We start from the raw sequence: 72,089 nt of genomic DNA on the forward strand, positions 1-72,089 counted from the left end.
GAGTCACGAAGAGGAGGCAACAGCCTCTGGACCAAGAGAGCAGCTGCAGATAGTGAAGGAGAGAGTGCTGTGAAGTGCAACTGCAGGAAGCGTCACTGGCCTGGCAGAGCTAATCCCCAGAACCACCAGGAGGCAGTGCCATCCAGCAGAGAGCTGCTGCCGCGCCTGCCCCCACCCAACCCCCAGTCACACAGACATTTATTTAAATTATTGTTATTTAATCCCTAACCTTAAAATTCATTTGATGGTCACATGAGTGACACACCCAGGATAGACAAAACAGCATCACTTTGGTTGTCTTAAAGCCAAAGTGTGTGGAAAACCTAGGTGATTGCTATAACAGGCTCTCACTTTGTTCATTAAAGTCCCACCCTTGCCCACTATGCAGCAGAGACAAAGTGGGAGAAGCCTGTGTAGGAGCACCCCATGTGTATGTGTGTGGTAGGGAGAGAGGGGGGTGTCATCAGAGATGCAGACAGTAAATCCCCAGTCTCCTAGACCACCACCTTATCCACTCTTGTATCTTCTGAGGAAGGCTTGGAGGCTGCCATAGAATTGCGGGGGAGCTGCCCTAGCCTTCAATGATCTGGGCAGGGGAGGATTAAATCCCCCTGATTCAGGAGGAGCACCCAGGCTGTGAGCTTTTTAAAAAACCCTGGCCTTTTTTTTTTTTTTTTTTTGAGAAATCAGTGTTTCATTCTAAAAAATTCAGTTTTGGTCCACACCTGTTTTGGAGGGAAGGGGAGTTGTTTGGTTTAACCCCCAAACAGGAAAAACCTGTGTTCTCATCTCTACTAGTGGGATATAGCATTGGGATATGGAACAGTATAAAGTGGGACACTGATTTTTGCATCTCATGCTCTTTCTTTCTAAAACATCAAAAATGATAGTGAAGTCTGGTGTTGCAGTGCTGTTGCGCATTTGTAGGTGCAGAGATCGGAATAAGTTGGGATTGCAGTTTGAAAATGAGCACTTACATAAAATACTTACTGTTTTCCTTTGCCTTTGTTGCTAGAAAATCCGTGGAATTCTCTGGGTGCCCTCTGGTGGCTAGCTTAACACCTGAATAAAATAACTTTTAATTAAGACTCAGGGGTGGGAGGGTACCTTCAACATGTGCTGTGCTGGGAGCTACCTCTGTAACTTCCCCTAGGGATGTGAGAATAGATGACTTTTTAGTTCAGTGGACCCAGTTTTAAGCAATGAAGGCAGGGGGCTGGAATTCTTGTAGGGATTGTTTCCATGTACAATGCAATATCATTATCTGAAGCATCTTATGAGGGGATAGAGGCTGTCTTTCCACCTAATTATTTTTCTTCCATGGGGGAAGAAAAAAGTTGATGCAACACCCAACATTCAGTAGGCTGTCAGTGTCCTAGTACTAGTGCTTCCTGCTGGCATATAAAACCAGAACTTCATTCCTGGGTGTGGTGTAACTGCCCTATGTGCTGTAGACAAGAGTCACATAGCCAAGAGAAATGTCTTTCACCTACACACAGAGCTGGGACACGTACCCTGTTTGTTCACCTCCAAAGACACAAACCTCTCCCCCTTGAGGGGAAAGCTGTTACCTCAAGCTGTTAGTAACAGGTCTCTTGCCCTTTCAAGGTCAGCCATGGGCAGCTGATAACACTCTCACACAGCACCAGTGCATGTCACTCCTGGAGAGCAGGTACACTTGATGCCTTGTGTGAAGAGAGCTAGTGAGCCCTAGACACTAATGTGATCACAAGAGCTGACCAGAACAAACAGCTGGGTTCTATGCCTGAAGCAGGAGAAGACAGTGGAACCTGAAATTCACCCTCTGTTACATTTGGAGTGTATCCCACAATCGTATGATGGACAGGGAGAGTGAAATTGTTTCACAGGCCTGCATGAAAATTCACAGGCAAACTCTGCTCGATAACATAGTCAGTCTGAGTTGATGCCGGGACTGATATGGGGGCTGCTAAACTTCTAATCTGGGAGCCAGAACTTACCAATGTACATTGCCAAAGAGCCACAGTAATACATCAGCAGCCCCCCATAAGCTCCCTCCCTCCCCCACACTCCCAGCACCTCCCATCCACTGCAGTCCCACTGATCAGCACCTCTCCCTCCCGATCAGCTGTTTTGTGGTGTGCAGGAGGCTCTTTGGGGATGGGGGGGGGGAAGAGTGAGGGCATGGCAGGCTCAGGGGAGGGCCTGGGAAGGGGTGGAGTGGGGGCAGGGCCTGTGGCAGAGCCGGGGTTGAGCAGTGAGCACCCCCCCCCCCCCGTACATTGGAAAGTTGGCGCCTGTAGCTCCAGACCCAGAGTCAGTGCCTGTACCAGGAGCCGCATATTAACTTCTGAAGAGCCACATGCGACTCCAGAGCCACAGGTGGGCCACCCCTGTTCTAATCTATCCACCATTGCTCATGGTGGCTCTTGCAGAGAGAACTCTCCTCCTGCATCCCCCATTTTAGTGCTAGTAGCACATCATCCTGTCTTGCCCCCACCTCCCTAATAATACCCCAGGGCATTCTTGCTGCCCCAATCCCTATTCCTACCTAGAGCACTCTGCTGGCCCCAGACCCAACCTTTCCCTAGCCTGGGGCCCTCTGCTGGCCCCTGAGCCTAACTCTGGCCAGGCTGCCCCCTGATAGTGCCCAAGCCTAACCCCAGCCGGAGGCCCTCTGCCAGCCCATCCCCTAACTATAGCCAAGGGTTCTCTGCCAGCCCATCCCCTAACCTAGCCTGGGGCCCTCTGCTGGCTCCAGCCCTAGTCCTTGACCCTTGCAGGCTCCAACTCCAACCTTCGCCAGAAGTCCTCTGCTGGGCCAAACCAGTGCTTGAGTCCCTTTTTTTTAAATTAAAGTGCTGAACTCATGATTTCGACAAGAATAACGGTAACAAATTTCATTTTATTGCACATCTGAAATTCGGGCATTTTCTAATTCTTGAGTGCTTGACTTCACAACCGTAGTGCTGTTTTTCTACTGGTTTTGTGTGTGTGGTAGAGTTATATAGGGCCAAATGCTTGGCGGCGCTGCACTGTGGGTCACAGTCTGGGGTCTTTATATGGAAATAGTCATGTAGTGGGCAGGACATTCTGCAAGGTATCTTGAGGCATTTCTTCTCCATTTTTCTTCGGGGCTGCAGGTTTCCCCATGCCACCTTGAAAGGCTCATAAACCCCATGAATTGTTAGGGTTTCCAACCCTCCGGTTTTGCTGTGAGTCTCCCAGAATCAGGTTCTATCTCCCAGAGGCTGCTGAAGCCAAACTAGGAGATTTTAGGCTGCTAAAAATTCAGTGGTGCAGTGGGTCTTAGGCAACCTCCCTGCCTGCCCTGGCCCTATGCCTCTCCTGGAAGTGCCCGGCATGTCCCTTGGGCGCTGACTCTGCAGCTCCCATAGGCAGGGAACTGTGGCCAATGGAAGCTGCGAGGGTGGTGCCTGCAGCTGTGGGCAGAACCCCTTGCCCTCCAAGGATATGCTGGCCACAGGGATATGCTGGCTGCTTCTGGGAGCAGCGCACAGAGGGGGCAGTGCATGGAGCCCCCGGACTCTGCTTACCTCGGGTGGCTCCCGGTTGCCGGCACAGCAGGGCTAAGGCAGGCTCTACCCTGCAGCTCCCATTGGCCACAGTTCCTGGCCAATGGGAGCTGCAGAGGTGGGGTGCAGGCAGCGCATGGAGATTTCTGGCCTGCCCCAAGGGGCTGCAGGGATGTGCCTGCTGCTTCCAGGAGTGGCATGGGCACAGGACAAGCAGGGAGCCTGCCTTAGCCCCACTGTGCTGCCGACTGGGAGCTGCCCAAGGTAAGCACTGCCTGGCTGGAGCCCTCACCCCCTCCTGCAGCCCTCACCCCCTCCTGCAACCCAACCTCTTCCCAGAACCCCCTCCTGCACTCAAACTCCCTCCCAGAGCCCACACTGCTCTCCCCCAGCCCTGAGCCCCCTCCATCACCCAAACTCCCTCCCAGAGCTTGCACCCTGCACCCCAACCTCCTGCCCCAGGCTCAGCCCAGAGCCCCTCCCACAGTCCGAATCCCTTGGCACCAGTGCAGAGCCCGCACCCTCTCCTGCACTCCTGCTCCTGCCCCAGCCTGGTGAAAGTGAGTGAGGGTGGGGGAGAGCCAGCGATGGAGCTAGGAAGGATGGCGTGAGTGGAGTGGGGCCTCAGAGAAGCTGTGGGGCAAGGGCAGAGCCTCAGGGAAGGGGCAGGGCAAGGGTGGAGAGGTTTGTGTGACTAGACAGTTGGCAACCCTATGAATCGTCCAAGATTCATGCGGACGTTGGAGAACCTGAAGGGGGCCCTATGGTTCCGCAGCAGCTCAGGCTCTGCCCCTGCCCCTCTAGCAGGGCCATGCTTAGCTGCAGGATTCCCAGGAAGGAGGATGTGGAAATGTTATTTAGCATCTGACTGTATCACATCGGGGGGAGGGAGAGAAATCGTCACTGGGTGCAGCGAGTGGGTTTATACCCATCACCCTGGCTTCTTCTCACCCAACTTTTCTCGTGGCCCCTGCACTGATTCTCACACACACAGAGGGCCCTCCACAGGGTTGATGTTGCTGCAGAGATGGCCAGTCTACCCTTCATCACACTGATCCGAAAGGCATAGGTTGGCTCACTAAAGTTGATGGGAGTTTGGCCTGCGTAAGGACTAAATTAGGTGTGAGAAGGAAGGTGAAGGAAAGTGTAGGCCCACTACTCAGTGAGGAAGGAGAGCTAATAAAGGATGACCGCAAGAAGGCTGAGGTGTTTAATGCCTATATTGCTTCAGTCTTCAGTAAAAAGGTTAAATGTGGCCAGCTGCTTAACATAATTAATATTAACAACAAGGGGGAAGGAACACAAGCCAGAATAGGGAAAGAATGGGTTAAAGAATATTTAAATAACTTGGATGTCTTCAAGTCAGCAGGGCCTGCTGAAATTATCCTAAGATCCTTAAGGAACTAGCTGGAACCGTTAGCAATTATCTTTGAGAACTCCTGGAAGCATGAGATCCCAGAGGAGCGGAGAAGGACAAACCTAGCACCTGTTTTCAAAACGAGGAATAAAGAGGACATGGGGAATTATAGACCAGTCTGCCTGGAAAGATACTGGAACAAATGATGAAATAATAAATCTGTACACACCTACAGGATAATAGGAAAATAAGAAACAGCCAACAGGGATTTAAGAACAAGTTATGCCAAACCAACATAATTTCCTTCTTTGACAGGGTTACTAGCCTAGTGGATGAGTGGAAGCTGTAGACATGAGATATCTTGATTTTTAGTAAGGCTGCAGACACAGTCCCCCATGACATTCTCAAAAGCAAACTAGGGAAATGTGGTTTAGATGAAATTACTAAAGGTGGATGCACAACTAGTTGAAAAACCATACTCAAAGAGTAGTTATCAGTGGGTTCGCTGCCAAACTGGGAGGGTGAGTCTAGTGGGGTTCCACAGGGGTCTGTTCTGGGCCTGGTACCTAACTTCCCTCAAACTGCCTATTAATCCCCATGCAGGTGCCCAGGGCTGCAGCAGGGAGAGATTACTCTCACCCAGCCCCAGACTCAACCCAACCCAGCCTGGCCCAGATCTTCTCTGGCCAGAAGAGCAGCATCTCTCCCCTCGGCCCAAACTCGGCCTGGCCTGGAGCTGCCGTGGAGCTCCTCATTCAGCTCATGCCAAGGGTCTGGCACTGCGGCAGCACCGCGACTCAAATGCGCTGTGCATGAAACAGGAGCATCTCTTTGCCATTCTGTCCTGCGCGGTGGCTCAGCATGCTGCCTCAGGCAATAGCCAGAGAGTCACCTAATGCGGAGCGAGCGCTGGGTGCGCTCTGAGCTGCAGCGGGTTGAGGTCGGGGGGAAAGCGCCTCTCCCACAGCCACAGCAGGTCTGTGCTGGGGACGGAGGAGAGGCACCTCTCCCATGGCCACAGCGGGGCCAGGCCAGGCTGGGTTGGAGCTGAGGGAGGGGTGCCTCTCCCATGGCCGTGGCAGGGCTAGGCCAGGTTGGGGCCTTGGGAGAGGCGCCCCAACCCAGCCTGGACCTGCTGGGGCCCTGAGAGAGGCAGCTCTTCCCCATCCCAGCCTAGGTACTGCTGTGGGGAGAAAGAGCTGGGGGGGAGTCCTCTCTCTTCATCACAACCCTGGGGCAGCCTGCACCCCAAACTCCTTATTCCTGGCCCCAGCCTAGAGCCCACACCCCCAACCAGAGCCCTCACCACCCCACACACCAACCCTCTACCCCAAGCCTGAGCCCCCTCCCACACTCCGAACCCCTTGTCCCCACCCCTGCCACATGAATTTTGTTATGTGCACCAATACCTCACCTTCATATTGGTGCACATAACAAAATTCATTCCACACATGGGTGGGAAAAATTAGGGGGGACACGGCCTGGTACTAGTCAATATTTTCATTTTTTACTTGGATAATGGACTGGAGAGTGTGTGTATAAAATTTCCAGATGACACTAAACTGGAAGAGATGACAAGGACTTTGGAGGACAGGATTAGAATTCCAAACAAGCTTGATAAACTGGGAATTGGTCTGAAATTAACAAGATGAAATTCAGTAAAGACAAGCACAAAGAATTGCATTTAGGAAGGAAAAATCAAATGCGCAGCTACAAAATGGGGAATAACTGGCTCTGTGGTAGTACTGCTGAAGAGGATCTTGGGGTGATAGTGGATCACAAATTGAATATGATCCAACAACATGGTGCAGTTGTGAAAGGCTGGGTGTTTTAACAGTAGTGTCGTATGTAAGACATGGGAGTTGATTTTCCTGTTTTTCTCAGTATTAGTGAGGCTTCTGCTGGAGTACTATGTCCAGTTCTGGCACCACACTTTAGGAAAGTGAGTGGAGAAATTGGAGTCCAAAGTAGAGCAACAGGAATGATAAAAGCTGTGGAAAAATCTGACCTAGGAGGAAAGGGTAAAAAACCAGGCATATTTAGTCTTAAAAAAAGAAGACTGTGGAGGACCTCATAATAGTCTTCACATATGTTAAGGGCTTTTATAAAGAGGATGTTGATCAATTATTCTCAGTGTCCACTGCTTAATCTGCAGCAAGGGAGATTACAGTTAGACATTAGGAAAAATTGTCTAACTATAAGGATATTTAAGCACTGGAATAGGCTTCCCAGGGAGATTGTGGAATGCCTGTGATTGGAGGGTTTTAAGAACAGATTAGACAAACACCTGGCAGGTCTAGGTATACTTAATTTTGCCTCTGCACAGGGGGCTAGACTAGATGACCTCTTGAGGTCCCTTCCAATCCTACATTTCTAATAGTTTATTAATAAACATTGAGTGAATATCTCAGGATTCACCCATTGTCACTGGTTGAAATAATTTTCTGCTAAAAGCAAGGTGACAAATGATAAAAAGTTCTTTGTCCCTAACTTAGAGTCTCACATAATGTGCATGAGGTCTTTGCGTTCTAGTCCTTACAATATTGTCTCCAGAGAGTGTGTGAACTTTCCTTACCTCTTGTGTTTCTAGCATGTCCTTTTGTTTGGGACCCTCACGTGTCACATATTGGCTGGACCACTTTCAACAAAGAAAGCATCCACTTGACTCCATGCTGTTATGTGACATAGTTTGTTACCATAAATATTGTATTAGCCACAGTGCTACATGCAAGCACACTGATTGATTTTTAGAGGCTATCCTGAAAGCACTGTAAAAATACAGCTGGCTCATCATATGACACAGAAGTAGGGGATAACAGAGAACGCTGTCCATGTAAAACAAGCCCAGTGTGGGCAGGAAGACTGTTACAGAGACTTTCATAACACACTGAATACACACATTTTTATTGGGAGGCATTCTTATTGGTGAGCGAGAACACATGCAGTATTATGTGAAATGACAGTGTGTGGAATTAGAATAGCACAGCAAGAAAACAATACAAAATCCCATTTCCATTTTACAGATGGATTTATTAATGTACTTTCCAAACCATTCAATCTGCAGGTAATGAAAGTACCCATGGAAAAGGAAGGCTTCATGAACTGCAGGAAGGAACAATGAAAGAATAGAAGTGGGACACTAGAGAATCCAAAGTTGCCTTGTTTAATGAAATCAGCCATTTTGCTCTATAGGAAGCAAAACTCTTGGCAAAGAGAACTACAATACAGTAACAGGTGTTCTGACTTGGAGAGGCATTTAGTTCTCAATCTGCTCCTCCGACTGAGCTGACAGATTGCATGATTTAGACATTAAAATAGGACAAAGCACAAGGGAGCCAGGGACTAGTTCAAAGAAGGTTGCTACGGACATCCTCACTAATGTCATGCCAGGCCATGCAGCAATGGTCTAACCATGCTTGCCGCATAGATTATTCCTCCTTTGCTGATAGCCGTTGGCCTGTAGTGATTAGTTCTATGGTTATTGATACAGCTGACAGGATCTGTTTCCATTTTGGTGTCACATGTTGTTGTGTGTGTCAGAAATAGGAATGGGTTGAATCAACTGGGAAAAATAAGAACCAGCTCAAACTGAACTGATAATTGAGGGTGGTGAATTATATAAAGGCATTATGCTAATGGGGTGGTCACAGCTGGATTTTTTTGTTTTGTTCCTTATGCATTCTAACATTATGTTAGCTCTTTTGGCTGCAGTTCTACATCAATCAGAGGTCTTCATTGAGCTGTCTAAAAAAATGGGGGTAAACCATACACTGCGTTGATCAAAACCAAAGTGTATTACAATGTCACACTGGCAGTGTTCTCATTATGCTTGAGAAGGCCCTTCTCAGTGTAAAACCCTCTTTGCAGTTCTCCCTAGTCAACAAAATCCTTCTTCCTATTATCCCTCTCCTGCAGTTCCCCTGATTTTGCTGTCTTCCACTCCGCCCCTTTGAGTGCAAACAGCTCCTGGTTCTCCAAGTGTCTTGCGTTTTTAATTCCCAGAGCCTCAATGCATCTCTTTCTCCCTCATCTCAAAGTTCTTGCCTTCTCTGACATTCAAGCTCTGAGCTGTCTGGTCTCCTATAAGTTGGAGTAAATAAGAACTAACTACACTGAAAAAAGTGGAGTTACCTGGCTGTGAACCCGCGTGAATGAGAGCCCTATATATCTGTTACTAGCTGGATCTGTGTGTTGTACTGGTTTGAGAAGATCCAGGGGAACTCTATTTCTTTGTTGTTTCTTACTTTTGAATAAGGATGACAGCAGTAATTAGCTTATTTTCCCATGATGAACTCTGGAAGCTTGTAATCACTATGTGCAGTATGTGCTCAATGATTTTTATGGCTCATCTTGTGCTTTTGCTCTAGCAACATCTTGGGGCCTCTAATAACCATGATTACATCTTGGTTTGGGATTACATTTAACTACATACTGCAGTTGGTAATAAAAGTCATCTGTTCAGCACTTTGTGGGCTGGTGGTTGAAAGTAAACGGATGGATTTCAATCCGATTATAATCTGATTTGATTTTAAAACATCCACTCCCAAATATGGCTGCACCACTATACTTTTCTGGGTTTCCACCCACCCCCCAGGATAAATGACACATCAGGTATCTATATTCACCTCACAATACCCTTTATATAAGTGGGGTTAGGTACGTGCTTAAAGTTAAGCATGTATTTCATTCTCTGCTGGGGTCTTTAAAATCACCTGTAGGGTTAACAAAGGACTTCAGAGTAGTGGAAGCCCAGGGAAGAGATCCATCCCTGAGGAGAGAACTCTGGCAAGAGGACCGAAAGAATCCACTGAGGTGCAGAAAGCTCTGGTGGGTGAACCCTGATAAAAGGGCAGGATTGGCGCCTCCAGGGAGAAAGCCCTGGGAGGCGTTCAGCTGAGAAAATGGGCATGGGAAACCTTAAGAGGGATGAAAGCTCAAGGCCAAAGAGGACCAAGGTGGTTTAAGTTTATATTTTCATTTGGGCTTTTTGGGGGGAGTCCCTGGGAGCCCCTGCTCTGAACGAAGGGTGGAGCCCATGGGGTTGTGGAGCCTGAGAAGAATGCAGGTACACAGTGAGCCCAGGAAGGGGCTGAGGAAGAGGCTTGCAGACAGGCTGAGGTAGGAAGAAGCATAGTGAGGAAATGGGGGTTGGAGTCTGAATAGACAGATTTTCCCTGCTTACTGTAGGGTCCCTGGGCTAAAACCCAGTGGAGAGAGAAGTCCTGGGTTTCCTTACAGGCTCACTGAAACAGTTGTTGCAAAGACCCCTGGAGACCAGGGGTGGAAGGGCTACCGATTCTGGGCTCGGATCCCAGAGTCAGTGTCAGGCTGTTGGACTCTTCACCTGGAAGGAGTGGGACTAAATGTGACATGGCTGGTTGGCCGAGTCATGAGAAGAGGCAGGGCCAAAGCAGCTGTTGGGAGGGGATGCCGGGTTAGGGGAGCCTGCCACAAGGGAGCATGCCAACCGTGAGACCACTCTTCTACACTGAGTTATTTACATGTCTAGTGTTTCTTCCATTCTAGTGCCAATATGAAGTCAATGGGAGTTGCAGGTGATCAGCACCTCTGAGGTTCTGGCCCAAAACAAACCAGCAGATAGTGGAAGCTGTGGTGGTATCATGTGCAGAGATACTTTTTCCAGTTACTTGTCACTTTTTAACTAAAAAGCAAAATTGTGACCCAGACGCTCATTGTGGAGGTACCTTGTTTTGTTAAACATGTGCGTGATATCTTTTTTAATTTCTCAGCTTTTATAACACTTGCAAATGTTAATTAATTTAAAAGCAAGTTATTCATTTGAGAACCCCTTACAGATTGTACTGATACCAATTCACCTATTTATGATAATGATATATAGTATTTTAAAAAGGGAGAAAAATGCTTGAAAAGCCTTGCACCCTAGTGCTATACCAGTGACTAACTGGGGCTGGGAGTTTCAAAGGAGCTGAAGGAAGTTATGCATCCAAATCCCATTGAAAGTCCATAAGATTTAGGCTCATTGAAACATCCCAGCCTGGAAGACTATCACAAGTCCAACTGGGGAACCCAGGACCCCAGCCTCTGAGCGTAGTCAGAGGTTGCTGAGTTGTCATTCAACTGATAGCGATAGAAGCCTCAGCACTGCTGTGATCCCCATCACGGGGGCTGTCATATGAACAGGCATTGGTAGCTGACCTTCCAGCTTCAGGTGAGGAAGTGTGGTGGTGGACAGCTGTCTGAGAGGAGAAAGAAGAACATAATGGGATAAATTTAAGAACAAAAATGGAAGAGAAAATAGAAACGCCAAGAAAGACAGCATAAAAGTCACTCTTTGCCGACTTGCCTCATGATGTGACTAAAGAGCCAGATTCTGCCACCCTTTCTTGTGTTGAGTAGCACCTTGACCAGTGAGTACCCTCATCCAAGTCCTCTTGTGGAGTAAGGTTCGATTCAGCAAGAATCTGATCCATAACTATCTCTTTACTTCTAGACTTTTATTTTTGAGGGCATTTCACATGCACAACCTGACCCCCCCAAAAGGTCCAAATGTTATCAGCTCTTAAACGTCTGCAGGAGTGTCTGTGGGGAAGTCAGTATGTCAGGCCTGCTTAGTTTAAAAAGGATTTTTATATAACTCTGACCTTTTCATTCTGTTAATATTACTTTCCTTGGTACACCTAGAGCACACACGCAGATGCCAGGGCAATAATGGGACTCTTAAACACCTACTTTATTCTAAAACCTTTCTCAAACATGAGGGCATGTTCGGAGTGAATGTCTCTGTATTTGAATTTCAGATGATTATTAAAAGGTTATGTGTCTGAGGTCCCACAAGGAACAAGAAGGGATAATGGAGTGGAAAGAGAAACAAGAATATAGTGTAGCAAACACACTGTGCACCTAAAGCTAGCTGACCCACACTCCTGGGGTGTCTGCTGCAAGCTCTGACTACCAGTTGGGAAGAACGTGAAAGGCTTAATTCCCCACCTCCCCTCTCTAAAATATTGCTAGAGCTGATATTGCTGATCCGCCTTCTGCTTCCATATAGGAACTGGTCATTTATTACCATTTCTCCTACAATACCGAAAATCAGGCTTCTGACTTCAGGGTATGTCTGCACTGCAATTAGGCACCCTGGCTGGCCCATGCTAACTGACTTGGGCTCGGGCTAAGGGGCTGTTTAACCGTGGTATAGACATTCTGGCTCAGGCTGGAGCCTGGGGTCTAGGACCCTGGGTGGTAGAGGGTCCCAGAGCTTGGGCTACAGCCCAAGCATGAACATTTAAACTGCAGTCCCTTAGCCTGAGCCCTGCGAGCCTGAATCAGTTGGCATGAGCCAGCCGTGGGTTTTTAATTGCAGTGTCCACATACCCTCTGTCTTTCCTAAAACAGGAATTAGGGTTAAACAACAGGAATGTAGGCGCAGCCAATGCTACAAGGATGAAATTCATCTCTTTGGAGAGGGTCTGCGCAAGGGCTATGTATCACTCTAGTCCCATCCAAACAGTCTTTTGAGGATGTAGATGGAATGTAAGGTGGTGCATGCACTTTGTGCAGGTCCTCTACACAAAGGTGAATTTCACCACAAATGAAAGAGAATTGGTGCACACAAATATACCAAGAAGGAGGTGGAGGGTTGGGAGAAGGAGGAAATAGGCACTTAATATGCTAAAACCTTTCCCAAAGTGAAAATACCAGGTGCTCCATTCTGACATCAGCATTGTCCCTCTGACAAAAGGTAGCAGATGTCCAGAGCCTTTCAGGCCAGCTTCCCTAGAACAGAGGTGATCAAACAGCATGCAGCGTGGGTGGAATCCCCTTTTGGTGAGGCTAGCCCCCCTGGCCCTACCCCTTCTGCCTGAGGCTCCCCTCCCCCAAGAAGCCCCGAGCCTCCCCCCACAGCTAGAGGACCCCCGGGCCAGCTGGAGGCCCAATCCCTCTTCTGCCCCCCAGTAGCCGGAACCACCCCCCAGCCATGCTGCGCCTCCCCTCCTGAGACCCCAAGCCACCCTGTGGGAAAAGCTCATCTCTTCTCAAAGAACTTGAGCTTTTGATATGTGCCATGCAGGTTCTGGGGCATCTGAGGAAGTGGTATGAGTTACTCAGCTTCCTGGGTTCATCCATAATCTCCCTGGAGTCCAGGAGTATAATAATAAGCAAAAACTTCCCCTGCAAACCCCGGAATCAGCGGCCACAGCTCCGCCCGGAGAGGCTTAGCCTGCCCTGGCCTATTATATCCCCAGCCTATGGCATGCAGGCATTTGCTATTTCACTGTATTCTTGGATTAGGATCCCATGTTCATAGCCAATTGTGTACTGCTTTTTACCCAGCATATATATAATGTGAAGGAATGACACAGACAGGGTGAGGAACAAATAACTGTGATTACTAAATACATAACATGCAAGGCCCATGTTTACACTGCTACTTCGGCACAATTCTGGTAGTTTCTGAAACAGAGAACAGTGAGGGTCTAGAGAGCGCTCACAAACTATTAAAAGGATACTAGTCAGTTCTTATGCACTACAGTAACTTCTCCCTGGGAATGCTTGGGTATAAAGGAGGTTGATGGAGGTGGGAGCTTGCTCCCCCTTTTGGAATGAACAACTGGAATACTTTAAGGTAAAGAGCCAGGGGGAGAAACTGTGACCCCTTTCCTATTCTCTTCAGATCCCAACTTCTGAAGCGTCTAACATTTATTTCTCTTACTCCCCTTCAGGGATACTGTACCTTTCCTGTAGGGAAGTTCCTGTAGTGTGGGAAAGAGCCTTAGAAAAAACTGGCAAGTGACTAGAAAACTTAACCCAGCGTCTCCAAAATAGCTTCACGGATCCAAACCTAAAGTCTTTCCTTAGGACTAGATTATCTCTGACACTCATATGGGCCTGCGGGGGAAGATGGTTCGAACAGTCTCCTGCCATAAAAAAGAGCAGGTGTAACAGCAGTACCTGTGTTCAGGACAGCACAGGGACTGTTCCCTCTTTGCATTCCCAGGAGTGCAGTCATCCCAAAAGAGGTCATGTCTCCAGGGCCGCCCAGAGGATTCAGGGGGCACTTCAGCGGCGGGTCCCGGAGCAGAAGGACCCCCTGGCCGCCGAATTGCCACCGAAGACCCAGCACTTCGGCGGCGGGTCCTGGGGCGGAAGGACGCCCCGTCGCGGGTCTTCGGGGCACTTTGGTGGTGGGTCCCAGAGCAGAAGGACCCCCCACCGCCGAATTGCCGCCGAAGACCCGGAGCGGAAGAAGCTTCGGGGGCCTGGGCCCCGCAAGAGTTTTCCAGGGCCCCCGGAGCGAGTGAAGGACCCACTTCAGGGGCCCCAAAAACTCTCATGGGGGCCCCCTTGGGGCCCGGGGCCTGGGGCAAATTGCCCCACTTGCCCCCCCGGGCGACCCTGCATGTCTCTACCATCCTGCTGACTCGTATCCTCCCACTGCACTGTAGGGAGCTCAGCAGGATTGTAGCTGCTGAGCTCCCAGAGCAGAACAGCTCTGCCCCACCCCACAGCAGGAAGCAACAAGGTCTCTCTTTCCCTCTGAAATCTTCTCTGAAATCTTTTAGATTGTGTTTCAGATCTCAGTCTCTTTCTGCTCAGGCACTGCGCGTTCGTGGAGACTGAAAAACTCAGGGACTCTAGTTCCGTATGAGACTGAGGCCTAGGGGATGGAGTGAGAGCAGATGTGCTAACTGTGCCCGAGCACTCCTGAATTTAGCTGCACAATTTTAAGAACTGGAAAGCCAAGGCATGGAGAATAGTCTTAATTCCCTTCTTTTCATCTTTCTTACCCAACCCTCCAGTTTGTACTTCGAAAAGTAGGTAAAATTTGAGTAATAATGTGTCTATTAGAAAAATAAATTGAGCTTTGTATCTTCAAATGTGTCCTTTAATGTGATTTTTTTTTCTTCAGTAGCCTTATCCAGTGTGCCTATTGTATAGTCTCCAGTCCAAATATTTTATATTCACTGATTCAAATATTATTCTACTTATATAGATGCACTACATTATAAGCAGAGCTGTGCTTGGAATTCTGCTTAATGACTGGCTAACAGCACCATGGTACATGCCAGATTAGTATTCAAGGTCAAGCCCAACAAGACTTCCTGTTTTATGTGACTGGCACTTTCTCCATATTTAAAATGCAGAGGAGCTCCAGACAAATGCAATTCACCCATAATTGGAGCTGCTTTCTCAAAATATCACTCGCTTGCTACTTTTCCCTCCCATTGCTGTTAGGGAATGAACAATGCCTTTGTTTGTATGCAAAGGCACATGTCTTCATCAAGCGATTCCAGAAGCATTTTGCAACAATGTGATCTGTTTCCCTACATGATGCAGAGATACAGCTTTCTATTTTTTTTAAATTTTAGATTTATCTTCAGATGCTGATAACATTTGGGGAGTAAGCAGCATCAAACTGGAAAAACTAAGCCCAGATGCCAAGTACATCTCTGTTGTGACATGGTCCCTCCCATTAAAGTCAACAGAGTTATCTTCCGTGTTTGTACACCTTCTGCCGCAATGGGGCTGCAATTCTTACTGAGCCCTTAGAGGACTACGGTAACATATTGTTCTTATTGTTTTGTTTTAATAAGAGATTTTGCCCAAGATCTTCAAAGTGAGTTGAACAAATAGCAAACTAGAAGTGCAAATCTGCATGCCTATGGGTCAAGTTCTCTGCTGGTGTAATACCATTGAAATTCCCAGAGAAAATACTCCCTGGGGAGAGTTAAAGTTGTGAGTATGTTGTAATTATATTGCAAAAAAAACCATTATAAATGTAGGAAACCCAGAGTAACCCTTAAGTTAAAGAAAGCCAAACATGCAACAATGAAGGTATGGACATACACTGTTAAAAGACCCAAATAATGTTAATTCTGCCCTGTAGTGTAATTATAGTTATGGCAGAAGACAATTAGGCCTGAGGATATTATAGAACCTTACGTCTAAGAATCTGAAAGCTCTGTATAAATGTATATGAATTTAAGCCTTCTCAAATCCCCAGTGGGATAAGTGGTGTTTTTACAGATGGGTAAACTGGACAATGCAAAAGGTAAGTAAGAATATATGAATGGCCACACTGGATCAGACCAATGATCCATCTAGCTCAGGATCCTGTCTTACTACAGTGGCTGGTGTCAGATGCTTCAGAGGGAATAAGCAGAACAGGGCAATTATCGAATGATCCATCCCCTGTCGTCAAGTGCCAGCTTCTGGCAGTCTGAGGTTTAGGGACACCTAAAGAATGGGGTTGCATCCCTGACCGTCTTGGCTAATAGCCATTGATGGACCTATTCTCCATGAAGTTGTCTAATTCTTTTTTGAACCCAGTTATACTTTTGGCCTTCACAACATTTCCTAGCAATGAGTTCCACTGGTTGACTGTGCATTGTGCGAAGTACTTCCTTTTGTTGGTTTTAAACCTGCTGCCTATTGACTTCATTGGCTGATCCCTGGATCTTCTGTTATGTGACAGGGTAAATAACACATCCCTATTCACTTTCTACACACCATTCATGATTTTATAGACCTCTATTACATCCACCCATTAGTTGCGTCTCTTCTAAACTGAACTCTCCCAGTCTTTTTAATCTGTCCTCCTATGGAACCTGTTCCATACACCTAATACTTTTTCTTGCCTCTCTCTCTACCTTTTCCAATGCTAATATATTTCTTTTTAGATTGGTGGCTGGCTGTGACCAGAACTGCACAGTTTTCAAGGTCTGGCCATATCACGGATTTATATAGTGGCATTATATTTTTTGTATTATTATCTATCCCTTTTCTAATGGCTCCTATCATTCTGTCAGCTTTTTTGGACTGCACACTGAGCAGATGTTTTCAGAGAACGATCCACAATGGCTCAGATCTTTCTTGCATGGTAACAGCTAATTTAGACCCCATAATTTTGTATGTATTGTACATTGTATGGGATTGTTTTCCAATGTGCATTACTCTGCATTTATCAATATTGAAGAGTTAAAAAGGAATCTCAGAAAACTGAATGACTGGGCATGGTAGATGAAATTCATAGTCAGCTTTAGACTTAACTATCTTGAGTAATTTTGTATTATCTGCAAACTTTGTCACCTCATGTTTACCCCTTTTTCCAGATCATTTATGAATGCTGAACAGCACTGGTCCCAGTACAGATACCTGGGAGATCTTGCTATTTACCTCTATCACTGTGAAAACTGAGGGTTTATTCCTTCCCTTTGTTTCCTATCTTTTAACAATGACTCATAAAAGGACATTTCCCTCTTATCCCATGACTGCCTACTTTCCTTAAGAGCCTTTGGCGTCGGACCTTGTCCAGGGATACTATATCCATTGGACCAACCTTGTCTAAGTGCTTGTTGACCCTCTTGAAGAATCCTAATAGAGTAGTGAGGCATGATTTCCTTTACAAAAGCCATGTTGACGCTGCCACAATATATCATATTTATCAGTGTGTCTGGTAATTCTGTTCTTTACTACAGTTCCAACCAATTTGCCTGTGACTTCACACAAGAAGCCATTATCTGAGCTAGTGCTTCAACCACCAATCATTACTACATATTTGCATTCACCTTTAATTATTCCCAGATTTTCTTGGAAAATGGCATTTGAACAGGTAGGAGGGACTTTGCATGACACGTAAGCTGCACCGCATATTAAAGTAACAATAGACTTCCAAGTTACAAAGAACATACTCAGCATTGTCCACATGTAGTTATTTGGGAAACTATTGATTGGTGCCCAAATAACTACAAGACTTACCAATATGAGAAATTAGACAATTCAGAGTATTCAGATGCCTTTTGTTACTATGTAAAGTACTATGGCAATCTGTTTGTCTCTCTATGATCTTCTAATAACATGATGAATAATAACACGGCAACATTCTCATGCTAACTGTTTCACTCTTAATCACTCTGGCAGAGAAATGGCATATGCTGGGACAGAATGCATTTGGGCAACTGCCAAGGTTGCTGGGATGCAGAGCACCGAATACACCCCTGTAGCAGGGTGGTTACCCTGCTCCTGCCCTGAAGGGGTTAAAGCCAGCCCTGGGAGAGGGCTGAGGCTGGGAAGGAAAGCCTAGGCTGAGTGGGGAAACAGCCGCAGCTGTGGCCATGCCCCAAACAGACTCAGCTGGCCTGTATAAAGAGGCTGTGAGCCAGGAGCTCAGAACTCAGTCTCTCTCTGTTTGTAGAGGGAGATGGGCCTGCCTGCAGGGGGCTAGAAACAGAGTATCTGAGTGGAGCAGGGCTGGGGAAAGGCAGAGGAGCCGAGGAGCTCTAGCCTGGAAAGCCCCAGGCTGTGGCCTAGCACAAGGCCAACAGGTACTGGGGGTTGCAGAGGGCAGCCCAGGGGTAGGCCAAGGCAGCAGGTCCAAACCCAACCTTGCCAGTGATGAGTGGCTGATACTGCAGTCTGCCCCAGGGTGTGGGGCTAGACAATGACTGGCAGTAGCCTGATACTGAGGTGAGGTGGGGATAGTGGGTGGGGGTTCCCCTGGGAGGGGGAGACCCTGAGGCTGAAAGGGGTTATTGCCGGGGGCAGCACCCCAGGTAAACGGGGCACCGGGGTCCAGGGAGGGACACGGTGGCCAGAGGACAGGCGGATCACCGGCCTGCAGAGGGAGCTCCAGAGCTGAAACAAGCTAATTCCCTGAGAAACCAGCAGGAGGTCCCCCAGGGGTGAGTCTGCCCCTGTACAACCCCCATCCTCCAAATTTCAGTCACTTCTGGCTCTTACCAAATTTCATAATCCTCAGCTGCCTTCTTGATACCAAAACCCCAAATATCCCGCATGCCTTCCTGGGTGCAAAATGGCTCAACAGATCCCTACACACACACGCCAGTTGTCAACCTCCCCAGCTTCCCACATGCAGTTATTCCTTCTGAATAAAACAATATACAATACTGTGAAAATTTAAAATGTGGGGACCGTTTAAAATAAACGAATAACACAAGGGATAGTTCACTGGTGAGAATGGGAGGTGGGTTGGGGGCAGTGTGCGGGAAGAGGGAAGTCTGGCATAATTCCAGGATCATGCATGCACAATTTAGGCCTAATATACTGCATAGCGTGCAAGGCCTTGCCCATACTACAGACAAGCTTCAGGATTAATGGACTATGTCTAATTAAACATTAGCCTCATGTTGTAGGTGTATTTGGGTCTCATCCAGCATTCACTGAAGTCAGTGCAGCATTTCCATTGACTTCACTAGGGTATTGGATTGAGTCCTTATTCTTTTAGCCTGTATCTGCAAATTGTGCTTTGCTTCTACCCCCGTTAAAGGAAGAGTTAAACTGTGTCCACACTTGACATTTCTCCCCTAAAACTTCCTACCAGTGATGGCAAGATTGGGAGCAGTGGAGTAGATTAGCCACCTGCAGAGCAGGTCAAGATGACAAAAGTGTTAAACCCCATAGGGTGGCTACTGCCTTGCTTACACCCACTTTTCCATGAGTGGAGCTGAACTAGTGGTAGCATTGGTGGAAAATTGTTAAGGGGTGGTGGGAGGGACTAGTGTAGAGAAGGTCATAGTGCAGCAGTGCCCTCTATTCCCTCAGATCAGCTGTGGAACAAATTTTTGCCATCCTCAAAGGTGTCTGGATGCCTTGACAAAGCTAAAGTAGCTCACGGTGAGGTAAATTCTGATGGGTTGCTCCATGTTCCATATGCAACTTATAAAGGCAAGTGGTCCAGTGGGAGGATTTTATACAGGTGTTAAACTATTAACTTGAAAGATCCACAGCAGTGGAATAAGTAGTATAAGGGGATTAAGGAGGAGACATGGGCTATGTGATTTTGAAAGAAACCCATACAGCCCATCTGTCACTACATCACAATTTGAATAGTGCACATATAAATCAAGTATCAGAGGGGTAGCCGTGTTAGTCTGGTTCTGTAAAAGCAGCAAAGAATCCTGTGGCACCTTATAGACTAACAGACGTTTTGCAGCATGAGCTTTCGTGGGTGAATACCCACTTCTTCGGCATCCGAAGAAGTGGGTATTCACCCACGAAAGCTCATGCTGCAAAACGTCTGTTAGTCTATAAGGTGCCACAGGATTCTTTGCTGCTTTTACATATAAATCAATTTACTTATGTCCCTCTGCTACACAGGCCTCTAAGGGCCCAGTCCAAAGCCCATTTTATTCAGTGAGTCTTTCCACTGATTTCAATGTGTTGGATCTGGCCCCAGAGGAAGGAAGCTGCTTAGATTTTTGACAACATGGTGAACAAGAAAAGTTTACTACTCCACAGAAAGCCACGTTATTTCAGTGACTGTTGAACACAGTAAACACACAAGCCTTTCTTGTACAAACTCAGGTGGAGCCTTTATTCAGAACAAGAAAACCAGGTAATTTCCCTAATTAGCAACTCCCTAGCTGGACAGCCTGCTAGCTTAAACTCCCATCTCTCAAAACAGTTGGTCCCCAATAGGGAACAATGCTTCATTAATTTATCACATTAAACATCTAGAACATAAACACGACACTGACTATGCACTCACCTGAATTATAGGCTTCAGTAAGATGCCAAATTCCGATCAACCCTCCGTTCATTTGACTTAGCAGGTCACTTAGATTTTTAAATATGGTAAGTACACCCCAAAAGTCACTGAGGCACTCACAGTTTTGGAAATGCATATACATGCCTGGATTTGCATGCTCAAATGGAGCGTGTGCTCATAAATTGGGTAGGCAACCACATGCAGCAAGGACCATTTACAGGTGCAAATCCGCCAGGGCAAATTGGGAGGCTGAGTTTGAAAACATGGTCTAAAATAACACACTTGTTCTGATATGACAACTCCATCATGTCAAGCTTTATTCAGAGCTTGCATTATGTGTGTGTTATTAATGGAAAGATGGGGCAGCTGCTTGACAGGAACAAGGACCCATAAAACGGTTTTCCAGAGTGTCAATAAACCAATGCAGGTGAGGCTTTTGTAAGTTCCAAGGCTGCTGAGCAAAAGTCACATTCAAGTGTAGGTGTAAGTAGGAGCATTATTACTGGTACAAATACCTGAACTTAAGTGTTGTTATTGAGAAGGAAGGATTAAGGCACCAAAGCGAGAGAACCAGGCTATCTAGCTTCTTTTTCTCAGTTCAGCTACAGACTTCCTCTGTGATCTTGGGCTTATCCTCTACTGTCGGTTTCTTCATCTGCTAAACAGAGATGAGTCTCATGGGGTGGTGTGAGGTCTGGTTCACTACTATCTGAAGCATGTTGATCCTCAGGCGCTATCAAAGTGTGAAGTATTATTATTCAATGCACCTTTTCTAGGTACAATGTTAACCTATAAACACTAAAAATTCAGCATCTTGACTACTCCTCTACCCTTTTCAAGATGTACTAACCTTAGTCTGCAACTCCTGCTTTTCACACTACTGCTGCAGTGTAACCAGGAATCTTAGCATGACATAGACGGCCCTTGAAACTAATGTGTGATATTTGTTTACTTAAGAAAGATGGTGAGGGAGCTTAACTGGGACAGTCTGGGCCTGAAAGTTCAGATCACTAGTGAGGATAGTAAAAACTTCTGTGCAGCAGCATAGGGAACCCAATCCTGCCGGTGTTGCGTGCTCTCATATCCCACGGAAGATAATGGGCATACACAACCTCTTAGGAGGCACTCAGCACCTTGCAGGATGGGGCCCAGGCTGGGGTGAAAGAAAAAGATGTCTGCCCCCGGAGATAAATTATTTCTTAATGGTCAGACTCATATGGCTTTACAGTGGGTTGAACGTTACTAGAAACTGCTGGTACAATTTGTGTGAATTTCTCCCAGTTATGGCCTGGATGCTATCTGAGATAAAAGGATGACATTTCCTCTGAAGCTTTATTGTCAGCAGGATGGACATGTCTCCCAGATCTTAAGGCTTTAGACCCATTCATTTGTCGTCATGGCAAAACACTGTCAAAGCAACAATGCCCTCCTAAAAGAAGGCTTCACTTCTGCATCTGTAGTGATGCTTTGCTCATCTTTAAATATCAATCGTGCGACCTAGACTCCAGAATGAACTTGCTGTGACTTGAAACCTTTCCCAATACACTGAGGTGTGCTCAGAGTGCTTTGACACTATCTGTAAGACACATTAAGTGAGAAGTCAGAATAACAGATGAGCGTGTACAAGATTTATTGGGCTTTATTTGCTAGGAACGGAGAGCAAAACAATTAGATTGTGCAAATATTTTGGATAGATTTGCACGTGGTGCAGTTAGTGGACTAACCTGAGTGATGAATTTTTGGTTTGATCAGAAAGACTTTAATCTTTTCTTCTAATCAAGATTGTGAAGAAAAGTGAACTTGCCCCAGCACATTAGCTCTCTCTTCTCCAGGCGGATAGGACAGAACTGCTCAGTCAAGTTTACCTGTGTACTTTGAATACAAATGTCTATAAATAAAAAGTATTAAGTGAGAGAGGAGATCAAATAACTGAGGATTTGGAAAGGGATGAGATCTGTAATAGCTGCTTCCAACTTTTAACAAAAAGGACGTGGTAAAGGAGGATCTGACATAAACACATGCAAAGGACAATTAGTAGAGACTGAGCAATTAATTAAAGAGCTGATTTTATTGAATGTAATTTGTGAGGAAATGTTCTGAACGAAGTGTGTGGTTGGAGTAGATAATCCAAGAGGCCCTTCTCATCTCTCTCTAATTCTAGAGGGATTATCTGTTTCGTTAAAGAAGCTGCAATATCTTTTGATTTAATGCAATAGTCATTCAGAAGGCATAAGCCACCGTGGCAGTGCACTGACCTGGAAATGAAGGAACAATACAGACATATGAAAATAAAGGACTTTAATTAAACTTTAGAACTTTTAATTATTACCCAGTTTTAATTAGGTAAAGTACCTTCCTCCCACCCCCAAAAAAGAGGGAAATATTACAATAGGACCAAACAGTTTATCAATGAAATAAAAACATTTGTTGTGCTTAGGTTTGGGTGAAACCTTCTTGATGTTGGTGAGCATGATAGTGGCCCTTTGTTTGGGATAAATGGGAGAAGCTGTTAAGCATCACTTTGGGGTAAGAGAGCTAAAACAATGGGAGCCACTGCCCAGAATACAGGGCACGTAGCAAGTCTGGTCAGGAGCTGAGCTACGTGGGTGGATGGGTTTTGTTGGGTGGAGCTGTGTGTGTGAACAGAAACAGCAAAAAATCCAAGGAGACAGAAAATTACTGGGAGCGTGGACCTGAGAGAGCGTGCTTTTTGGGCAGAGTGCTGGCTGGAAAGAGGATTCAAACTGTGGGAAAAGAAACTCCTTCCTGTTTGTTTCCTGCAGTGTTCAGGGAAACATGACTTTGGGTACATTTGTGCAATTCTGTTTATTAATAAAGAAAGAAATACCTGACTGCATCGATTCTCCTAATGGAAACAAACTGCAAGACCTTGAATATTGGCTAACTGCTTAGATAATAATTTATAGGACCAGATTACCTCACCTGCTCTATCCTGTTTGATCTGCCACTGGCTCTATGCCCACTGCCAGCTCCATAGTGGGCACAGAGCACTGTCAAAGCTGATTCCTACGATACCCGTTCAGCACATTGCCGGGGGCATGCCAGGTGTAGGGAGGTAGTGTGGCTGGAGTGCATTGCCCTCCACCCATCCCTGGCTGGCAGATGGCCCCAGTCAATGGGCATAAGGTAGAGCAACCTCTACCCAAAGGACCTGGTGTTCAGCATTTCTGAAAATCAGGCCACGTAGGTAGGTGCTTCACTATGGATCTAGAGGCCTAATTCAGGCATCATTTTTGGAAATCGTGGCCTCTTTACTTTTTAATCTTTGTTTCTTTTTTCCTTACTGCTTGTGGTTACAGGTTTTACTAAATACTGATTCACTAAAATCATTGCTTGACAAGCAGGGCATATCTGGGAAACTGAATTTCAGTTTTATGCATTTGAACTCTGCGAGGCCATATAATGAAGCACGATTAGCCAAGACTTCAGATCGATTTACAGGGGGAGAACTGAGTGGGAGAACAGAAATTGGTGGGCATGTGAAGAGACTGTTTCCGAGGCTATAGGCCTGGGCAAACAAATGATCAGAACACTCTTTCCAAGCCCAAGGCAATGACTGTACCATGGATTTTAAATATTGTGTGGGTTGCAACATAAGGTGTAGAGCATCATTTTTTAATCAATTTCACCCAAGCTGTAAGTTACTTCCTCAGCTAGCAAAACATTTGAGGACCATTCCAACGTGTTTTACTAGCACCCTGAATCCTTAGAATTCTGACATACTAGGAGAATCCTTGAGTGACTGCTGTTACAGCAGCTATCTCGCTACTTGGGCTGCAGAGCAGACTAAAAATATTCAATCATACATTTAGAAGTACAACTATGCAAAGCAATTTTCTGCACAATCTTGGTTCATTGCATCAAAACGGTGTTCATAAACAAAGCCTTGATAGCCAGTATTTATAGGGTTTATAAGATTCTAGGGAGAAGATATGTAAGACAAACAGAATTCACACTAGACAGATTCTCCGGCTATAGAAACTGGCCCTGGAGAAATATCTCTTTCCTGTTAGTGCGGCTAGAAATACAATCTTTTTGTTTTGAACAGCTTTGACCCTAATTTTGTAGGGCTCCATGCGGCAGCACTGGGGAAAGGAAAGTATTTAGCTGGGAATGCTTCCTATTTTAAACTCTGCTCCTATATGCTGATATTCACTGCTGTCTAAAACTCTCCTTCAGCAGAGCCAGGAGCCAAGGCAGCAGCAGGGGTGAAGGCAAAGCCCAACCAGGACCCCCCACAGACATGGACAGGCAGAGAACCTCCTTTCAAATGACTCCAACTTAATGCATCTAGTCTCTGCAGCTTCCCCCAACTTCTCCTGATGTGTGAGTTTGGGTAGGAGGAAACTCCTGATTCTGAGCCTGCCTTGAGAGTACCAAGATCCCTGTCTCTTGGCAGGAGCCAGGATTAGAAGGGGGATCCTCTGGAGTACCCTGTCCCTTGTAGCCCTCCCAACCATGTGATCTGGGAGAGGAAAAAGGTCCTGCAATGGCCTTCCGGGCCCTGAGAGCACAAAGGATCCCTTCTCCTTGGACAGCCAGGAGCAGCAGGGATGAGTCAGTATTTCAGTACTGAAGCCTTATTCAGTCCTCTTTGAGACTGCCAACCAGCGTGTGAATTAGCACAAATTCAGAAGGTAAATTCTGTGATGTGAACACTTATCCACTAGAACTTGGACTGAGACCCCAAACTACTATCATATATATGCTGTTGAACAATTGTCAGCAATTTTGTATCACTGCTGACCTCGGTCAGATCTGAACAAGGTACGTAGCGGTAAATGAGTAAAACATCTAACAGCAGTAGTCAGAACATGCTGCAATCTCAAAACTAGAATTAGAGCAGGTTTGTGCTAAGGGAATTGCAAGATTTAAGTCTAGCTGTACACAAAAAAGCAGAACCTCTGACACAGAAGCTCAAACAATTCAGGTAGTGAGGACAGCTCTCTAAAAGATAACATGTTGGCTTTTCAAGCCCTCTATTGGATTAATGCAAGTTTTGAAAGATCAATGAGACTCATAATTTAAGCGCTCTCTTTGAACTATGAGGTTAGAAGGAATGGTGACCCCATCAAAATTAAGGGGTGAAAACAAGTACTTGATTCAAGGCAGTAGCGATTCCTCAAAGACTAGTTGCAAAGGAATTTTCAATGAGATGCTTTAAATTGCAAAAATGTTGCTGTCCACCTAGTGCTTAACATCCTGAAGACAAAGAAAGGAAGCTTATTCTGATGGAAGGTCGGTAAATCTGAATGCAGCATAAAACTGAAATGATACACCATGGCAATAAAGTATGCCCAATGGCAACATATACTGTAAGTACTAAATAAATCATGGCCTACATTAAACCATAGGGGGAATGTCAGTATTTCAGTTTTCAGTGATTGAGGGACAAGCCTCTGAAAGAGACAGCGATATCTGTTGGAAGACTTAAACCAAGACAATGCTGTCCCAGAAAGGCCAATTAAAAATCCCAACCACTATGGCCCACATTTTCTAAAGTAACTAGTCATTTTCAGTAGCTCAATTTTTGGGTTCCCAGCTGGAGCCCTTAAAAGGACCCGATTTTTCAGAGGGCAGGTGCTCAACACTTCCTGAGGCTTGGGCCCCTCTAAGATGTCTCCCGTTGGGCATCAAAAAATTGAGGCCTCCAAAATAACTAGTCACTTTTGAAAATGTAGGTCTACAGCTAGGGGCAAATTCTAGCCTATGTTTTTTCACAAAACTCCCTTGACACGTCAATGGACATTCCACCTTGGACATCATTGGATGTGGCTAAGATATAGCTGTTAAAAGTTAATGAACATAAAACAATACTACTCAGTCACTAGACCTCAAAGGAACAGACTAGACTTCATTTCTGAAAAATGAGGCTGAAGTGGGGGGTCCTTAATATCTTCCCCACCCAACATACCATTTTAGGTAGAATGAATAAGTTGAGTCTGGGATGTATCCCAAAGAATCATCTGGCTAACCCAGTGGTTCTCAAACTTTTGTACTGGTGACCCCTTTCACAGAGCAAGCCTCTGAGTGCGACCCCCCCACTTATAAATTTGAGAACCCCTGGGCTAACCCATCCCCAAATCCTTAGGTCAGCTGTATGCACCATGACATGCTAATGGTGTACAGAAGTCAGGTGTCTTTTGAAGTAGGAGATTGTGGGCCTGTACATGTAAATACTAAAGCTGACTCTGCTTTTGGGGTCATGTGGGACTTATTCCTGTGTGACTCAGGGGTGCAGTGTTGCATGAACCTGCATAAGGTAAAAGTGATGGACTAGAAGCAGAGGGAGACCTGATCCTGTGTTAATGAGTGCTGCTGTTCCTCTCTCTACTAGACAGAGCAAGGACTAGGAGGGAAGATCATAAAATTTTTCCTCTGTTTGTATGCTGAGGATCACACTTAAGTCCCTCTCTCCTAAAATATACCTATTCTCTGACACATTCACGCCTCGTCCCTTTTAACTCTGCTCCTCTGAGAGGATAGGTGAAACTTCTACTCAGGGTGGAGGACTATACCTACTATTTAACCTTACTTGCATCCAGGTGTAATGTCTCCTTACATTTGAAACCCGGCACTCCAAGGACTTGTGAGATCAAGAACATAGTGTATTGTTAGTAAAAGCTGTATCCTGTGGCTTTTGAACTGTGCTATGTACATTACTGGCTGCTATGAAGGGCTGTAGAGTGACTTTAAAGCAGAATTGTTCCCAATGCATTTGAAGGATGCTTGGTGGAGAAATCAGTGATTATGAATGTTGTTTTCCTTTGCTTTGCTGCCAAAAGGCTGTAAATGGCACTTGTGTATCTCTCCCTACTAACCTACATTTTTTATCTTACAGGCAAGCTGGTAGCTAATAGAACTTGAGCAGCTTTCTTGAAAGCAAATAGTCCTACTACAAATATTGCTTTATTTGATTTATAGAAAGAAATAACGCCTGGATGTTTACAAAGACCACTATATGCCAAGACGGACTGAATAGCAGAAGCTATAATTTAGCGTATTTAAAAAAAACAGCATAATTTGTTAGCTGTGGTGCTGAGAAAGATCTACTGTACAAATATTGAAGTCTAATAACTAGCGAATGTGTAGATGTGTTCCTGCTCAAAATACAAGTAACCTTTAACAATCCAAAAGCATGAGCCCCTCGACAGTAAAATAATAAACTCACAGACAGAAGCCTGAGAGCTTCGTCGCACCTCTGTGACAGGTAGAAAAAACTTTCATAAAATGGTCATTTTTTGATTTGCCGAAAATAACATGATGTCACAGTCCAGGGCAACTGCACTTGTATATCCCCTCAGTGGGCCAGCCAGGGCACCCACCCTCAGGCTTCCAGCTCCCCAGCCGTTGCCTCTCATGGACAGACACGTCCCTCTCCCTTCTCACTCGGGTATTCCCAGGCTGCACTGTTCCCTGCCTTCACTGCATATTTCCCAGCACAGACAGGTTGCCCTAGGACATCTGATTGCTTTCTCTGCAGAGATGGTTAACAGGTGTAATTGCTTCAGTTATAAGGTACCACACAGCACTTCCTCTGCAAGCCTACTTTATTCTTAAGGTAAACAGTGTTACAGGGAAAGCACATTAAAAACAATAACACCTACATGCATGCTAATCTTGTTAGCATATGCGCAATGTGCCTTGAGTGGCACGTGACCAGGATTCATCACTGGATTTGGTCCGCTGGTTGGATCATTCGCTTCCCCCGCCCAGGCTGGGTACTGACTGGGAGCACGACGTGAATACTGATCCATGCCCCACAGCATGCTAATAAGCTTACTAGAATGAACCTGAACCCTAACATGGATTCTGGAAGGAGCAGTCCTTCAATCCCCTGCCCCCACCCACGTGCCCAAAGGGAGTCCTTTTGGTTACCAGTTTACAGCTGCAGCTTAGAACAAGCACGTTCATAACTCTATATATTTTAGGGGTCTTTGATCTGGAGTTTCCAGACCCAGGTAATTGGTACACAGGGCCGTCCTTAGGATTTCTGGTGCCCTAGGCGAGATTATTAAACTGGTGCCCCTGTGCCTGATCTGCTCTTAGCAACACAAATATAAGCATACAGTATTGGAAAACTTGCCACATTCACGTTATTAAAACCAGTTTAACTTAATTAAGCACACTGTAATGCTGATGCACTAGCACTAAAGAAGTAGCACTAAAGAAAAAATTCTGATTTGACAGAATGATGCAAATAATATAATTTTTTTAATTTGTCAAAATTTTATTGGAAATTTATATGAAGAGGTATTGAAACAAAGATTTGTTTTTAATTAAAAGCAATCTTTCTGGCTTTTTTGGCTGCAAAATCAGTTTAACAAGCTGGGTTTCCAAACAGTGGGAAAATATAACCCTAGTTTTACTGCTAGGTAAAGCACAAAGTGACCAAAATGAAGTCAGCACAGAATCATCTCATCTAGATTAAGGTAGCACAGAAATGTTACAGAAGTCCTATTGTACCTTATTTTTGTTTCGAAAGACATTAGCAATAGCAGCACATTCACATGATAAAATACATGATAAATCACTGCCTCTAAATTTCCATCAAAAACTGACATTTTCACAGCTCTAGTATGATCTGCTGTACAGATTCTTCACAAGGAAGTGTCCCTGGCCTTTTTAACTCATATTAACTATGTATTTACTTTATGAAAGTTGGAGAAAACATTGTGAAAAAGTAAAACATTGGCTGCCCAACTTCTGGGCTGGCAAAAGCTATACTGACTCACAGGAAAAAAAAATGCAGGAGAATCTTAGTACAACATATGGTCAGTCTATACCAGGGGTCGGCAACCTTTCAGAAGTGGTGTGCCAAGTTCACTGTAATTTAAGGTTTCTCGTGCCAGTAATACATTTTAACCGTTTGTAGAAGATCTCTCTCTATGTCTATATTATATAAATAAACTATTGTTATTATCTGAGGTCCTGGCCACCGGTCCTGCTCAGGCCACTGCCAGCTGAGTAAATGAAACCCCAGACTGGCAGCGGGCTGAGCAGGGCTGGTGGCTGGAACCCTAGACAAGGATCCCAGGCCCTGCTCAGCCTGCTGCTGGTCTGGGGTTCTGACCACCAACTCCTGCCACCCAGGATCCCGGGCGCCAACCCCCCTCAGCCCGCTACCAGCCTGGGATTCTGCTCACCCAGGCTGGCAGGAGGCAGAGTGGGGCCGGCGGCTGGGCTCCTGACTGGCAAGGGGCTGGCAGCCGGAACCCCGGAGTAGCAGTAGGCTGAGTGCTGCCGACACCCCAGACTGGCAGCAGACTGAGCCACTCAACCCCCACCAGCCCTGCTCTGCCCGCTGCCGGCTGAGTGAATGGAACCCCAGGCTGACAGCAGGTTGAGTGGTTTAGCCGGCCTGCTCAGTCCGCTGCCAGCCTTGGGTTCCTTGGGGGTCCCCAGGCCAGCAGCAGGTGCTGAGTGGGGCCGACGGCTGGTATCCCAGCTGGCAATAGGGCAGCAGCTGGAACCCCAGAGCAGTGATGGGTTGAGCCGCTCAGCCTGCCGCTGCCTACCATCAAAAATCAGCTCACCTGCCACCTTTGGCGCGTGTGCCATAGGTTGCCGACCCCTGCTTTATACACTAGTAAGGAGATGAGCATATTACAGTTGTTGGAGGGCTCTTATCAGGAGTAACAGGCTATAGGAAAGTCAGTCAACATTTTTTGTTTCTCTGATGAAAACTGGCCCACTCCCTGCCTCAAACCAAACCTGTCACTAATAATTGTCAACAACTTAATTTTCTGTTTTTGGCTAAGATATTGATTTTTTTAAAAAAATATTGAAATTGGATTCAGGATTGTTAGCAAGAATTTTTGGCAAACAAAGTTGTTAAATGACAATCTAAATGGCAACACAGTACTGCTTTCATGCTTGGCTCACCCCCCAGCCTGCTGGTCCAACAGCTGCAGTAGACCCCAAAATCCACCTCTTGGGGTGCAGAGTGGCAACAGCAGCAGCAAACCCTCAGGTCCAATCACACGCCAATGGGCACCACCACCAGCCTTACGGATCATGGTGAAGTTAGCACAGCATCTGATCTCAGGGACAGGTCACCCATGGAGCCACAGCAGCTCATCCTGCCCTGTGTAGCTCCCCCCGGATGAGGTGGATCGCTGGCAGCTGCCAGCCCACGGGAGAGGCGCTCCCCAGCTAGGGTGCCCAGATCCAGATGTCCTGATTTTATAGGGCCAGTCCCGAAATTTGGGGCTTTGTCTTATATAGGCACTAATTACCCCCACCTAGAGTGACCAGACAGCAAGTGTGAAAAATCAGGACGGGGTGGGGGTAAAAGGAGTCTATATAAGAAAAAGACCCCAAAATTGGGACTGGCCCTATAAAATAGGGATAGCTGCTCACCCTACCCCAACCCCCTGTCCTGATTTTTCACACATCTGGCTAACCCCAGCCCAGCCCTGTGTGACATTCCAATCCTGGCAAAGGAAGTGAGTTACTTTCACTTTCATTCCTCAGCAGGCAGGCAGCCAGCCTCCCCCCCACCTACCCCCCAGCACCTCACCCAACCCAGCCCTGACGGAGGGGAGGGAGGAGAGAGAGAGGGATGCTCCTGGGGAGGAGGGAGAAAGGAGGGGGTGCTCCATGGGGAAGTGGGGGAGAAGAATGGATGTTATGGGGGACAACAAAGGATACTGGTTCCAGAGCCGCAGAGCCTGCCTCACCTCACTTCAGCCAGGGAGAAAGAGTCACACTCACAGGTGAGCTCCTTCCCCAACCCCTACCCCCTCCCCTTCCCAGAGACCCCAGCAGCCAATCCCCTCCCTCAGACTGTGCTGCATTCTGCTCTCTCTAGGACCCAGCAGCCCTGCTCTTACGTGCTCCACTGCTTCCCGTCTGTCTGGGCTCCCGGCAGAGCGGTGCCCCCAGACCTAGTGGTGCCCTAGGCGGCTGCCTATTCTGCCTATGCCTAAGGACGGCCCTGTTGGTACATACCAGCTCGCTCGCTCGCGCTCTCTCTCTCTCTCTCCGGGGCATATCTTCAAAAGGTTGGCTTCAGACGGTAAAATTTGCACTCGCCTCACCCCAAGGTACTTCCTAGGAAATCCACTTTGCACACATTGTTCCAAAAAGACCTTTAAAGTTCCTAATACCTTCCAGGGATTGCATTAATCTTGTCTTCCTGCTAAAGAAATTTCATATAATCTCAGCCTAGTACATAAACATTTGCATTGTTAATACAATGCCACCCCAAAGGTATTATCCCTAATTCAATAAGGTTTAATTTAATTCAATAAACTTTACCTTAATTCCATAAGGTTTTTTAGGATATTCTCAGTCTGCCACACATAAGCAAATGTACTTTTGGAAAAGGCCTCTGGCACTCTAACTTGCAGTTGGTGATCTGGCAATATACTACCCAAAACCTGGTCTCAGAGTTAAGTATGTGTTTTGCATCTCAAAAGAGAACACACACTGCACCTTTGTGAAGCTAAACTAAGCGGCTGACTTTCAATCCTTCTCTGTCTCCAATTCAAAGTTACTCTCCAACTTCTCAAAATTCTGCACAGACTTTCTTTGCTTCACCTCTCCCGCTACCTGAGTAGCTCACCCTGTCTGAGCCTTTTCTTTATTTTCCTCCCTTGAAACCCTGAAGGGAGTTGCCCTTTAGTTATGCTTCTCACACAGTTTGTCATTTACTTCCTCCAAGCCACTGTCGCTTCCTCATCAAAATTATTTTCTTAAAACAAGGCTGTGTATTCCTGACCAACATGTAAGGGGCAGTGGCCTACTGTGTCTCACACAAGGAACATTTTCATGTTTTCTGACTTCTTTGTAAATTAAAAATTTTCATATGAATAATAATGGCCAGTGATCACGATCTAAATTATCTATTGAGGTACTGCATTCAATGTCATACAGTACATTGCAACACTCTAAACCATGGTCACCTTTTTTCAGATAAATATTATGAGCTGAGTGAAACCTTGTTAAGAACATAAGAATGGCCATAGTGTGTCAGACCAATGGTCCATCTAGCCCAGAATCCTATCTGTGACAATGGCCAGTACCAGATGCTTCAGAAGGAATGAACAGAACACGGCAATTATCGAGTGATCCATTCTGTTGTCCACTCCCAGGCTTCTGGAAGTGAGAGGCTTAGGGACACCCAGAGCATGGGGTTGTGTCCCTGAATGTCTTGGGTATTAGCCATTGACGGACCTATAGAATTTATCTAATTCTCCATGAAGTTACCTACTTCTTTTTTGAGCCCAGTTATACTTTTGGCCTTCACAACATCCCCTGGCAATGAGTTCCACGTGTTGACTGTGCATTGTGTGACAAAGTACTTCCTTATGTTGGTTTTAAACCTGCTGAATTTCATCAGGTGACCCATTATTCTTGTGTTATGAGAAGGCATAAATAACACTTTCTTTTTCACTTTCTCCACACCATTCATGATAATATAGACCTTTATCAGATCCCCACTTAATTTTCTCTTTTCCAAGATGAACACTCCCAGTCTTTTTAATCTCTGCTAATATGGAAGCTGTTACATACCCCTAATCATTTTTGATGCCCTTCTCTGTACCTTTTCCAATTCTAATGTATCTTTTTTGAGATGGGGCAACCAGAATGGCACACAGTATTCAAGGTGTGGGTGTACCAGAGGATTACATTGTGGCATTATGATTTTTCTGTATTATTATCTATCCCCTTTCTAATGGTTCCTAATATTCTGTTAGCTTTTTTGACAGCTGTTGCAGATTGAGCAGATGTTTTCAGAACACTAGCCACGATTCTAAATTAGCTGTTACCACTCTTTTTTGAGTGGTAACAGCTAATTTAAAAGCCAATATTTTTATGTATAGTTGGCAACATTTTTTCCCATGTGCATTACTTTGCATTTCATTTGCCATTTTGTTGCCTAGTCACCCAGTTCTCAAGATTACTTTGTAGCTCTTTGCAGTGAGCTTTGGACTTAACTATCCCGAGCAATTTTTTGTCATCTGCAAATTTTGCCACCTTGCAGTTTACCCCTTTTTACACAACACGTATGAATATGTTGGACAACACAGGTCCCGGCACAGATCCTTGTGGGACCCTGGTCTTTACCACTTTCCATTGTGAAAACTGACCACTTATTCCTACCCTTTGTTTCCTATCTTTTAACCAGTTACTGATCCATGAGAGGACCTTCCCTCTTAACCCATGACTGCTTAATTTGCTTAAGAGCTTTTAGTCAGGGACCTTGTCAAAGACTTTCTAAAAGTCCAAGTACATGGTATCCACTGGATCATCCTTGTCCACATGCTTGTAGACCCCCTTCAAAGAATTCTAATAGATTGGTGAGGCATGATTTCCCTTTACAAAAGCTGTGTTGAATCTTCCCCAACATATTGCGTTCATCTATGTATCTGATAATTTTGTTCTTTAATATAGTTTCAACCAATTTTCCTGGTACTGAAGTTAGGGTTACAGTCCTGTAATTGCCAGGATTGCCTCTGGAGTCTTTTTAAAAATAGGTCTTATATTAGTAATCTGAAACACAGGCTGATTTCAACAATAGATTACATACCACAGTTAGTTCTGCAATTTCACATGTGAGTTCCTTCAGAACTCTCGGGTGAATACTATCTAGTCCTAGTGATTTATTAGTGTTTACTTTATCAATTTGTTCCAAAAACTCCTTTATTGATATCTCAATCTGGATCAATTCCTCAAATTTGTCCCCTAAAAAGAATAATTCATGTATGGGGATTTCCCCATATCCTCCATAGTGATGACCAAAGCAAAAAATTCATTTGGCTTCTCTGAAATGGCCTTGTCTTTTTTTTGGCCAGTGACCTCAATGATGGCTTGGTAGGACTCCTACTTCTGATGTACTTAACAATTTTTTTGGTTAGTTTTTGTGTCTTTAGCTTGTTGCTCTTCAAATTCTTTCTTGGCCTGCCTTATTATGTTCTTACATGTGACTTGCCATAGTTTATGCTTTATTTTCCTCACTAGGATTTGACTTCCAATTTTTAAGAGAGGCCTTTTTGCCTTTAACCACCTCTTCTTTGCTGTTTAGCCAGGGTGGCATTTTTTGGTCCTCTTACTATTTGGTGGGTGGGTGGATTTTTTTTAAATTTGGGGGATAAATTTAGTTTGAGCCTCTATTATGGTTTTTAAATAGTCTCCATGAAGTTTTCAGGTATTTCATCCTTGTGACTGCTCCTTTTAATTTCCATTTTACTAGCTTCCTAATTTTTGTGGTGTTCCCCTTTTTGAAGTTAAATGCCACTGTGGTGGGTTTCTTTGATATTTTCCCTCCTACAGGGATGTTAAATTTAATTACATTTATGGTTGTTATTACCGAGTGGTTCAGTTATATTCATGTCTTTGACCACATCCTGTGTTTCACTTAAGATTAAATCAAGAATTGCCCCTTCCTTTGTGGATTCCAGGACATGCTGACGCAAGAAGCTGTCGTTTAATGTATATCGAAATATCATCTCTGCATCCCATCCTGAGATGACATGTCAATATAAGAATAGTTGAAATCCCTCATTATTATTGCATTTCCCATTTTTGTAGCCTCTCTAATCTTCCTGAGCATTTCACAATCAATCACTGTCACCATCTTGGTCAGGTGGTCAGTAGTATAGTCCTACTGCTCTACTCTTATGGTTCAAGAATGGAATTTCTATTAGGGTAACCAGATGAGAGATGTGAAATAATCAGGACGTGGGGGCAGGGCGGAGCAACAACAACAACAACCCAAGAGCCAGCGGTGGAGGAAAAAACAAAAACAAAAGCAAAACAAAACAAAAAAAAACACAAGAGGCCCCGCCCCCCCCCCCAGCCCCAGCTCGCCTTTGCTCCACCTCCACCTCCCCTGATCTGGCTGCCGCGTCCTCCTTCTCCCCCCTCCCTCCAGCACTTGCGCCGCCATACAGCTGATTAGCACAAGCCTGGGAGGGAGGGGTGAGGAGGAGGAATGCAGCGTGCTTGGGGAAGAGACGGGGACAGGGTGGGGATTTGGGGAGAGATCCAATGGGGCAGTGAGGGGGCAGGGCTGGGGGCGGGGGCAGGGCGGGGATTTGGGGAGAGATCCAAAGGAGGAAAGAGGGGCCGGAGTCAGGGCGGGGCCGGGGTGGACTTGGGGCGGCAGGGCGCGAGCCCCCTCCGCCTGTGCGCCGGAGGGCAAAATATTGGGACAATTCGCGTCCTGACTGAACATCGGTCAGGATGCGGGACAAACAAGTAAATATCGGGACAGTCCTGATAAAATTGGGACATCTGGTCACCCTAATTTCTACCCATAGAGATTCTATGAGACAGACTGATTAATTTAAGATTTTTACTGTGTTTGACTGTATGCTTTCTTTGATCCACAGGCCACTCCCCCCACCAGCACAACCTACTCTGTCATTTCTATATATTTTGTACCCTGGTACTACCACGTCCCATTGATTATCCTCATTCCACCAAGTTTCCATGATGCCTATTACATCAACAGCCTCATTTTAATGCCAGGCACTCTAGTTCACCCATCTTAGTACTTAGACTTCTAGCATTTGTATAGAAACACGTGTACATTTTGTCAATATTCAGTTGCTTGCTTCGATGTATTATATTTGGCGGGGAGGGTCTCTTTTATGTTTGACTGTTCCTATGGGTTAACATCTCATTCAAACTGACGTGTGAACACACCCTTCATTTCAGATAGTTATAAGAGATGGGTAAGGTGCCACATCTAAAACAGGGCCTACTAGAAACTGCCCAGACATTAGCACTATTTTGGCAGAGGGTTCCACTATGTATTGTGACCACGTGGGAGTGTGAACAAATACACAGAAACTGAGAACAGACAAGAACTGAGAGAAGAGAGAGGCAGAGGCAAACAGCAAGAAAGCCAAGCAGTCTGTGAGCACAGTGTGACCTAGGAGAAAGCTAGTAAGAGAGCTTTTGGTTTTGTTGGCTAAAGAGACTTGGGGTTATAAGCTAATAAACTGCTACTTCTGTTGCTGAGTCCCCTTGTGTTCAGAGAAGCAGGACATTGTATGTTCCTTGTACATAAATAAGATTGCATCCAGGGCCGGATTAAACTTTTGTGGGCCTGGTGCCAAACATATTTGTGGGCCCTCATGGGGCAATGGGGCATAGCATAGGGGAATGTGGGGGTCAGTCCCTGGAGCAATGGGCCGGCCGGGGGCAATGGGGCATGGCATGGTGGAGATGGCCCCGCTCTGCCCAACCCAGCCGGCCCTGTGCTACAAGAATGCCCCTTCCCCTCAGAGGCAGGCCTACCCCTATGCCCAGTGCCTCCTGCCCAAAGACCCCTCCACAGACTGGGACCGGGAGTGGAGCTCTGGGCGGGGGGGGGGGGGGGGGGGGGGAGCAGCATCGATCCTAGACCCCAATATGTGGGGCCTGGCAGTAGCCCTGAACCTGGACCTGGCCATGGGGCCAGGTGTAGGGCAGCCAGGCAGCAGCCCTGACACTGACCCCTGCCGCACAGGGCTGCTGGGCAGCCCCGACCCCCACCGCACAGGGCTAGCAGGCAGTCCCGGACCCCTGCCACACAGCCCCAGACCCCGTGGGGCTGTCCGGCATCCCCAGACCCTCGCAGAGCCGGGCATCCAGCAGCCCCAGACCTTGCAGGGCTGGCGGGAAGCCCTGATCCTGACCCAGCCCCGCCAGGTGGTGGGGCCCCCAGACCCTTGGTGGTCTTTAGTACACAGCTGGGCTGTAGCTGTGTGCTAATTTGGCCACATGAGCCTATGGGGTTGAGAGCCGCTGCATCCGGGGAAGGGGGAAACTTTGTAGGGACGTATGGTAGAGTGAGCAATACACATTCAGAGCCTGAACTCCTACATATATCTGACTCTTCCACTGTCTCCAAGTGTGAGAGCAGTAACTTCCTCAGTTTACCCATCTGTAATATAGGTAACACCACCTCTGTCCCAAATAGGTAGTGTAGCTTGAGGCTTCATTAATTTTGCATAAAGCTGCAACCATGCTGAAAGCTTTGAAAGGATCACCCTTTTCTTTCATTAATAAACAGCACCTTTTCTAAAAGCTATATTTAAAGGGACACTATTAACTTGTATTCTAGTCAATATTTTTTAATGTTAATCCTCTATGCGGTATATTTTGTGACTATACAGGGGAAGCCATAAAAAACAGCTTCATCCATGCACAATGTGCTGTCAAATATACAGAGTAAACCAAACAATTGCAAAGAATATTTTTCTCACTGCTAATTTTTTAATCACTGTAATCCTAAATGTTGCTTGTAATTATGGTAGTCGAAAACCTCATCAGTTTTAAATTGATGTTCTTTTAATCTTCCTGCCTGCAACCTACTCTCTCTCATGCTACTTTGGAGTCTGCCACTGACTTCAATAGGAGCATGTGAGAGCCTTTAAAAAAGGAACTAATTATCTTAACTGAGAGGGGGGGGGGAAAAGAAACTTCACAAGATGTTGATTTTCATCTAAATATACAAGATTCATGAATGCATTTCCGGAGCTGCCTTTTCTTGTTTTTCGGAGGGAGTTTCCCTCATTTTGATACATTTAATGGCTTTTTAAAACAAAAACAAAAACTGTAAAATGGTTTCATTTTTGTTATAAAAATTGTGCTATAATCAGATTGCCTAGTCAGCACAAATCTATTTCTAAGTGCAATTCACCACACTTCCTGCAGCCTAATGGAGTTCTCACTTCCACAGCAAGTTAATGTTAAATTTAATTGGTGCTAATCCACCCAAGTTGAAGGAAATCACATGATATACTGTACAAATGATTAACCCATTTTACAGTTTCCCCTTCTTGAAATGAGACGTTTTGCTTGGGTATTTCAGCGAGACATTTAATATCTAATTAACTTTGATTCTCTCCTTTTCCAACATGAGACTTTGCCTCTGTATTTCATCTGATAAAAATGATACTCAGCTTAAGTATGATGGGCACTACAGAAATAGTTAAAACTGACTATTATCAAGGCAGACATGTTCAAAATGTCCTTAATGTCCATCTTGCATTTACTTATTCCCAGAAGAAATCTTATTTAGAGAGATCCTTTGAGCCTTCAGGATTTAAAATGTACACACATTTATTATGGCAGAGCAAACGCAGGTATAGTGAAGGTTAAGTATAACTATATACGCACAAATCTGGGGGCCACTTAGAAAATTCAAGGCTATTATTATGCCACATACCAGGGCAAACCAGAATTTGGCATTCATGGAGCAGCTGCACACCGTGGACCATTGGTATGGAGCTTTGTAACCAAGCACTGAGTAGTAGGATCACATCGTGATGCAGGTTTGGGATGACGAGAAGTGGCAGGAGAACTTTCAGATGTGCAAATCCACCTCCTTGAACTGTGTGTGGAGCTCGCCACTGCCCTCCAGCACAAGGACACTGAAATGAAAGCTGCCCTCATGGTGGAGAAGGGAGTGGTGATTGCTGTATGGAAGCTGGCAACTCCAGACTGCTACTGATCAGTCAAGAATCAGTTTGGAGTTGAGAAGTCAGCTGCAGTGATGCAAGTGTGCAGAGCCATTAGTCACCTCCTGATACAAAGGACTGTGACTCTGGGCAATGTGCAGCAAATAGCGGCTGGCTTTGTGGCAATGAGATTCCCTAACTGCGGCGTGATGATCGATGACATGCATAGCTCCCATTTTGGCCCCAGACCACCTTGCAATTGAGTACATTAACAGAAAGGACTACTTTTCTATGCCAATTGTGATCCTGGGAGACCCAGCCTACCCCTTGCTCCCATGACTCATGAAGCCTTACACCAGAAACCTTAACTGCAGCAAGGAGCACTTCAACAACAGGCTCAGGAGGTGCTTGATTACAAAGCTCCATACCAATGGTCCACGGTGTGCAGCTGCTCCATGACTGTTGAATGTGCCTTTGGCAGATTAAAGGGTCGCTGGTGCTGCCTTTTTGCCATGTTAGACCTCAATGAGGAAAATATTCCCATGGTCATAGCAGCCTGCTGTGCTCTGCATAACATTTGTGAAACTAAGGGAGAGACATTTCTGCCGGGGTGGCGCATTAAGGTGGTTTGGCTGGCAGCTGCTTTTGAGCAGCCAGATAGTAGGGCTGTTAGGGAGGTTCAACAGGGAGCTATTCATATCAGGGAGGTTTTGAAGGAACATTTTGACAATGAGCCACAGTAATATGCCTTTCTGTAATACATTGAGCAGGCACTTCTGTCTTGCATCGTAGCATGACCTCTGTAATGATGGCTGTTTGTGTTAATTGTACTCTGCAAATCCACAGATTGCCACTGTGTATGAATTTCAGCAGCAACCATTGTATGTAAGAGACAAATAAAAATTCATTTTCTTTCTATACATACATTTTTTATGTATACAGCTATACAAACATTTCTATTTCTTACCAGGGACATGACAATGAAGAGCACTTTTTGAAATGAGATCTTCCAACACGGTGTATGTTCAGTTGTCATTGTGAAACATGTCCCTAGGGGTGGAGTGCATGGGGTAATGCGACGGCTCGGGAACACATGAGGAATGTGTGTGGGGAGTTTGGGGAGGGCATGGAAGGCAGTTCTGTATGGGCTGCTGTATGGGAGGCGAACATGGATGTGTTCCACCTGCAGCACAATCAACATGTCTGTTTGGTCCTCGAGCAGCTGTATCTTCCGCTCCTGCCTGATTCTTCTCCTGGCTATGCATTCTCAGTTTTTCATTGACAGCTTCTCTCCATGCTCTCTGGTCGCTGTCAGCAGCATCAGATGGTTGCGGCACCTCCCTGAAGATGTCGTCTTCTTTACTCCTTCTGGTTCATCTCCTCAGACAGAGCTGCTCAGCCAGTGTGTAGGAGGAGACCCTCAAGGGCACATCTACAGAAGTTAAAGAAACAACAGACAGAGAAACTATTGTGAGTGCACTCACAGCTCTGATTCATACAAGTTACACATACCACTTTCTCACTTTCCCTTGGCAGGCACACAGCTCAGCTAAAGTCCTAACCATTGTGAGTTTGGCCCGGGGGGAAAGAGGGAAGATGGGAGAAAAGGTTGAGGCTGTTCAGAGGGGGATCACTACAAATGCCTAGGGACCTGTGACGAAGCATGCATGCCCCACACTGGGACTGTGGGGGTTAACCCTTCACTGTGGGATGAGGAAGCCATGCCCCCACAGCCCTACTGGGCATGCTCAAAGTGCAACACCAGTATAAGAGGGAGCAGCCTGTCTCACTCTGGATGGACCGCTGTAGGGGAAGGAGGTGTGCTGCTGGCCCCTGCTGAAGGGCTGTGGGCACTCCACAACGTGGAGGCCAGCCAGCTGACAGCAACCTTCAACCCCCAGGTGCTGGACGTGACTGAGGGAGAAGGAACCGATGGAACTAGGAAGCCACAAGATGCAGAGGAGCAGGTGGGAAGAAACCCAGGGAGACTTTACAGGGAGTTGGTTGGACAACAGGAGGCTAGCTCAGCATGTTTTAGCCGGATCCCCACTGAGCTGGTGGCAGGCAACCCTGCCACCAACAGGACCCTGGGTTGGGACCCAGTGGAGAGGGAGGGCCTGAGTCCCCCTATCCTGGCAGCCACCCCCGTGAGGTGGCAGCTCATCCTGACAGTGACTGACTCTGGCTGCTAGGCCACACAGCCCTAAGCCCGGCAGCAGCCATGGACTCTGGCCACTAAGCAGCACAGCTATTATCAAGAAGGCTTACAGCTCATAAACCAATGGGCTCTACATAATCATTGTTGTAGAAATCTAACAGCCATTCAGTTAGGCAATAATTGAGAACTGGTTCATTATAAGGAGACTAATTGGAAACAGAGGAACATATGAGAAATTATTCTTTCTTTTACGAGAAATTCTGCGGAATGAAAATCAAATGCAGCTACTCATACAATAATTGATGAAATTCGGAAACCTGAATCACTCATGAACCTCTCATTAACAATTCATCACAATATTGTGAACAGAATATGCCAAAGGAGTGTCTGGACACTGGACTAACCCCACATCTTTGCCTAATTTTTCCTTTTATTCTTCTCTTTTTTTTCTATCCGTTTTGTTTGGTGCCCTCTCTAAATTTTGTAAAAAGACTCCATATATCTTGGAAAAACAAGCTGAGGCTACAAACTATTTTGATAAAACATTCAACACAGACACTATATGTCAGCTTCTCTTCTATTGATTGTTTTCCCTGATCAATTTGCCACAAACACTATTTTTAATCTTTATTTTGTCACTTCTTCAAGTAGATGAATAACAGATTTCCTCCCAATGAAGGGAGGAAAAATCCTTTTGAAGCCTAAACAGTATGGTAAGAAAACCTGTTTCACAAGAATTGCAGACAGCCTTCACAAAGAAAGTGACTGATTTTGATTCTTTATTCCTTTACTGCTTCAAATGGTAAAGCTCTCATTAAGAGTAACATCTCCATTGTTGCCTACCCCTCTCCTTAACTCAGATCTTAAGTATGCTTCCTAAATCTGGTAATCTTGGAGTCTTGACTTTGTCCTCCCACATCTCCTTGTTTGCTCCCATGTTGCCTTTGCTTATTAACACTTGTAAAACATTGAGTGACTACTACATCTGTTTATCGGTGCAGCCTGCTCCAACCCTGTCCACCCAACATACATTGGTCTTACTGTGTGCTCCTGGAAGACTAGGGAAGGAGCAGTCTTTGTGACCCTGGGTTTTTAGGTACTACAGATCTGTTTTACATCAAGCAGATACAGTAAATACCAGTGTGAAGTCTCTGGGTTTTGGTTAATACACTAATGGTACATCTACACTAGCAATTGTAAACGTGTCCATGTGTGGGCTTATCCATTATCCATATGTAAACCCCTGAAGCATATGTCTCAAGGTGAGTAAAGGGCAAGCCCTGTACCAGTCGCTTTGTAGTTTAGATGGTGGGTAAGAGGCAGGTCCCAAGTCTCAAGTATTAATAGTCCTCCACCCCCATACCCACAATTTACTGAATCCTTTTCTCTTTGACCCTTACCCAATCTATAAAGGTCTCTGTTCCCTTGTTTTCACCAGTGGAAGCATGCTGCATTGTCCACATCAGAACAGCTTTCCACTATACTCTTTACAGATCAATACTGGTGACAATGGTTACAGCTCTGACAGCAGCCACTTGGCCTGCTGAGCATACCTCGGTAATGATCAATGTCTGGGAGGAATATTCTATCCTCCTTGATTTTTTTGGCCAGAGCAGCAGAAACATTCACCCGTACTGGGATATTTCATAGAGGCTGCAGGCGGCAGGTGTTCTGGACCAGGACCAGGACCAGATTAAGCACTTGAGGAAGGCCATTCAAGATGTTACCTCTGTAGTTATAGAACAAGAAGGGGCGGAGGGTTAGTGGGTTACAGATTATTATAATAAGCCATAAATTCAGTGTCTTTATTAAGACCATGACTTTTAGTGTCTAGCAAAGTTAAAAATTTAAGCTCCCAGGCTTGTCTTTTGAAAATGTTATGCAAGTTTCCTTTGAGGATGAGGACTGATAAGTCAGATATAGAGTGATCACTCTGTGAAAAGTGCTCACCCACAGGTGATAGGGTGTTTTTGTCTTTTATCATTTCCTGTATGAATTCATTTGAGAGTGTAGTGATAGTCAGATTTCACCCACATAGTTATTATTAAGGCATGTACTGCAGTGGATGAGTTACACATGTTGTGACAGACATGTGTCTGACCCATGTGTCACGGAGTTCCTGGGCGATGCTCTGGAACTGCTCCCCACCAAGCCAGTCAGGACTTTGGGGAGCCTCCTCTTCCTTGGAGCAGACTGTCTCCAGGGCAAGAAGCTCACACAGCTTCACCTCTTGGGTCTCTCCTTGGAGCATTCAGCATACTCTGCCCCTCCGTGCGCTTCCCACAGCGAGTCCACCCCGGCGGGGTCCTGGGGAAGTCACAGGGTCCTGCACCCCCACTTCGCAGTCAGACATGACTCTTAGCCATCCAGTAAAACAGAGGTTTATTCGATGACAGGAACACGGTCTAAAACAGAGCTTGTAGGTACAGAGAACCGGACCCCTCAGCCGAGTCCATTCTGGGCCCCAGTTAGGCAGACCCCCACGTCTGCCCTCACTCCTCGTCCCGAGCCAGCTCCCAAACTGCAAAACCCCCTCCAGCCCCTCCTTCTCTGCTGAGTTCCTTTCCCAGGCCAGGAGTTCACCTGACCTTTGTTCTCCCACACCTTTAGCATCCCCTTGCAGGGGGGGGGGGGGGCCTGGCCATTAGTTGTCAGGGAGACAGTGTGTCAGTGATCTATGCACACTGGCCTTTATCCCACCACCTAGAGACTTAAGAAATGCACAGGGGAAACTGAGGCACCCACACAGTATTCAGAGGAAACATTAAGAACAGTCCCACTTCGTCATACCATGGGTCTTGAAAGATGTCTTGTAGGAGAGTTAATCATTGTAGCAGTGGAGATATGTCTGCAGGTTTTGCATCTGTTGTTCTAGAAGGGTCTGGTGCTGTTTTGAATTGGTGTCTCCTGGTCTGTGGGGAGCTTGCTCCTGATGATGAGCTTGGAGAGGTTGGGGGTTGTTTGAGGCCAGAAGGGGTTTAGAAAAAAATTATTTCAGGATGGGGTCTCCATGGAATATGGGTTGTAGTTGTTTGATGATACCCAATATGGGTTCCAGTGTGGTGTGGTAGGTGACAACTAGAGGTGTGCAGTCAGAGGGGGTTTTATTTCTGTATTGAATCAGGTTCTCTTTGGGTATTTGGATGTTCCATTCCATGATGGAATCTTCTTCTCTGGTGGCATGTCCTTGTTTGGTGAAGGTAGTTTTAACTGGGTTAAACAGTATCCCAGACTATTTTCTTGGAGCATATTCTGAGATATCTGAGTTCCTGGCTGTAGATAACAGATTTTGTGGCATGTTTGATGTGGTTACTGGATCTACAAAGGTAGAGGTGATGATCCATGGGTTTCTTGTACGTAATTGTTTATAGGATTCCATTGCTGAAGCTAATCATGGTGTGCAGGAAGTTGAAATAGTGTGAGAGTTTCAGAGAGAGTTTAATGGCTAGGTGGTGGCTGTTGAAGTTGTGGTGAAAATCTGAGGGACTTTAAGTCATCTGTCCAAAGGATGAAAATATCAATCAATATATCTCAGGTATATCATTGGTTTTGTGGTGCATTTGTCCAGAAATTGTTCTTCGAGGTGGCCCATGAAGAGGCTGGCATATTGGGGAGCCATCCTAGGATCCGTGGCTGTTCCCATGGCTTGGACAAAGTGTGTGTTATTGAATATAAAATTGCTATGAGTGAGGATGAAATGGATGAGTTTGGTGATGTGGTTAGGGTGGATATCTGAGGGTTGTCCATTGTCCTATAAATATTTGAGGCAGACCATCATTATGAAGGATGTTGGTGTATAGGGAAGTGACATCCATGGTGGGAGGGAGGTTGTTAATGTTGTGGAGTTTGTGGAGGAAGTTTGTTGTGTCCTGAAGGAAACTGGCCCTTTGTGTGGTGAGTGGTTTGAGGATGGTTTCTGAGTCCTGATATTCCTTCACTAAGAGTGCCATGGCCAGACAAGATGGGTATGCCTGGGCTCCTTTGTTTATCTTGGGAAGTATGTAGAAGGTTGTTGCCAGCACAGAGGGCCGAGGACAGCAACAGTGGGGGTTCGTTGCCCGGTGTGCGCTGCACTAATTAACACACCAGGGTGGAGAAGCAAAACCAGGTTTATTTGAGCCCAAATAAGGTGCAAGGGAGACATAGCAATCTCAAATCCTGCACACAGATACAAACAGCTCTCTCTCTTTATACATGATTTCAGCTAAGCATTTCCATTTCCCCCCACACTCCTCCCCCTTACCCTCCTTCTTCCCCCTCCCGTCTATTTTCTATAACAAATACATCATGCAAGTAGCCATTACACTAAGCAGATTAAATCATACTTGGCAAAAACCACTTTAGCTCGTTAGTACCTCTTCTGTGAACAGTTATCTGTACTTTCCCACCGTGGGGGCTACGTTCTCATGCATATAACTTTAATTACAGCATCTGCTTTCCGCCTATCTTATTTAGTATTGGCTACATCTAGTGTCAAGCAGCCTTGCAGCTGCCAGTAGTCAGCACATAACACAAGAGGTTACAAAAGTTTAGTAAGGCTAACAAAAGCACTTTACATAAAGGTACTTTGGGTCACATAGGCCCAAAGCCATCCTCCCGAGTTACCTAGATTTATGCCTAGTGACACCAACAAGGTCCCTGTGGTGAGTTCGTGGATGGATGAGTTTATAGAGTTTCTCTTGGAGTTCTTTGGGGAAGGATTATAAGAATATCCTTAAATTCCTGGATAAATTGCAGTGTGGGGTCTTTGAGTTCTTTATAGACTCTGAGTTGCTAGTTGGCCTTCATGCACTCATCATGGTTGAGACTATGATGGAGCCCCCTTTGTCTGCTGGTTTGATATTATATGGTGATTTCAGGGACTGTATAGCTGGCCTCTTTGCAGTTGAGAGAGAAATCATGGTGCATGTGATGTTTGTTAAGGATTTCACTATCAATTTTTTTCCTTACGTAATCAATGTAATGATAAAGAGTGTGATTTTATTCACTCTGTGGTGTCAGATGAATCTTTTTTCTTGTGATTGTTGGCAGGGACATAGTAATTGTGAGTGGTATCATCATTGCTGTTAAAGAGAATTCTTTCACAACAATGATACCACCACTCACATGGAAGCTAGACAATAAAAATCATGGTCTTAATAAAGACACTAGATTCATGGCTTATTGCAAGTATCTCTAATCCACTAACCCACCTTCTTGTCCTATACCATGTGGGGGTGGGAGGGGAGGAAAGAGATGTGCAAGGACTGCATGGTGCAAGCGCAGCCCAGTGGACACTGCTATTTAACAGATTCTGATCTCATACACATGAGCACCTGAAGTGGGATCCATATGGACAAACTCTACATTTTGGGTGGTATTGTTTGTTCCATTGTCCTAGAAATTTGTGACTAAGTTGTGCGAGTGATATCACATAGAAATTGCTTATGTTTTCATTGGGATCCACTTTTCATTTTCAGTACTTTATGAAGAAAGGAGTGTTTACAGCTTTGGCTGAGAGGGTTGCAGGAAATGCATCATTCTGTCCCCTGGGCAAGACGGCCCTGTATATGCAGAGCTTGCACACAGGGCAGCAGTGTTTCTAGTGTGGGTTTGCCGTGATCAGCACAATTAGCCACCAAGTTCATGAAGACCCCAATAGTCCCACCCTTCCCTTCTCCACACAACTCCAGCCCCGCACTCCTCCATCCCCCAGTCCCAACCACGGCTGCCACGGCTGAGGTACAAAAAGGCCGGATCTCCGCCTTCTGAAGTACAGAAACCTGGGACATCCATCTGCCCTCCACCCCTCACCGCATCCGCCCTTAGGTAGCGCCTGCTCCCCCCCACACCCAAGGCACTGCCTCCCCACCCCGCCCCCTGCGTCGTCCTGCTCCGGGCACTGACCTCGCCAAGCAGGACACGGTGCCTGGCGGCTCCACCCGGTTCCCGCTGGCGGGGCTCTGTACCCGCGCGGCGGTGACTAGGCGCTATTAGGCCAAGCTCCCGCTGCTCCCAAGCCGCCTCGCCCCCCCTACAGCTCCCAGTGACCCCAGAGCCGGCCCCGTAACTCCCCTGCCACTGAGGGGTGGCGGCCTCCCCACCACCAACCCCCGCCCCGCTTCGCCCCACACCCCACAGCGCCGCCCCCGCCTCCAGCCTTTCCCGCCACATCCGCGAGCCCCGCCAATGAGCTGTGTCCACGGGGCAGCCGCTCAGACGCGGAGCTGCCCAACACGCTGCCTGATCCAAGAGGCAGGGCCGGAGCCCCTGAGCGGTCACGCTGTCGCTCCAGGCTCGCGGTAGGGTCCACTGAGACTTCGATTCCCGCTTTGCGCGCGCCTGACAACAAACGGTTGGGCAGCGCTATAGAACCTTCATAGAGGGCCTGCCTCCGCGGGTAGCGTGCGACGGTGGCATTCTGGGAGTTGTAGTCCCTCCACTCTGCTGTTCCTTGCGCGGTATTGGAGGAGGAAAAGGAGCTGGACTACAATTCCCAGGGGTCTAAGCGAGCCAGAGATGACTGTCCCACCTAGACAGCCAGCTCTAGCGGCGGGAGAGCTCCGCGGCCAGAGGGATAAGGTGGGGAGACTGCCTATAGCCGCCGCGGCCCGCGGCGTTTTGGGCCCCTTTGTCTGTGTGTCGCCCGTAAGCTCCCCCTCCACAAACCCCGCCCAGCGTCATGACGTTTCACACACACCCCGCCCAGCGTCATGACGCCGGGCCCCCCAATTCCGTCCCTCGCTTTTTTTTTGGGCGGTGTTGGCGGTTTTTCAAGCCAATCAGGCTTTTTGAGGGGCGGGTCTCCTGGCAACCCTCGGCGGGGCCTGGGGGCTTGGGTACTACGGCAGCCGTCGTGCCTCTGCTTCTGGGGGGAACTTGGCGGGGCTTAACCCTGCCCCACTCACTGGGGCTTAGCCCTGCCTGCCTCACTCGCTCCGCTCCTGGGGGCTTAGCCTTGCCCCGCCCTCTGCTCCTGGGGGCAGGGGGGACTTGAGTGACTTAGCCTCCCCCCCGGTTCGTGGGGTGCAACCCGACGGGCTCAGCCCTGCCCCAGCCCTGCAGCTGCTAGGCAGGAACGACTGGTGCCCCCCCCCGCTCTGATTTCCTGCCGCCTCCCCCATTCCCTCTTTCTTTCCCTTCTGATTGACACCGCAGAAGCAGCTGGCGATGGACGTATTCGGGGACTTGCGGCGAATGAACAAACGCCAGGTAAAGGGGGTGGGTGGGCAGGGATGCGACATGTGTCTGGGGAGGTGGTGTTTTCCGACGTGCTTGGGCCGCGTTGCATGCTCTTGGCTTCGTGGCAAGTTAAGGCTGCGGTTTGCATGCAAGTGTATGTGCTGTGCTGCTCTCGGTACTAGCACCTAACCCTGCCGTGTATGTAGCATCTGTGGTGCAGTTGCATGTGTGGTGATGTCTGCATGTTGGGCCGCTCAGTCTTGTGTTGCGCTGCATTCAGTCTAGAGGTCTAGTGTTGTGAGTGTGCACTTCATGCTCCTGTTTTGTAGTTAGCGTACCACGGAGTGTCAGACCGAGTTGTTTTGTGGGTATCTCAGACATGGTTATTTCATGTGTAGGATTCTCAGATTTTCACCCTAAAAATATAAACCCTGGAATATCTGTCCTAAGCAATAACCTTTGTTTGAGGACTGGGAGGGTTGCACCTCAATTTTTTTGGCTACTGGTGGAAGGAAAGAATGCCTACACCTCCTCTTTTTCAAAGTTACTCATCTCTGTCTCCTTCCCCTGCCACTCAGGAGCGAGCAAGTTTGAGACAAAGTTAATGGGCTCATCAGGGCCTTTGTGGATGGGGAGGGTAAAGTGGCAGTCTTGTTATTGATATGTGGTAGTCTTCCTGTCACATGTGCCCATGGCCAACTTGCTGTCAATATTACTGGTTCAATTATTTAGGTATTGAGAAGCTGTGGAGAGGGGTCCCAAAAATCAGGCCGAAGCCCTGTTTTCTTGTAAAACTGCCTGAGGCATTGGAACAGGCCCCAAAAACTAGGACATCCTTGGTTTTCAGATATACAGTCATCTTACCCATGTAGCATAACAAGATGCTCAAGTTCTCAACCAGCCAATCTACTTTGTGCTTGTTAGGGCACATTGCCAATCTGCCACATATCTTTTGCTGTTTCCTTCCTGCTTGTTCTACTTTGTAAAAGTCCATCATGCTGCTATTCTTGATACTCATATGGGATCCCTGCACATATTTACTGTGGTGAAACAGCTAATACACATGAACATCAGTGCTTTTTCTAGTATATACCTCAAAGTTCAGCTTTGTGTTTGTAGCTTCCTGTCAACAATTTCAGGCTTTTTGACTCCGAGTTCCATGCCTAGTCTTAGACCACTCCGTCTCTTGTAGTAAGCCAAAAGATATGGAGAGGTGCTCCTGGTCACTGCTGATCTCTAACTGGAGTATCCCTAAGTAAAAATTGAACTGTGAGGTATCCCCTCTCCAACCTCCACCCTCCCAAAAATAAAGTGTCCTACTAAGGCTACCAAATCAGGCTTTTTGGGGGAGATGACGACAAGATTAAACCTAAATGTCTGCAATATTTTGCAGATATGAGTTTCACATATGAGGATAACAGAGAATGATATACACAACTCCCAAATATTCTTGCTGATCAAAAGTTCCACTTGTTTACAGTACAGTGGCTCTGAATGCTGATAGGTTCACAATAAAGGGCCCAGTTTCTTGTGTATGTGTGCAAGAAGCTCTCATGAACAGTAATAGGAGTGATATAAGTGCAATCAAGGAGAGAATTAGCACTTTCTTAAGGAGCATATCTTTCTCTTTTCTGTTTCTCCACAATCCAAAACCACCTTATGATTTGTCAGTGGAAGTGTTGACAAGAGAGGTCCAGGAATGGAGTAGTAAATAGAGGTGTTGTAAGCCACAACTGAAGTGCAGGCACAGATATGGGGGAAACTTAAGCCTGATCCCACATTGTGATCTGCAGAGGTGGGCAGCTCTCCTGGGGGAATTCTGTGCCTCTGCGCACTATCAGGATTCATGTCCTGCAGAATATTTTTTATCTGCAGAAAATACATTCTGCCTGAGAGGCACTGCAGTTACACCTTTTGCCCACCAGGTGTTGGGGTATCCAGAACAAAGGGCAGCTGCTGCCAGGCAGGAGCAGCCAGCTGGGGAGAGAGGGATAGCTTCTTCTCTCTATGTTTCTCACAGAGCCCTGTCCCTGGGACCTGGTGAGGAGGGACAGGATATGGGTGGGGGGGATGGACAGTGTGGGCCACATGGGACTGCTGGGAGCTCACACAGACTGAATTCAGAAGGGTTAGTGGGGAGGACAAACTGGGGTGGGGGTGAATGGGAGTGGGGGTGCAGGGCTACATAGGGTTTGGGGGTGTCTGAGTGAGGATACAGGGACACATAGGGGTGAGGGTACAGGGACACATGGGGACAGGCACAGATGTGCCTGACTGAGTGAGAGAGGCTAGGGGTCAGCCAGGATCTGCATGGTGGAGGCTCCCCAACTCCCTAACAATTCTCTCCCTGGAACCCCCCCCCCCCCCAAAATCTGTTCCATACTTCTCCCACCCATACCCAACAGCCCTCCGGTTCACTCCCAGGCTTCTTCCCAGCAATTACTTCCAGTTTCCTCAGCTCCTCCGTTATCCCTGACTCCCACAAGTCTTTGCACTGCTTTTGAGTGGTGTGGAAAATATGTTTTTGTACTGTAGTTTAAATGAATTATTACTCAGAATTCTGTATTCATATGCCCAGTAAAGAATCTATTTGTCAAAAAACATTTCTTGAATCTTTTATGTTGTCTGTATTGTTACAGCCATATTTGTTGACAGGTATTTTGAAATAAATTACCAAAATAATTGAAACTGGCCTGATTACATTGTGTTATTTTGACAAAATATGCAGAAATTTAAAATATTGTGTGCAGAATTTCTGACTTTGACCTCACTGGGGCTCCGTGTGGCTTCAGAATTCCACCTGTGCAGGTCACAGTGCAGAACTGAGGCTTTAATCACAAGGTCAGAGATTGTGTTGCAGTGCAGTATAATGTAGCACAACATTTGCAGCTGTAGACAAGGGGTAGGGGTTAAATGGTTTTAAGTCACCATCTTGCCCTCCTGATTCTTTATTGTCCCTGAGGTTGTCTGAGTTACAGGAGCCTCCCCAGGCTGCTCTAAAGACCACTTTGCTGCTCAAATTTCCACTGTGCTGCAGGCCCTTCTCTGACATGCCCCTCTACTCCAGGACTTGCAAGGGGTCCTCAGGAAGCTACATTGCTGTGGTCTATCACCTTGCCTGTGCCCAGGGAATCCTCCCCCAGTTGGTTATGGGTTTTTTAGGGCTCCTTTATGCTGCTCTGGCCTTTTCATGGCATAAAGAGACTAGAGTAGGGGTGAGGATGTCATCCCGGGGTGCAATCCTGGCTCCATGGAAGTCAGCGATTGACTTCCATGGGGCCAAGATTTCACCCTAGTCTACTTTAGTATGCTTGTGTCAAGACCATTGTACCATTATCATGACTGTTAATGCACAACTTTTTTTTTTTTTTTTAAGAAAAGCATACCAGTTTTGTTTTCTGGTTTCAGAGGTGTTCCAAATACCGGAATATGCATTTATGTTGTGTACCTAAAACATCCATGTTTCATACATCACATAGTTTTGTTTTGCAAAATAAAATAGGTTGAGTTGGTTAAACTTTCATAGTGTCCAGGTGTGACTCTGGTGAAGGAAATCCACATTAAAATAGTGAGGTTAATGAAAACCTGTTTGTAGCAGGGATTTCTGCTTTTGTACCTCTAGTCTGTACTTGTTAACTGGACAATTTTATTTTTTGGGGGGATCTTGGTTTGTTTGTGTCTTTGCAGCTATATTACCAAGTATTAAATTTTGCCATGATTGTGTCTTCTGCGCTTATGATATGGAAAGGTCTGATTGTCATCACGGGAAGTGAAAGCCCTATTGTTGTGGTACTCAGGTATGTCTGTTTAAATCACTACTTGTTTTGTTATAACAATAGAACCTAACTTTTTTCTGGTGCAAATATATCTCAAATTATTTGTTATCCAATAGTAAAATATTATCACATAGGTAAATAAGCACCCAGACCAACATTTTCAAACTGGGGTGCCTAAAGTTAGGCGCTTCAATCCATATTTGGATATCTAAATAAAACATGGCCTGATTTTTAGAGCTGCCAGGTGCTTGCAGTCAGTGACAGCTCTGGATGCTTAGCACCTTTGAAAGTCCAGATGTGTTCGTTATATGCCTGAATATAGAAAAGGTGCCTAACTTTATTATTATGTTCCCAGAATGCCTAGGAAGCCTAGTCATGGAGCAGAACCCCAATGTAGAGACCAGGTGTGAAATTGTTAGTTCCAGTGGAGAATTGCCTTATGAAGCTAATTAAATTATGGCATATTTTGCCTGCAAAAAAGATCTTTCAAGATAATATATATTAGCTATAAATATTCAGAGTTGTCAACTGCCTCTCTACGTTTTTCACCATCAAAATGGCATCTTTCTCACTCAGATTTTTTATGATCACATTATATTGATATTAGAGTGGGCAGTAATTGTGGCAAAACTCCCTTTCTGGACAACTATTTATAAATGTCCGTGCTGCTTCTACCTCTCTCAGTAATGACTACATTTAATGTAATACTTTATTGTATAAGGGTCCCATCCTGCAAACCTATTAGGTTTGGTCAAATGTGTAAAGTTAAGCACACAAGGATTGGGCCCTATGAAATTGCATCAGTAAGGATAATATGTAATAGTAGAATTAGGGAATATTTTAGGCTTTAGATACAGCCAAAGTTCTGTGTTAGCTGTTAGCAAATCCTTAAATAACACTTTTTTTTGTATATCTGTTTTAAGATCCATTTTAGATTAAGCTATTTTGCAAAGGATGGTAAGTTTACTGGAGAAATTTTTCTCCATGATCAGATCCTGTACAACTTTATTGTACATAAATATCTTCTTACCTTTTCACCAACCGACATGGTGATCTTGTGGTGATCATGAGCAGTGGAGCAATACAGCTGTAAAGCACCATATTAATTTCTGAACCATGTAAATATATGTTGGAATCCTTCATTGCTTCTGGGGTGCCCACCCAAAACATTCAAGAGGTAACCCTGCTTTTGTAGCACTGCAGTCAAAACAAACTAATCTCAAATTTTAAAACAAAATGTTTTCATAACAAGCCAGTGTAAATTTTAGAGTTACACTGGCAAATGTATGTTTCTACCTTGTTCAAGAGATTGGAAATGGGATCTGTAGCCTTTATCTCCTGTAGCTTGCTGCCACTGAGTCAAAAACTGTCTGGCTTTGAAAAATGGCTGTAAACTTTTCTGATGTGTAATTATGCAATTGAAGATTATTAATCAGCTATTCTGCTTCCATAAGCATGAGATTTACCTGCAGGAATTATCCCTTTCTATGTACAGCTTTGCTTCGTAATATATTATGGTTTTTTTTTTGGCCTGTCATTGAAACAAGGTATTGGCCACTAATTTGCTGGTGGCATGTTAATCAGATTTGATGGACCAAAAGTCTGATCCACTATGGTAAAACCTTTGTTCTTCATTATAGCAGACAGTACTAAATATTTTCCATAGAACCTATTTAATGAAATCAATCTGTTAGCTTGTTCTTTGAAACTGGGGTTTCATTTTTCACAGGATCAGTCACTTGGATCTTTCAAAGGCAGGTCACATTTAAATAGGTTTTTATAGTTTTTAAAAGTAGTGGTGTTAATGAAAGGGCAAAACTCAAGTATCCGTTAAAATCACAGATTTGTGTATATGTATTAAATACTGTTTTTACTTTTTTTTTTAGTTCATCTTGCATACATCATTATACCGCCAGTATAATGTTTCTCTGTTTGTTTGTAGTGGCAGCATGGAACCAGCATTTCATAGAGGAGACCTGTTGTTCTTAACAAATTTCCAAGAAGACCCTATTAGAGCTGGTGAAATAGTTGTTTTTAAAGTTGAAGGCAGAGATATTCCAATAGTTCACAGAGTAATCAAAATCCATGAAAAGTAATTACACTTTTTTATTATTTTTAAGTATGCTTTTGCGTTGCTGTGTTTTCAGCTATGTTCTAATTTAATACTGTCTCCTGAAAATGGCAAATATGGTATACTGGAAGAGAAACCTTATTTCCAATATTTAAAGAAACATTTTTTGGCTCTAATCTTGCAATAGGCTCCTTTTAGGCAGACCCCTGTACCTGAGTGAAGCTCCACTGACTTCAGTGTAGGTACGTGTACACACCCAAAGATTATTCTGATAACAAAGGCCCTGATCCTTGAAGTTCTGGGTCTCTGTGTGGGGTTAGGGGCCCACCTGCATAGTGATTGTTGCAGAATTGGGGCTTTTGTTACTAGGAGAGTGACTTTTCCCGCATTAGCCGTCAGAAGTCTAAATCTTTAAAAACGGTAGAGTGAAGGCAGCAGTATAAAGAATTCATTTACAATTCTGTCAAATCCATCCCCATTGATAAATGGAGTTTGTCAGAATGCAGATTTGACCCAAAATAAATGAAGAAAGTTTTATTCTTTCTTCCTATTGTACAATAATAGACAATCCCCAAGATGATTCATTATTAAAAACAATAATAGAGCTACTGACAGATGTATGTGTTTTACCTTTAAATGTTATCTGACACATTTAAAGGGAGTAACTGAAGAGTGATGTGTAAAAAAGCAGACACCCATATTCTTGTATATTATGGACAACTTCTTCCAAAAAGAATGTAAGTGGTTTATATCATAACTCCATAACAGCAGAAATCTTCCACTGATGCTGCAGGTGTTAATCCAGTTGTCCGTCTGTGAGTTGATACAAGGTGAACTAAAGATGTTGGTGGTTCTTCCTCCACGTCATATCTTTTTTTAATAGATATTCATGTATCCAAGTACCTTCTTTAATTTGAATAACTGCCTAAAATTCAGCATGACCTACTGGAAGGCACCGTGGTAGTGGAAAGAATAAGAAAAGGTTTTCTGTAAGGCAAAACAAGCCACAGCACCATCACCTTTATCCTGCCCCCATTCCAGATGTGGGTGATGCTAGCTGGAAAGGGGGTGGGGCAATGGAGGCGCTGATTCCACACATCCCTAAGCACAAGTAGGCTATGTCTACACTACAGACCTTACAGGGGCACAGCTGTAGCTGTCCTGTGCAGCTACTCTATGCTGGCAGGAGAGAGCTCTCTGGCTGGCATAATTAAACCACCCCTAACGAGCGGCCGTAGCTATGTGGGCAGGAGAGCATCTCCTGCCAACATAGCGTTTTCCACACTGGTGCTTTTGTCAGCAAAACTTTTCTGTTGAGGATGTGGTTTTTTCCATACTTCTGACTGACAAAAGTTTTACCAACAAAAGTGCTAGTGTAGACATAGCCTGAGATAGCAAGGTTTCTGTGGAAGTATGAAAGCTGTGCTGCATGCCTAGCTGCTGCAGGACAGCTGATGTTGCCTGTACCTGTAAGGGTCACTTTTCCCTAGGTCTAAGGAGCTGCAAACTGACTGCTTAATCCACTACCTCAAAGTGAAGCAGGTCTTTAATACACAGCAGGGCTCAAGTGCCAGCGTGCCTTGTGCTTCTAACAAAAATGAAAAGGCTTTCTCCTTGTCTCAGATGTGGGAGGATTTGTGCCTGTACAACGGAGGTGACAGTTTGGTAGGATTGTGATGTGGGGTTGGCAACACATCTTCCCTGGAGGAGGTTTTAATGACTGGGAGGAAGCAATGCACAGGCAGAGATTGAGGTTTACCCCCTTTACGCTAAGGTATGATCTGTTTCTCAGTGCAGCCGGGTGGTTTTCAGCTCGTAGTTTGGTGCTGGGGCAGGTCAGATTTCAATTCTCCAGAGAAGAGGTTGAAAGAATTAGGCTTGTTAGTCTAGAAAAGAGAGAGCTGAAGTCTTCAAATATGTAAAAGGTTGTTGTAAAGAGGATGGTAAATTGTTCTCCATGTCCACTGAAGATGGGACAAGAAGGAATCGGCTTAGTTTGCAGCAAGGGAAATTTAGGTTAGATATTAGGAAAAGCTTTTTATAAGCTTTTGTATAGGTTAAGCTCTGGCATAGGTTCTGAAATACCCATCACTGGAAATTTTAAGAACAGGTTGGACAAACACCTGTTAGGGATGTTCTAGGTTTAATTGGTCCTCCCTCATTGCAGGGGGCTGGACTAGATGACCTCTTATGATCTTTTCCAGTCCTACATTTCTATGATAGACAGTTTTCTGGAAGACCACAGAGTTCACCAGATAAAGCAGTATATTTTCTTTTATTTTCAATCTTAATATCTCTATAAATCCATGTAGAAGCAGGTTGAGCAATTACATGCCATTGTGAATGTTGTAAAGTTAATCACTTTACATTTGTTTTAATCCTGATCCAAAGTGCTTTATATACACTTCAACTATACATGATATCACTTCACCCACTGCTGAAATGAAGCCATCTCTAGGGTGAAACATGGCAACTGTTTAACAGCAGACAGCAAATATGCAACATTCAGGACAAAGCGAAAAATATCTTTTCCATTTGAAACTGCAGGTAACATTTAGATAGGCAGAATATAGTGATCCACCATAGAATTTGGCCATGTCACTGGGCTTAAGACTCCTCTTACAAAAAGAATCAAGGGCTTTTTGCCAGCAAGTGGTCAGGACTTCAGTTTTGCGTCTTGTCTGAAAGTTGGTATCCGTAGCAGTATGGTCCTCCATAATACTGTGCTTGGCATTGATTCAGTTCTATCTGGGAGGGAAGAGTGCCACCTACTGAATCACCAATTTAACTTCCGTAGCACCTGGGTGTTCCTTAAAGGTCTTGCATCTGAGTAGTTTTCAGAGTAGCAGCCGTGTTAGTCTGTATCCGCAAAAAGAACAGGAGACCTTGTGGCACCTTAGAGACTAACATATTTATTACAGCATAAGCTTTCGTGGGCTACAGCTCACTTCTTCGGATGCATTCTCCATTCTATGCATCTGAGTAGCGTCTCCATGAAATGCAGTAAAAGCCCCTTGTAGCTCGATAGTGCTTCACATGCTTTTTTTTAAACAAAACATAATTGCAATATATCAGTCTTCTATCATTTGCAAAATGATACAGATCTAACATAACTGTGATTCAACCTGGATGGAAAGAATTGTGGCACTTAGCAGTTAACTTTTATGTGTCTCTGTGTTTCCAGTGCAGTCCTGCTATTTTATTAACCGTGTTTTGATTTTTATGTAGCTGTACCCTTTCTCCAGATTTAAAAGCGCATCAATATTTCTTTTAATCAAAAAAGAATATGATAGAGCAATTTTATCTTTGAAATAGCATATAATATCTGTGTTAATCATGGTGGTGAGTTGAACAAGAGCATGGAAGTTAAAGATGGAAATTACCTAGTGCGTTAGTCTATCAAGCCTATGCTACTACCAAGAGGCAGGATACAAGTTCTGACCCTCCCTTCAAAGGAACACATGATTAAACTTTTATTAAGTTCATTGGGAGTAAGATCAATCCTCTAATCCCCTGATAGACAATATATCTGATACTTCACTGGATGTTGTTGCATTCTTCATCCTTCTCACAGACACACACATGCACACACGCACACACACACACACCATAGACCTTTTCAAAATCAATAGTTCATTTTTCTTGATAGGGCCACTTTCAGTATTTTAGAACTGTATACTTTACTGTAAATATGTAGGGCTTTACATGCATATAACTGCTGTTGATGCTAATAGAAGTTACATAGAGTCATAGACGACTAGGGTTGGAAGAGACCTCAGGAGGTCATTTAGTCCACCCTCCTGCTCAAAGCAGGACCAACCCTAGCTAAATCATCCCAGCCAGGGCTTTGTCAGTTCAGGCCTTAAAAACCTCTCAGGATGGAGATTCCACCACCTCCCTAGGTAACCTATTCCAGTGCTTCACCACCCTCCTAGTGAAATAGCTTTTCCTAATATCCAACCTAGACCTCCCTCACTGCAACTTGAGACCATCGCTTCTTGTTCTGTCATCTGCCACCACTGAGAACAGCCTATCTTCATCCTCTTTGGAACCCCCCTTCAGGTAGTTGAAGGCTGCTATCAAATACCTACTTGTATCTGGTGGAAAACATCTCTCTAATGTTGAATGGTTGATGTAAAAACTTTGTTATATTTACTAAATCTGTCAGTGAAAACCATAAATGCCTTGATATTTATTAAACAAGTAGGACTGGGTGTACAGATTGGTATCTAATCTTATAGTATTTTACTTTTCATCTTCAATGTGCTTTGCAAATATTAATTAATGAGGTTGTAAATGAAGTGGAAATTAATTTGTCACCCTGTTGCCTTCCAGAGAAAATGGAAACATCAAATTTCTGACTAAGGGTGATAATAATGAAGTTGATGATAGAGGCTTGTACAAAGAAGGTCAGAACTGGCTAGAAAAGAAGGATGTTGTTGGAAGAGCGAGAGGGTAAGCAGTACTTTTCTGTTTTTCCTGCCTCAGTAATGCAGAAAGTACATGCTAGAAAGTATTTTGAGTTCTAGGTTGGGATCAATGTTGGTAGAAGCACAGGAATTAATACTATATCAAATCCTCTGATCATAAAGAGACAAACCCATCTCGAGAATTAGTTATCTTTCAGGTGAATCACATTAGCTCTTTGTCAGAATACTAACTGCCTGAGAACTTCTCTAAAGACCCTCAAAATATTCAGTCAAAAATATGGATTGTTAAGGTCTGTGGTTATTTCACTATTCTTATTTGGAACCTTCCTTAAAGCTACATAAGGACTTCACCTAAAGTCCACTGAAGTCAATGGGAGATCTTCCATTTGAGTTCAGTGGACTTTGGATCAGTCACTTAGTGTCTGCCACACCAAGAGTCCTGGCTGTGTTTTGGGCCATCAAGAAAACTCTTGGTGGAAGTAGTTTTCTCATGTCAAGTGTCACCCGCTCTCCTGAATAAGGCAGATCAATTCAGAACAGCCAGAAATTGGCTTGCCATTGCCACAGAGTTGTTTTTCCTGGTGTTATAGATAATACCTCTTTTGAGGAAATCCTTTGGTATTGCTGGAGCTTTTCAGTCATTATCTCCGCATTCAAAATCAACTGTTCTTAAGCCCTAATATGAAAAGAGAACTACTAGAACTTAAGTTACATCACTCACCAATGGTAGGCTATGTTGCTTTTGCAGCTGTATAAGAAGGTGGGCGTGTAAACCTTGTCAATCTTATTTCTTTTTTTTACTACCTTACCAAGTTTTAGTAATGTGCGGAAGGATGAAGCCTTTATTAGAGAGAGAGAGAGAGAGAGAGAGGTCTACGTTACACTTTCTTAGGTTGTATTTCAAATACATGCTCTTTGGAGTAATACTAATTTAAAGCTCTTGCTGTATGGAACATACATTTCAATTCGTATATTTTGGAAAATATTTAGGTATCTCTAACTCTGAAATTATTTCACACTTGTCTGCTTTAACTTTTGTCCATTAGCTTTTTGCCTTATGTTGGGATGGTTACCATAATAATGAACGACTACCCAAAATTTAAGGTAAGTCAACATTATTTTGAACATTAACTTGTTAGGACTTGTAATTTGGTATTTACATGATAAAGGAGCAATTTCTACACCTAAGTGAAATACATCGTTAACTGGTAATAGATTGATATATGAATTTGGTTACCACAGGGAAAATTAGCCATATGGCATATTTTCATGTAGACTTTTTTTGTTTTCAGTCAATTAAGTAACATTTAATGAATTAGCCTGTCGGCTCACATTTATGTGTAATTAAGCATGCAATTACAATGCATAGTTAGTGTTAAGATCTAAGATTTGAATTTATAATTTTGATAATTATAAAAATAAGAATAAACTATTCATCAGCTGAATCTCTTTTTCATGTGCCAATAGCATCTCAAATATGTCTAATTCTTACAGTTGTAAGCCAATCCGAGAGTTGTTAATGCTGAACAGAGACTTACTCTGAAATAACATCTAATGGTATCAAATCTTTTAGAAGGCAGAACTGTAATAATTCTTTGTGTTTTCTTCACAGTATGCTCTTTTGGCAGTAATGGGAGCATATGTATTACTGAAACGTGAATCCTAAAACAAGAAGAAAAAGGCCTTGCCCAAGATTGAAGTTAAAACTATTGAAAAAACTAATATATTTCAAATATTCCAATTTCTTTATCAGGTTACGCAAAAACATGCAAACTTATTTGTTTCGTCCAAATAAATTGAGTAATGAGTAAACTTGTTGGCTGTTTAATTATATATTGTACTTATTTTATATGATCTTAGGCAGTTATTTATAAACTGAGGAGACTGGCTAACTTAACTGTAAAACTGGCCGATTAAGGAATTCAGTGGTGGTAAAAATTCTTTTGTCCGAATTTATCTAAATTATAGGCTTTATTTACAGAACTTAACTTAAAAACAATGGTTAAATGTCTAACCTAGCAACTTAATATAGTTGTGTCCTAAGCAGTATTGAAAAGGGAAAAGATTTTACTTTGACCTCTTTGCTAGCAATTCTTAACATTCCTGGTTTATGGGAGGAAAAGTGTAGTTGTCTAAAGGACTGAAAGCCAGGAGCTTATGTGTCTATTCCTGGCTCTAAAATAGACTCTCATTGTGGCCTTGAACAAGACACTTATGGTCTGATTTTCAGAGGTACTAAACATCCATCTATCTGAAAATCAGGCCATTAATCTCTGTCTGCTTCAATGTTCCTATTTGTAAAATGGAGCTAATACTTTCGAGCCTCACAAGGGCCTTTTGAGGATTTATTAATATTTGTAAATTGCTAAATGAAAAGCACTGTAGGTACTTGGGTGATACCACTAATAAATACAGTACCAAGAGAGAGATTACATATTCTTGCCCTAGTATATTGTTCTCTTCTTATCATGTTATATCATAAGAATATTACAAAAAGATCCATGTGCCACTCTAACAGCCTGTCTTGTAATGTGAAACTTCTGGGTTTTTCTTTCCTTGCTTGATAATGTTGATGTTGTATCTTCAATAAACCAGCGATTATTAAACTGCAGAAAGAATGCCAGGGAAATAAAAAACAGCATGAGGTTGTCACCCTGCTCCCACCAGGAGTTTTACTTCTGCTTTAATCCCTTGCCTCTACAAAAGTACGCTATTGCTACAATAATGGCCCTCCTTCTGTTAAAATCAGCAGTTCTAAAAAGCAGCCTACGACTGAATACTTCTAAGTAGCATTATTTCTTTTGTGCCCCTTAAACCATTGAGCTGTTTTCCCAACAAATTGAATGAAAAAAACTATAGCTTTCCTATTGTGACCATGGTGTAGAAATAAAATTGCATATAATAAATGGCACATCAGAATAATTTGGATATTTTTAATGCAATCTTCCTAAAGGAGTGCCTTCAAAGTTAGGAGAACTCGGTGTTTGAGGGCGGCAAATAGTGCGGTTATTCAGGCATTTCATTATTCAGTTTATTGCTGACACTTGGGATTTATTTGCCCTTCCATACATTTATGTAATTGCCTTCAGTGCTAGCTTCTGGTTTTCTGAGTTTTGAATATAGGGGAGTTTTGTCGTTATGGGTTTTTTGTTTGTGTTAATAGGGAATGGCAAATGGGTCCATGTAGGGGCATTACAAGATGGATGAACTGGATTGGAATGGGAGCTGGGATATAATGGGTTTGAAGATATCCATTAGCTGACATTCCATAAGGGAATTTTTTTTAATTCTTGGGTTTGGTAGCAGGTGCCTCATTTTAAGCTTTTTAAACAAATCCTTTATTGAGAAGTACTGAAATGACTTAGATGGAATGGGAGAGTCAAGGTGGGTGAGGCAATATTTTTTTTTTTATTGGACCAACTAAAGCTGCTGAAAGAGACCAGCTTTGAGTTACACAGAGCTCTTCAAATCATCTTCAACTGGAATAGAACATTCTGTGATATTTCGGGGAGTGTCACCATCTGGTGTCACCATCTAATATGTGCATATTACTAATATTTTGCTGGTTGATGCTGCATGTCCAATTTTCCACACTGCTTTCATCTGAGTATTTGGTGATCCATTAACTGCACCCAGTTTCCACTGGGTCTACTATATATGCTAACCCAAGCATATGGCTGTTAACCGTACTGCTATGGCAGGGGTAAAATGTATCATTCTGCTTGTATATAGACCACCAAGTTTCAGGCATGATTTAACAGGTAAGTTTTCTGAACTGCTGTGAGCACTTCTGTTGGAATCCACACAAATTGTTGAAAAATTCCCCAGGGCTGTATGCATGTGGATGTGAGCTTCAATGAGCCCACGTGTGTCTCACTGGAAGTGATGGACTCTGAACTGTACTCTGAAGGTCAAGGAGGATCCCCCATAAAACTGGACATTTGCTTGACCTTGCCTTTGTATCTGGTTTGGATATTTTGGATTCTTGGGTCACCCTTTTGGATAGGCCCATCATCTCATCACTGTATTTCAATGCAGGGGATATCCCGCTGCTGTATCAGCACCAGAGTTAATCTATTTCAATATAGACTCCAACATTAATAAATCCTATTGCACCTTGTGGTTTCTTTTACTGATGTTGAGGGCTGATCTACACTACCGCAGTAAGTTGACCTAAGTTACGCTACTTCAGTTACGTAAATAACATATATAGCTCAGGTCAACTTACCAGCACTATACTGTGCTGTGTTGACAGGAGATGCTCTCCTGCCAACTTACTTTACTCTTCTCAGGAAGCTGGAGTGCTAGGCTAGGCCAGACTCTGCCATCAACTTAGTGGGTATTCACTACACCCACTAAATTGACATTGCTGCATCAATCGCAGCAATACCGATCTACCAGTAAGCGTAGACGTGGCCTTAGGCCAGGTTGGCTCCTTTAGGCGGTGTACAGGCCTGTTTAACCCAGACTGCCTCATGCTATTAGGTAGGTTTATAATTTTGTTGGTTAACCACACTGGCAAATCTATGTTCTCTATGGGTGATCTACACTGGCATGTGGCCAGTGTGCTCAGACCTATTGTATAGATTATTAATGAGCTGTCTGCCCTGGTTGCTTTAGACTGTTTCTAACGTGGATGCCCATAGTCATCTGGTTTACTTCAGGCCAGCCACCTGCATTTCTCATCCTTACCCATCTTGGCTGCTTAAAGCAAGTGGTATGGCATAAGCGCCACTATTGATAAGCATTAAAAAATGCCTCACATAGTGAGGATAGGATGCTTCCTATCCTTCTTCATAGAGAAGTGCCCTCCTCTATGCCCTTGGCAACTACTTCCAGTTGATTGAGAAAGCTGCAGCTATTCCATTGTTACCTAGCACTGCTATTTGTTTTTATCCACTATTGTTTCTTGTTGAGGCATCTTTCCAATATGCCTATACAGCACATGAAACAACAGGACTGGGACCTGTAAGCCCTACCCCAATACAAATAATTGATCTTCAGGTCTGCCTGGACACTGACACCTTGGGTAGATTTTAGTTTGGGTTCCAGGTTGTAAGTTGGAGTGAACTTTAACACAGTAATGTATGAATGTTATGAAGCTACTGGATTTCTATATTAAGGAGGGAGGCAGAACTAAGGTGGGTTAATAATAGAGTGGTTAGAATTTTTTAATGAAAAATGGCTTTTCAAAAGATACAAAAATATTCATTTTGTTTCCTTCAATCTATCCAATTCTAATAAAAAATATTTCAGTTTTGAATAGAAATTATTTTCTCATTACCCCCCCATCCCCCCACTGAAAAACTTGGTAGGGGTAACCCAAAAAATCAAAACAATTTCATTTTGATTTGTTTCCTCAAAAATATCAGTGAAACCATTTTGTTCAGTTTTTCACAGGAAATACAGTACTGTCTTTTTTTATATTAGTCATAAAACTGGTAACTGGTGGCCTTCTGTGGAGAACAAAAAGCAAGGAAAATATTTGCACACAAACTGCAACCACATCTATCGGTTATAATTTTGTCAAACTCAATATAATGTTTATCTTAAAGACCCTATGCTACACCTTCATTAGGATCAATTTAATACTATGTGTTTATGTTTTATATTATCTCTCGATATGTGCTCCAGTTTTATTCACAAAATCACACTTGTTAATACTGAGTGATTTATCAGGGCAAGTAAAATAGGTCAAAATCTCATAAATGAGGCATTACCAGATTTGATCACATTTATACACAGACCTCAAAATGTGACATTTTGAAAGATTTAGGCCTGATGATGCAGCCCTTACATAAATTTTCTATAGAAGTGTGTCTTGTTTGAATAAGGACTGCACCCTAAAGTCCTACATTTTCAGGCATCCCTTAAAAGTGAAGTGCAAGGGTAACAATGAGCTTGTCCCCTTTTGATTGTTGTTGCTGTTTCATTCTGATGTATAAAGAAGTATGAAAGGTTTTTTTTTGGTTTGTTTGGTTTTTTTTGTTTTTCTCCACACATTAGAAATTCAGGTCTTGTGTGCACTTGTTTTTCTACCAGGGAACGGCATAGAAGATTTCAATTCTTTCTTAGATTTTCTGCATCCCCAGAATGTTGACTTGGTAACAGAGGTAAATTAAACACGTTAGCCGGTTTTCATGGCAAAATAATCTTGAAACTCACATTAAGAGAACGTTTTCTTGTCTAATATCATTTAACGCTTGCAGTAGAGAGGGTACTCTTTGCTATTGAGAATACTTGGTGGCTGAATGTTAGAGGTTTTTCCCTGCTAGCAGTAAGTCCTATTTATCACATTTACTTTGAAAATATTCAATTTTGTGTTTTGTTAGTAATTAGTAGATGTTATAGCAATTACTTATGAGCCCTAGTCTGAAAATTGTTGCTTTTGGGAAGATTTTGTCCCTTGTACTACAGATTTAAAGAAGAGGGGGAAATATAGCAGCAAAGTCAAGTAGTGGGATGGAAAATCCTTTCCTGGACTGAGAGCTGTCAGAGCAGGGTTCTAATACAGCCTGATAGTGCCATAAACTGTATTTAGACACTGAAGCCAGCTCTACACTATACTCTTCCTTCAGTATAACAGCATCACCCATGGGTGTGAAAAATGAACACCCCGAGCAACATCATTATTATACCAACCTTAGTCCTCTATGTAGACAGCGCTATGTCAGCAGGAGAACTTCTCCTGCTTGACGTAGCTACCACCTCTCATGGAATTATTAAGTTGACAGAAGAGCTCTCTCCCATTTGCTTTGAGCGTCTTCACCAGAAGCACTACTGCTGCACCAATGCAATTTGCAGTGTAGACTTGCCCTTAGTTTCTGCCATGCTCTGAAGATTTAAGATGGAGGACACTCTCTTGGCCCCACCCACCACTTTTCAGTCTGTTTCCTGTGTAATAACTAATTGTTATAGGTGTAAGCTGCATTCTACACTGACACTGCCCAGAAAGGTTACTGTGAGCTATGCCTTCCAGAAAATACCATGCATCATGGAGACATCTTATTGTACAGGCATCCTTGTTGCAAATGGCACTTTCTCTTTTTTTTGGGTGGGGGGGGAGGTCTTTCATTTCACATCACTTAGCTGTAGCAAGGTGGAGGAACTTCTCCCAAGAGTTAATGGCAGGTTCTGAAAATAGAGTTGGGGTGAAGGAGAGCAGGATGCAATGGTTTCTGTTTTTGTGTCTAGCGTGCAAAGCCCCAAAGCAGCTTACTTTGCCCTTGTGCATAGCTTTGAGCTTGGAAAATGTCCTAGATCCTTTTACAAGTTAAATCATTTTAGCTGTATGATAGTGACAGATCTCAAATTGCAGTGTCTCCCTGATCCTTCTGTGTAGATCCAATAATATGGAGTGTTGTTTCTGTCTCAAGTTACTGTTCATCTCAACTATAGTCACCAGTCACAAAGTGGGGGTGGGTGGGAAGTAAGGCTAGTTTATACATGACTGAGTATGAATGGTGGGATAGTAAAGTGGACTTGTATACATGTTTTGCAGGAAAAGTGTAGCATGTATAGTACAGGTCATTAAAAATAAATCTGCCCACGTCAAACACTGTCCACAATGTTACATTGATCCTGCAGGGGAACATGCACAGACTATTTTTGGGTAGATTGGGGAAGCCCTCAGTGCTCACCTCTCTCTTCTATGAGGGAGCAGATGTCTTCAGTCCATCTCATCTCTTTCCAAACCCGAGTTCTTCGAGTGATTGCTCATGTGTATTCCACAATAAGTGTGCGTACTCGCCACATGCACCAGTGTCGGAAGTTTTTTCCCCCAGCAGTACCTGTAGGGGAGCACCCGTAGCAACCCCTGGAGTGGCGCCTCTGTGGCACGGTATAAGGAGCACTGCACGCTCCCCCCACCCTCAGTTCCTTCTTGCCGCCAGTGAAGGTGCTTTGGAACTGCTCTGCTCCAGCCTTGCTGCAGCTTGTCCCCAGAACTCTTGTTCATTCAGTGTGTGAGACCTGTAGTTAGTACTCGATTAGGTTTAGTTTAGTTTAGCTAGTGCGCCTGGGCCAGGGCATGCCCCGCACCCCAGATTTTAAGTCATATGACACTTGTAGGCACCCAATGCCAGTGAGTGATCTGCACGCGGACTGTTTACGCTGTTTGGGTGAAACTCATCTCAGTGATCGCTGCAAGATTTGCAAGTCATTTAAGCCTCGGACTGAGAGAGAGACATTAGGCTCCAGTCTATCCTCATGTAGTTGGTGTTGACCCTGGCTCCAGCATGCCGCTCCAAGTAAGCACCGGACACCACGATGTCGGTGCGTGGTGACCCCCCCCCCCCCGCCAGCACCATCTACTAGTCGGCACCACTCCCTGTCCGTGGGGCACGCCAAGAAGGCTAAGAAGAGGCCTTCTCTGCTGCGGCACCAGACTAAATCTGGGGCAGAGACTAGACCAGTGTTGGGCAGTCCTCGATCCCCATCGGGCTCTAGGCCTCTGACTCAAGTTGAGCAGGCTTCCCTGGATGTCTGGATGCCCTCCACGCCAGAGGCCCTTCAGGCAGCCCGGGATGTCATGTACATGCCGGTACCAAGAGCACCACCAATGTTGGCCCTATGCTCCAGAGGCAAGCCGCTGCTGGAATCTCCGCAGTTGCCCCCAACTCGGTACTGGTCTCAGTCAAAGGAACGTTCCCGATGCCGTTTGCCACTCAGCGACCGTTCCCTGTGTAGCCCACGTGGGTCGCTGTCGACTCCCATCAGGTTGTCTGGCTGGGTTCCGTCGGACCAAGACTCCAGGCATCGCTCCACCTTGAGGAGTGAACACTAGTGGGACTGAGGCAGGCGCTGCCGAAGGTCCTCGTCTCAGAGGGGCTATCATAGCTGGTCGCGACACGAACGTTGACGCCATTCCTGTTTGTCATTTCGCTCCAGGACCCCACCACGGCACTGCTCCCGCAGCCCCATGCATCAACCGCCAGCGAGTCGCCATTGCGGAGCTGATCGCTGATCAGCTGTTACTGACAGTACCGGTCCTCCACGTCAAGGTCGCAGTCTCAAGGTTGGCACCGCTCCCGGCACCACCGCTCCTCCCGGTCCAGGGACAGTGGCAGGTTGTACATCAGCCCCGCCTCCCTTTGTAGCCGTCCATCGATGGGTCAGGCCAGCCAGGCTGAACAGCCCGCTCCTCTGGTGCCACAGCAGGTGCAGTGGCACCGGGCCCCATGGCCAGTGCAATGGTACCCGTAGGCACAGTGGCACCGGGCCCTGCGGCCAGAGCAATGGTACCCATGGGCACTGTGGCCCCTGACATAGTCCCCGGTTGGCCGTCAGCCTCCTGGGCTCTGAGGAAGGAGTCGGTGGGACTACATCCTTGGCACCGTGCCCAGAGACCAACCAGGTGGTTGACCCTCTGGTGCCGGTGGAGACGCAAAGTATGGTGCTGGTTTCCTCGCCCTTCCCTGGTGAAGCGATTATTGCCCCTCCTCCCTCCGTCCCGCAGGAGGACTCTCAGGCCCACCAAAAACTGTTAAAAAGGGTGGCATCAAGCCTCAACCTCCAGGCAGAGGAGGTGGAGGAGCCCTCGGACTCCCCGTTTAACGTACTGTTTGCCTCAGTACTGGGCAGGGTGGCCTTGCTTCTTCACAAAGGGGTGGCGAAAATTTCAAATGACCTGTGGCAAACCCCGGCCTCATTGGCCCCCATCTCTAAGAGAGCGGAACACAAGTATTTTGTGCCCACCCCGGGGCATGAATACATATACACCCACCCTGTCCCTAACTCCCTGGTGGCCGAGTTGGTCAACCACAGGGAGCGGTAGGGCGGCTCCTTGGCCTAGGAGCGGTGGAAGTGGTGCCAGCGGAGCTCAAACGCAAGGGGTATTACTCCTGCTACTTCCTTATCCTGAAGGCCAAAGAGGAGCTCAGGCCCATCCTGGACCTGTGAGGCCTGAACCAGTACATGGTGAAGCTCAAGTTCCGCATAGTCTCCCTGGCCTCCATCATTCCCTCCCTGGATTCTGGGGATTGGTATGCCACCCTCGATTTGCAGGATGCGTACTTCCACATCCATATATTCAAGGGGCACAGACACTTCCTCTGTTTCACGGTTGGGCAGGAGCACTCCAATTTACAGTCCTCCTGTTTGGCCTGTCCACTGCCTCCAGGGTATTTACAAAGTGTATGTCGGTGGTAGCGGCCTACCTCAGGCACTGCGGGGGTCCAGATCTTCCCCTGTCTGGACTACTGGCTGATCAAGGGCAGTTCCCGGTCGCAAGTGTGGGATCACGTGGCGCTCCTCCTGTCCACGTGCATCACCCTGGGCCTGTTGGTAAATGACACCAAGTCCACATTATGCATTGTACCGGGACTAGAGTTTATTGGGGCAGTCCTGGACACCACGGCCAGAGCCTCCCTCCCACCGGACAGGTTTGAGACCCTGAAAGGGCTCATCAACACGGTCACAAGATTTCCAGTGACAACAGCCAGAGTGTGCCTCCAGCTCTTGGGTCACATGTCAGCATGCACGTATGTGGTCTGCCACGCCAGACTCAGGATGAGGCCCCTAGTTGGCCTCGGCATTCTCCTGGGCCAGAGACATGATGGACAAAGTCCTCACTGTGTCTGAACTGGTGATCGCCTCCCTACGATGGTGGTTCTCCCCGGGAAACATGCTCCACGGGGTCTTGTTCAGAGGCAGGCTCCTGTCGATGGAACTGGTGCCCAATGCATCAGACCTGGGGTGGGGAGCCCATGTGGGGGATGTTCAGACCCAAGGTCTGTGGTCTGCACAGGACCTGGTCCACCACATAAACGTCAAGGAGCTCAGGGCGGTGTGGCTGGCGTGCATGGCCTTCTGCTCGCACCTGGAGGGCCGGATGGTCAGGGTTCTCATGGACAACACGGTCTCGATGTTTTACATCAACAAGCGAGGTGGGGCCTGATCCTCTGCTAGGAAGCACTCAGGCTGTGGGACTTCTGTATAGCCCATGACATTTGCCTACAGGCCTATCACCTAGTGGGTGCCCGGAACTCGTGGGTGGCTCACTTGAGCAGGGACTTCTCTCAACATGAGCGGTCTCTTTCATCCAGAGGTGGTGTACAGACTTTTCCAAGAATGAGGAACTCCCAGGTGGACCTGTTTATGACTCAGCAGAACTGTCACTGTCCCCAGTTCTGCTCCGGGGAGGGTGGGGGGGCTGGGACGGGGCACTATCTCCGATGCCTTCCTCCTGTCCTGGTCAGGTCAGTTTCTTTATGCCTTTCCCCCCAGTTCCCACTGATAGACAAGGTCCTGGAAAAGATAAAGATGGACAGGGCCCAGGTCCTACTGATTGCCCCGGCATGGCCCAGACAGCATTGGTATGGGACCCTCACAGGCCTGGCGGTTGCCCCACCGTGGCCATTGCCATCCTGCCAGACCTGCTCTCCCAGGACCAGAGCCGCTTCCTCCACCCCAACCTAGCAGCACTCCACCTCACAGCATCGCTGCTCAATGGTTAGGCCAGGAGGAGAGGACGTGCTCAGAGGGACCCTCCATGCGCTGAGCCTACTTGGCAAAGTGGTCTCAGTTCTCCCAATGAGTGGATGAGCGGAGCCCTGATCCAGCTCATTTTGGACTACTTCCTTCACCTTAGGGCCGAGGGCCTTGTGCCCTCATCCGTCAAGGTGCACTTGGCAGCCATATTGGCCTTCCACCCACCGGTGCAGGGCCACACGGTATTCTTCCATGCTATGACTGGCTGATTCCTTAAGAGATTGGATCGTCTCTTCTTATACGTCAGGCCCCCAGTCCCACAGTGGGACCTGAACCTGGTGCTGGCCCGCCTCATGGGGCCCCCCGTTTGAGCCGCTAGCTACGTGCTCCTCGTTGCACCTCTTGTGGAAGGTAGCCTTCTTGATGGCAATCATGTCAGCGAGACAGGTCTCGGAACTCAGGGCCCTGACCTCTGAGCCCCTGTACATGGTGTTCCATAAGGTCTAGCTCCACCCACATCCTTCATTTTTTCCCAAAGGTGGTCTCCGCCTACCACATGGGTGAGGACATTTTCCTGACAGTCCTCTGCCCCAAGCCCCATGCGTCCAGTGAAGAGCGCCGCCTCCACATGCTGGATGTGCAACGGGCTCTGACTTTCTACCTGGAGCAGACAAAACCATTCAGAAAGTCCTCGCAGCCGTTCATCACCTTGGCTGAACGCATCAAGGGTTGGCCAATCTACACTCAGCGGCTCTCCAACTGGATCACGTCGTGTATCTGTACCTGTTATGACCTGGTGGGAATCCCTCTGCCGTCAATTGTGAGGGCGCACTCGACTAGGGTGCAGGCCTCATCGGCTGCCTTTTTGGTCCATGTCCCCATCCAGGACATTTGAAGGGCTGCTACATGGTCTTCAGTTCACACTTTCACCTCGCATTATGCGATCGTCTCCCAAACCAGGGAGGACGCCGGGTTCGGCAGGGCTGTGCTCCGTCCCAAGAATTTGTGAACTCCTATCCACCTCCAACAGGTATAGCTTGGAATCACCTACTGTGGAATACACATGAGCAGTCACCCAAAAAAGAAAAGACAGTTACCTTTTCTGTAACTGGTGTTCTTCAAGATGTGTTGCTCATGTCTATTCCACATCCTGCCCTCCTTCCCCTCTGTCGGAATAGTCTGGGAAGAAGGAACTGAGGGTGGGGGGAGTGCTCAGCGCCCCTTATACTGCACCATGGAGGCGCCGCTCCAGGGATCGCAAGGGGCACTCCCCTACGGGTACTGCTAGGGGAAAAACTTCTGACACCGGTGCACGTGACGAGCACGCACACCTACTGTGGAATAGACATGAGCTACACCTCGAAAAACACCAGTTATGGAAAAGGTAACTGTCTGTCTTTTCTACCACCTAGTGATTCCAAGTCCATGTTGACCCTTGCTTATTGTAGTGACCAACTGATAAGGGAGCTAGAAGACACTTTCACCCAAGCATCTGTGCTCAGCTTTGGGTCTAGCCCTCAAATGATTTCCAGTGCTTGTCTATGTGCACAGTTGCACCAGTTTAAAGGGATGTTTTTAAACTGATTTTAGTTAAACTGGTGCAAAATGCCAAGGAGGCTCTCCTTATTTGGTTTAAACCAGGCTTATTTGGGTTTAGGTTTAGATTGTCACTTTGGAACAGGTCTAAACCAAACTGAAAGAAGCTGCTCTTTAACCGGAATAGTGTCCACATAGGGTTTGCATTGTTTTAATTAAACCTGTGCAAATTTGTGCATAAACAAACCCGCTAGACTCATAATATGCATAGAATGTGCTGTGTTTCACGAGTGTTGTAAGCACTTGCATAGAGGTTCAACAGTACCAGTCCTCCACTACTCTCTGACCCTTCTTCATCTGTGTTAGTTTTAAAATACCAAGATTCTCTAGAATGAAAAGTTCCAGTTCTAGCAGAGATGATTAAACCACTTCCTTCTGAGATTTTCTCTGTAGTTCACAATAGGTGGGGTCTCTTGTATGAGACGTTAACAATGAACGTCCTCTCTGCTCAGGATATTAAAGATCTCCGGCTACTTTTCTGAGAGCTTTGGCTTGGTCAGCTACCAACTTTTGAGATCAACAGCTTGTAACAGATGTGAAATCAGACAGGGAGGTACTAGAGAGTGAAGATCATCAAAGAGATGTGCTTCTACATGACTAGGGAGCAGGCCAACCAAAATTGAAAATATTGTTTGTTACAGTAGCAGCTAGAGATCCAAACAGAGATGAGAGCCCTATTGTGCATA

General features: G+C 45.4%; 1 protein-coding gene across 3 annotated transcripts; it reads left to right on the plus strand.

The window, feature by feature from the left end:
- The first annotated feature begins 40,595 nt into the window (after nucleotides 1-40,595).
- SEC11C (SEC11 homolog C, signal peptidase complex subunit) lies at nucleotides 40,596-60,189 on the plus strand. Of its 3 annotated transcripts, none has more exons than XM_045021210.1 (7): nucleotides 47,203-47,220; nucleotides 48,077-48,130; nucleotides 51,788-51,897; nucleotides 53,819-53,968; nucleotides 58,283-58,402; nucleotides 59,424-59,481; nucleotides 59,990-60,189. In XM_045021210.1, the coding sequence occupies exons 2-7, from the start codon at nucleotides 48,089-48,091 to the stop codon at nucleotides 60,041-60,043; spliced, it is 534 nt and encodes a 177-aa protein (XP_044877145.1). In that variant the 5' UTR covers nucleotides 47,203-47,220; nucleotides 48,077-48,088; the 3' UTR covers nucleotides 60,044-60,189. The 3 variants fall into 3 exon arrangements, with proteins under 3 accessions (XP_044877146.1, XP_044877145.1, XP_044877144.1); XM_045021209.1 differs by lacking the exon at nucleotides 47,203-47,220 and adding an exon at nucleotides 47,390-47,500; XM_045021211.1 differs by lacking the exons at nucleotides 47,203-47,220; nucleotides 48,077-48,130 and adding an exon at nucleotides 40,596-40,748.
- The last annotated feature ends 11,900 nt before the right edge of the window (nucleotides 60,190-72,089 follow it).

The sequence above is a fragment of the Mauremys mutica genome, chromosome 6 (assembly GCF_020497125.1).
Source record: "Mauremys mutica isolate MM-2020 ecotype Southern chromosome 6, ASM2049712v1, whole genome shotgun sequence".
Lineage (NCBI taxonomy): Eukaryota > Metazoa > Chordata > Testudines > Geoemydidae > Mauremys > Mauremys mutica.

Excerpts from the sequence above, each read along its gene's own strand:
- SEC11C (XM_045021209.1), top strand. The coding sequence starts at position 47,438 with ATGACTGTCCCACCTAGACAGCCAGCTCTAGCGGCGGGAGAGCTCCGC. Across the intron at positions 47,501-48,076 it reads TCCGCGGCCAGAGGGATAAG|AAGCAGCTGGCGATGGACGT; the intron begins GTGGGGAGACTG and ends TTGACACCGCAG. Across the intron at positions 59,482-59,989 it reads ACGACTACCCAAAATTTAAG|TATGCTCTTTTGGCAGTAAT; the intron begins GTAAGTCAACAT and ends TTTTCTTCACAG.